The sequence below is a fragment of the Cibotium barometz genome, chromosome 5 (genome assembly GCF_041138505.1).
Source record: "Cibotium barometz isolate CiBa-2024 chromosome 5, ASM4113850v1, whole genome shotgun sequence".
Taxonomy (NCBI): Eukaryota; Viridiplantae; Streptophyta; class Polypodiopsida; order Cyatheales; family Cibotiaceae; genus Cibotium; species Cibotium barometz.
The window spans coordinates 33,560,172-33,632,260 of NC_141050.1; the positions used below are offsets into that span (position 1 = coordinate 33,560,172).

General features: G+C 42.6%; 1 protein-coding gene and 1 pseudogene across 6 annotated transcripts; one reads left to right on the top strand and one right to left on the bottom strand.

Annotated features, from left to right (window-relative positions):
- Positions 1-4,526: 4,526 nt before the first annotated feature.
- Positions 4,527-46,747, bottom strand: LOC147638383 (zinc finger protein BRUTUS-like). 6 transcript variants are annotated; one of them, XR_015265865.1, is made up of 15 exons: positions 45,607-46,747; positions 35,349-35,570; positions 34,816-35,010; positions 34,277-34,710; positions 33,570-33,807; positions 33,304-33,472; positions 28,208-29,867; positions 27,886-28,110; positions 27,666-27,803; positions 27,312-27,546; positions 27,154-27,213; positions 26,997-27,068; positions 26,810-26,912; positions 6,788-6,910; positions 4,527-5,187 (listed from the first exon to the last, which is right to left on the bottom strand). XR_015265865.1 is itself a non-coding variant. In XM_086798313.1 (14 exons), the coding sequence occupies exons 1-13, from the start codon at positions 45,871-45,873 to the stop codon at positions 26,811-26,813; spliced, it is 4,017 nt and encodes a 1,338-aa protein (XP_086654439.1). In that variant the 5' UTR covers positions 45,874-46,747; the 3' UTR covers positions 4,527-5,187; position 26,810. The 6 variants fall into 6 exon arrangements, 2 of the variants coding, with proteins under 2 accessions (XP_086654439.1, XP_086654438.1); XR_015265864.1 differs by having other exon boundaries at positions 4,527-5,197; XR_015265863.1 differs by lacking the exon at positions 6,788-6,910 and adding an exon at positions 25,678-26,472.
- Positions 15,162-16,012, top strand: LOC147638384 (uncharacterized; annotated as a pseudogene).
- Positions 46,748-72,089: the final 25,342 nt, after the last annotated feature.

The following is a 72,089-nucleotide window of genomic DNA, read 5'->3' on the forward strand; positions in this document are numbered from 1 at the left end:
ATTCTTGAAATCCAACCTCTTCCAGATAAGCTAATGCCTTTCAGAAAGCCAACAGGTCTCGTACGAACTGAGATAATCAAAGAGAATCTTCTCGCCCCTCTACCTCCCGGCCTAATCCCCAATGGAATAATTCTCAACAACCTCGCTGACCAGAAAGATTGTCCTCTTTTCAATCAAGACGTCCTCGGTCCTTCCAACCACGCAATTCGGATCGTGGACGGGACCAAGGACGTGACCAATCTCGCAATCCTCGTCCTTCCCCTATCCCTTCCATTCGAAATCAACAAAAGACAGGATTGTGCACAATTTGCAATGGACCTCATCGTTGGTTTGAGTGCCCCAAAAGACCAACCCATCGACAGAATTCTAATACTGAACCCTCCACTTCCGAGGAGAAACCCCCAGTTGTTGACAAAGGAAATCGTGCGGTTAATCACCATGCTATTGCACATACTTTGGTGATCACTTCTACTGCCACAGCTCAATCTGCCTCTTCACCGTCACCCCAGCGGTCTACTCAGGTTTTGGTTTTTCAAGGTTCTATTTCCAATCACCCCATTCATGTGCTCATAGACAGTGGGTGTTCTCATAACTTTGTGGGAACCACCTTAACCCACAGATTAAAGATTCGGACTTCTCAAAGTGATGTTACCTATGAAGTGGAGCTTGCCGATGGTTCCACATCCTTGTGTAACACCGTTGCCAAACACCTCTTCTTTCGAATTCAGCACTAGCATGACAAATTGGATTTCCAAGTCATGTCTTTGACACATTATGATATGATTCTTGGTCAAGAATGGTTGTATCAATATGATCGCCTCATCATTTTCCAGAACCATTCCATACAATTTGCTCAAAATGATAAGCTTGTGGCACTCGAAAAGGCATCAGAGACCAACCCTCTACACCGACCCTTTCAGCCCTTCAAGCAAAACGGTGGGTCTGCAAGAGTGGTTGTTCCTCAACACTTTTAAAGGTTTATTCAGCCAAAGATCCTCCCGATACGAAGATGATGTACCTCAAGCAACCTTTCTTTGCTCCATACTTGGATCTTTTTCCTCAAGAGCTTCCGGCAGTTCTCCCACCTCGGTGACCAGTTGACCATGCTATTGATCTCCTTCCTGGAAGTACTCCCCCTACTCGTGCTCCATATCGAGTTTTTTTTACGAAATCTCAGGAGATATAACGACAACTCACTGAACTTTTGGAGAAAGGACATATTCGACCAAGCAAAAGCGCTTTTGGAGCTCCAGTACTTTTGGTGAAAAAGAAGGATAAGTTTATGCGCCTTTGCATCGACTATTGCCCTTAATAAGTTGACTATCAAGAATAAGTATCCTCTTTTGCGCATTGCAGAATTGTTTGATCAATTACTCCATGCAAAGGTCTTCTCCAAAATTGATCTTAAGTCTGGATATCATCAGATTCACATTCGCAAAGGTGATGAATATAAAACAAATTTTCGCACAAAATATGGTCATTATGAGTACCTAGTCATGCCATTCGGATTAACCAATGCCCCTGCAACATTTAAGAGTCTGATAAATGATCTTTTTCGTCCTTTTCTGGACAAGTTCATTATTATCTATCTTGACGACAGCCTGGTGTTTAGTCATAATATGGAAGAACACAAGGCACATCTTAAGATCATTTTCCAGGTGCTTCGTGACAATGCTCTTTACATTAATCTAGGCAAAAGTGAATTCTTCAAGACATCCTTGGAGTACCTCATATATATTGTTTCAGCCGATAGTATTTCTGTGGATCTAAATAAAATATAGGTTATTGTTTGTCAGTTGGCCAATTCCCACAAATATCCATGATGTTCGTTCTTTCTTGGAAACTTCTATCACACAAAAGTTCGTCGATTTTCAGAAATAGCTGCTCCTCTCACATAACATTTAAAGTCCACTCATGCATTCAAGTAGACTAAAGCCACAACTCAAGCTTTTAAAAGTTTAAAGAAAGCTTGGCCTGTCATGGCTATTCCTGACCCTACTCTCTCCTTTGATGTTTATACGGATGGTTCCGATATTGCCACTGGTGCCGTCTTGATGCAACAAAGACGTGCTATTGCATTTGATAGTCATAAGCACTCTGCAATTCAAGTAAGATACCTAGTATATGACAATGAATTTTTGGCTATTATTCATGCCTATCGTGCATGGAAACATTATCTCCTTGGTGCAGATTCAATGGTGAAAACAAATCATCATTCTTTGAAATACATCTTCACGCAACCAGTTATGAATGCTAGGCAAGCGAGTTGGGTTGAATTCTTAGCCAATTTTCATATGACAATTGAGTATGTTCCTGGTCTTACCAATGTGGTTGCGGATACTCTCAATCGTACGTAGCCAACTTCAGTCTTGGCTATTTCTACCGTTGAAATGGATATACCTCAAAGTTTCAAGGATCGTTATCCAAAGGATCGTGATTTTGGAAATGCATTTCGATTTCTCAATTCTTAGAATGCAACTCCTTCATAATTGAAGATTTATGTAGCATATACATTGGTGGATGGTTTATTATATCATCAGGATCGTATTTGCTTACCTCATGATACTCATGTTCGAAGAGTCTTGGTGAAAGAACATCACGGGGCCACTTATGTTACATACCCAGGCATCAACAAGGCATATCGTCTTTTGACGGCTACGTATTATTGGCCTCAAATGAAGCAAGATGTTATTAAGTTTGTCACAGTATGTCTTTCATGCCAACATGTGAAAGCTAGCAAACATGTTCCAATTGGTCTTCTTCAACCACTTCCAGTTTCCCAATGAACGCTGAGAAAGTATTAGTCTAGATTTTATTACTTCATTGCCACGTTCTTCTAAAGGCAATACACAGATTCTTGTGGTGATTGACAGATTTTTCAAGATGGCACATTTCATTCCATGCAAAAAAGCAGCCCAGGCTTCGGATATTGCAATACTATTCATACAGCATATCTTCAAACTTCATGGGTTGCCAAAATCTATAGTTTCTGATCGAGATCCAAAGTTTACAAGACATTTTTGGACTTCGATATTCAAGTCTCTTGGTACGAATTTGCTCTTTAGCTCTACTTATCATCCATAGACAAATGAACAAACAGAACGAGTTAATCAGATTCTAGAAGAAATGCTGCGTCATTATGTTCAGTATCGATTAGCTTCATGGAAAGAATATTTACCTTTAGTGAAATTTGCTTATAATAATTCTTATCATTCAACTATTGGAATGGCACCTTGTCAAGCATCTTATGATCATACTCCCCTTGTTCCTACCAACTTTGTTTTTCAACATAAAGTGGCTTTAGCAAACCAACTCATTCAAGAGATACAAGATATATTATGTTACAAATTAAGGATAAGATGGTCAGCGTACAAGAGCAATATCAACACACATCTAATAAGCATCGTCGTCATATTAAATTTCAAGAAGGAGACTTGGCATTATTATATATTGCCCCTCATCGATACCAAATAGTGAAATCAGTCTATTAAGAAGAACTCATCTCTCAGTTATAAGTTGGAATTGCCGCCTTCTTGGGATAGAATTCATCCGACTTTCCATATTTCTTGGCTCAAGAAGTTTGTGGACGATGACTTTCTAGTTTTAGATGTTTTGAATTATGTTCCAAAAATCAAGAATGAACACATACTCTTATTCCAGAGACAATTCTTGATGTCAAACAAAAAGAAACACGACACAAGCTCACTGCATAATTTTTGGTTAAATGGAGAGATCTTGATGATACTGACTCTACTTGGCAAAGTGATGAAGACTTAAAAGAATATCCATCATAACTTCTCCGGGAATTCTTTCAAAGACAACTCTCTTCTTTAGTCGGAGTCTTATTTTAAGTGGGAGGGAATGTCACGAACTCTCTTACTCTCTCTAATTACTCTTTAATCTCATTAACTGTAAAAATACCTATGAAAGATCACACCCTTGCACATGGGTCACTATCAAAGAACATGCCTATTCATTAAAGACACACCCCTAAGTCCTAAGGACATAACTATTGATTCAAGAGCCACACCCCTTCACAAGGATGTGCCTCTTCATTTGTACCATGTCTCAATGCAATCATTCAATCTTTTCCTGCAATGTTTGTCTTAAGTTCATTAATTAAGTCTTTAATCATGTTAATAAAGCTATAAAAGCTTTATAATCATACAAAGCGAGAAATACACCCTTTGTCATCACATACATCCTTCATCCTTTGATTGTAAGGGTTTGCATTCAACCCTTACAATAATCATTCACAGCATGGTTGTAAAGCATATAAACACCAATTGCACTCCCATTCTGGTGTGACTCATGTCCCTCAAAGGACGGTTGGTTTAAAGCCTCCGTCAAACCATGCACATGCATTCTTACATTTGTGGACATGGCTAGGACCTAGGGCACCAATCAAAACACGGGCCACATGAAACCCAAGTGCATTATATACCAATATCCATACACATAATTAATGGAAGCTCTTAGACATGTGCCGAAATCTCAATAATTAATGATAGCTCTTAGATCTTAAATACCACCAACATCCTTCCCAATTAAATTAATGAATAGCTCTTAGACATCAAATACACAAATATCCTTACAAATCATTGATGGCATCTCTCTGAAATGTCCCAAAATCCTCTTGCCTGTGGGAGGGATCATATCAAGGGAAAAATAAAAAATGAGCATTTGCAAAAGATACCCAAATGCTTTACAACCTTTGGACAAAATCACGACATTTTATGAGAAGTAAAAATCTAATTCTGTGTGCGCCTTGGCCCTTGCCTGAGTGGTTATCGTACCATGTTGCCTAGAAGGGGGTGAGATTAAAATGCCAACCTATAATATAGTATGTAACCCACCCCCAACAAAGTGCCTTCTACCATTCAAAAGCAGCATTATATTCATAAAAATGCCTTTGATTTATGAGAAGGTACGTCCTCCAAAACTGGCTACATGTCAGCTTTTGGTTGGTGTCTCCTTCCAGACATGCTTGGACGTTACTCAATTCTCTTAGAGAATTGAGACACTGTATAAAAATGTCAAGAATTGAGCTGTAAACTCCACTATTTGCACGTCAGAGTGGACCTCTGTCATCAATACACCTCTGCTATTAGCATGAGTGTGGCATGACTAGGTTATCTGAATGAAACAGGCAATAACTGCCTTAGTCCTCCCCATAGAAAAGCACTCCTGAAAGACCCTGCCATCAAATATTAGAAAAGAAACTCAGAAGATTGGATACTAGAACAGCAATGATGAACTCACAGACAAATGTGCCTTAGAAAAAGAATGCAGTGCACAATTAAATCAGTAATTTTTTTCGGTTAAAAATTATCCTAAGAGGAGACGTTGCTCTTTGAGAAGATTTAGATACAAATAAGCCCTTGACCCACAAATAGCGAACAACATGTGTACAAGAAAAAGTTATCCATGGTAACAAGGCATACATATGGTAGTACTACATGCAAGTTCCATTGCAAGGTCTAGATCTCAGAAACAGACAAGGGGTAACTTTTGTAGAAGGTAGACATGGGAGGAAAGTGTGGTGAAATTGGAAACCACGTCCAACATAGAGTACTAAGATATGGTGCTGTAAGACCTATCTGTCCAAGTGCAATGACGTGATTACAACACAAATCTAGAAGCTAGGAAGGATAAATGTCACATGCACCCTGCACTTGAGTGCTATGTGACACAATGACTCTACATCAGTGCAACATTTCTACAGTAGGATAACCTTTTTAGGAACATTTTGTCGTATGCCGTGACCCCATTGTGAGCCCCAGTCCGGGACATGTCAAGCACGAGCTATGTAGGTCAGTCTCCAAAGCCACAGAGCGTCTGCATCTGTCAGTCCTCTTACCCACTTGAAGAATTCATCAGATAGGTACATGTAGAGGTCAATCCTAGCATTAGGCATTGCCTTAGCAAGCATTATAGGGGCATATGCACATGGGCCAGCCCATAGGGCACCCCATCATTGGGGCTGCCTTGCATATGGGTCTGCCACCTCTCCTAGGCATGTCAGCCAGCATAGCTAGCCTATTCAGCAATGTAGGCCACCTTCTAGGCATCATGGAGAGCAAGAACACCAAGTCAGCAGCCACATAAGCCTCCAGCATCCAGTCGGCAGCCACATGGGACATGCAAGCTTGCAGTCGGCCAGCACTATAGTTGACCAGCATTAAGGGACAGCATTGACAATATGCAAAGCATTTAATGCTATAAATAGCATATTATTTGTCCAATAAACAGGCCGACAGCAGCAGTAGCAAACCGACCAGCAGCAAAAGTGAAGCATGCGCCTAGTTCCCACCATAAATCATTCAACCCAAGATCGGTTCCCAAACATTCCAAGAGAAGATGTGTGCTGGCCCTTGCGCATACATAAGGCCTCTGCAAAGAACCTCTTCAACATTCAGCCAGCATATGTGCATCCCTCAATTCTGGGTTTGCATAGTGGTCATTGAAGAGTCACTCAAGGGAGCTTAGAGAGCATATGGTTCAGCCTGCGTTCGGTCTACTTTGTCCTTGCGTTGGGCAGTCCTCAATCATCTTTCATACTCACAGCCTGCGTTCGGTCTACTTAGTCCTTGCATTGGGCAGTCCTCAATCATCTTTCATACTCATTGTAAAAGTTTTCCAAAGAAATACAAGCAAATACTCCTCCTTGCAAGGGGGAGGGGGGGGGCGCGGCCTTTCAGTGGGTAATTGGGACCCAATCTAGTGTCGACTCTCTATCTTCTCTCTCTTTTCTCTTCTCTCTCAAAGTTGAATTGCATAAACTCACAGGTTTAAAGAAGGCTTTGTTGCGCGTTACGACGATCAACCTATTGCATGCTACATTGGTATCAGAGCTCCAAGTTGTGACCCAACTTAGATACCAAAAGTGAGAATTCTGTGGATGGTAAAACTGCAATCAGGAACACAATGTCAGGTGAGACTTTGTCAGAAAGCTACAAAGAAGATATGGAAGGAGAGATCTACAAAGAAGACACCACCATTACAGAAACGCTTCCACAATACAATAAAGACTTCATCAAAGCAATCTTGGAACAAAATAGATCAATCAAGCAACAGATAGAGGCTAAAGAAGAAGACGTAGCCAAAGAAAAAAAAGCTAAAAGAGGAGGCTGAAAAAGGCAAGGAAGCAACTGAAAAGCCAAAAGAGCTCTCAGAATTGGAAAGATTGTTTCAGCAAAAAGAAGATGCCAAAAAGGTGGAAGAACAAAGGGCCAAAGAAGCCCGACGTGAGGATGAACAAAGAACTCAGGACGCCAAACGCAAGTCTGAAGAAGACCAAAGACGTGCAGACCAAGCAGCCCGAGAAAGGCTTGCTCGTGATGCTATGCAACTCCAGAACCAACAACTGATAGATGCTATGCAAGCAACCATGATGTCACTTCTCCCGACCCTAGCACTCCAAGCACCAAGTTTCTCCACCACCCAAACCACCACCGTCATACGAGCTCAACCAAATTTTAGCAAGTATAATGGTAAGTGTGATCATGCTGAAGTTATGCAATTCATTCATCAATTTGTAGCATATTTTCCTTTGGCTAAGCTTTCAGACCCTCAAGACTGAGTCCACCTGGTAGCACCTCACCTCTCGAGCAAAGCGGTTACCTGGTGGTTGGTCGAGTCTCCAAGGCTTCTCAGTATGTATGGGACACCTTCATGTCTAACCTCAAAAAACGATTTCTACCTCCCAATACATGACCAACCTTGAGGATGAGTTCTACATACTCTCCCAAAATGGGTCCCCAATACAAGTTATCAAGTCAGCACAACAGTTAGGTATATCCAAGGAGGATAAATTGAAACACTTCATTAGAGGGTTGGACACTAACATTAGGTTTACCGTGCATAATTTTGAGCCACAATCATATGACAAGGCTCTCACTCTCGATCAGAATCAGGAAATGATGTTGAATGGAGGTAAGCCCAAGCAGATCCAAACTAGCTCCAAACCCCAACAGCAGTCCACCACCCAATAGTCATCATCCCAATTGAGGAAGGGAGCTCAGAATAGCAAAGATAACAAGAAAGATTCCCAGAGCACCTCAGGAGGCAAGAAGGATAAGAAAACACCTGAGGAAAAGGCCAAGGAGGGCATTACTGGTCGATGTCTCCAACTAGAAGAGCAAACGTGATACAAGGGAGAGAAAAAATGTTTCTTTTGCCACATCGTGGGGCATGGTAAGAAAGATTATACCAAGTGGCAAGCTACACAAGCCTCCAAGACTTCTATCTCCATAGTAGCCACTGCTAGAGCTGCATCAATATCTCCAACATTCACCACTAATTCATTGTCCTCTTCGATATGGGCAGCTCTGAGGATGCTATTTCTCCTTAGTTGGCTAAAAAGATTGAGTTGTACACTTGTGCCCCATCTCGATGTAGACGGGTTCACACTTGGTCTTCGCACTCACATTTCCTATAAGACTCAACAATTTGAATTCAAGGTTCAAAAGGCCACATTCCAGCGAGACTTCATTGTCTCATCTCTTTTCAAGTGTGATATGATTCTCGGCATTCAATGGTTTAGGGATTATACACCCGTTCCTAATTGGAGGCAAGACATTTTCACTATTGTTGATGGTGTTCCTGGCTCGTCTTGATTCGCGGGGATATGAGCATTCCTGGTATTCTAGAAATTCATCTCACATATCTAGGCCCAAAGAGCTATAAGAAAAGGAGCCAAGTGCACTTTGATAACCAGCAATCTGTTGTTCAACCAACAACCAAACTGAAGTAGAAGCAACCCACAAAAAGAGGCCGCACAAAGGCGTATGAACCAAGGCTAGTCCACGTGGCAGTACAGCAATCAACACTGACAACAATAGTATGGCATAGTAGTCAGTCGGCGTAGCATAGTCAGCACCAGTTTTGTACAGCAGTACGGCAACGAATCGACGTAGGACAACAGGGCCAAATCAGGCGCAAGTATACAACGCTGAACAACAGGCGTACAGCAGCCAGGCACACAATCCAGTCAACACACAATTCAAGCAGCAACAGATCAACATACGGCACAGATTGTACGGATCCGTACACGGTACAATGTATGGACTGATGAAGTGGTGCAGAAAATCGACGACAGTGTCTTGAGCAACAAGGTGATGATGACGAATACCACGCTTGGTTGATGATAATCAAGAGAGATTCATGCTTGTTTTATACTTGAGGGAGGGGTCTTGCTTTTTGCCCAAAAAGCTAGCCATGCTTTTAATTTTTCTTTTTACTTTGCTTTTTGTCTTTTTCACTTTATACAATAAAATATTATTCAAATATAGCCAGCTTTTCCAAAGTTCTTTGTGCTTTGCTTTTCCTGCTTTAGGACCTTATTTTTTAGCCCTAGAGTTGCTTTTTCAAAAAGCAGCTCTAGGTTTTTGGTCCTGCTCAATCCCCTTTTGCTAGTGATGCTCCTTGCTAGTGGTCAACTCAGTTTGACTTTTTGCTTTTCTCTACTTTTTGACCAAAACTGGCGCTTTTCCATGTGTAGGCATTATGGTCCCTGATCCCATAACTTCTTCCACCAATCCAGTGTCCTGGCAAAGGTTCCATCGGGTGAATAGTGCTAGGAAGGCCAAATAGTTATAGGTGCTACCTTAGCACGTCCTACCGGGTCCTATTCAGCATTGGCTGGCGATGGCGAATAGCTGCGTAGATAGGACGTGACTGAACACCGATGAGATGAGGACGGAGCTCTGATACCACTGTTGGTCTAGAGCTACACACAAAAGCAAGCACGTAGAGCTACACACAAAAGCAAGCATGTACACAAAGATCACAGAGATGGTGATGGATAGAGATGCAAAACTGTAGATTGCATTGAAATGTGTGGAGCTGAGAAGTCAACCCACATATAATATCAAAGTACAACAATAATGAAAAGGGCGGTGCAAACGGGACCAATGTTGCCACCAAATGACGGCTCGCTACTGTGACTCCGCCCATCCTCGCGCCCACCATCGCCCTCTCCCTGTGCGCTCGCCCTCTCCCACTGCTGCCCACGTGCTACCCCCTCCTCTCCTCGCCCGTGCTGAGCACCTCCCCTTTCGCGCCCCCACTTTTCTTCCTCGCGGATGCAGCCCACAGATGCTCCCACCCTTGCCTTCCTCGCCTCCGCCAGCCCACCCTCTCCCCCCTTCCTTCTCTTCTTGCATTATGTATGTGTATGTGTGATTCGCGTTCTCAGTCCCTCCTTCCCTCTCCTCTCCACCTCACCTCACCCACAGCAGACACAGATGGCATCATCGAACAATCCACAGATGGACTCATCTGCCCCCTCTAATGACTCCATCCGACTTTCTCTTACGGCCGAAGAGAAAGCGAGCCTAGCCGCAGAGATCGACCGGCTGCAGGCCACTTCGGTGGTCTGCAAAGTTGTAGGCAGTCGGCCCAGCAGGGGTGAGATGCGAGATCTTCTTCAGGCCCACTTGCTCGCTGAGGTGGGCAAGATCACCGACGTCTTCTATCAGATTGAGTTCAAGGCCCCAGAGATGGTTTCCAGAGTTTTGCAACAGAGCCCCTTGACCTTCCGCGCTGCCCGGGCGTACTTCAGGCCCTCGCGTCACGGATTCAACCCTGCGACGGAGGTGATGGAGGAGACCGGCTTTCTAGTGTCGGTCTGCCTTCCTGGACTGAGGAGGGAGTATCTCCATCTCTTACCTCAGATTGGTGGGGCATTCGGGACTATTCTTGAATCCCTGCGCACAACAGCTTCAGTAGCTGCCAAGACAGCTAGCCTCCCTTCGGTACGCGTTCTAGTGCCAGACCCCTCAACATTACCGAAGGAGATTCTCCTCCCCATGATCATGGGGGGGGGGATTCACCAGCACGTTGAGTACTCGGGGCTCCCAAATCAGTGCTTTATCTGCTGCAAGATTGGACATCTTGCAAGAGCTTGCCCCCGACGTCAGACGTGCGCTTCTACTCGGACAGGACAGAGAGGGATTGACCAACGTCGCAGGCTAACCCTCAACAGCGGCCCACTCAGCAGCAGCCGCCGGGGGCAGCCCCGCAAGCACAGACAGGACAGGGCTCTCCCAGCGAGGCCGCTGCCCCCGACTCGGAGGCACACTGACAGGATGCTAGGTGGCAGCATGTTACAGGCAGGTGCCGAGCAGAGGTGGGGGGACAGCCTGGGGGACCAGGAGGTCACCCCCCAGCTCCGGCTCAGTAGTGGGTTCCTACAGGGAACCGATTCAGTGTGCTCCAGGAGGAGCCCCAGGCCAGCCCCTCGCGGGCCCTGGGGGCCGATCCTAGGGTCTCGGCACCCTCGACTTCTTCAACCCCGGGCCAGGCTTCTACTTCTTCCTCGGCTCCCCCGCCACCCGCCTCCTCCGACCGCCTTGCCGATGCCGACTGTTTCCCCCTCCCCCCCCTGGCCCTCCCTCTCCTCGCTCGCCCCCCCCCCTCGCCCTTATCCTCACCCCGCCGCCCCCCGCACCTCTCTTCCTCCCCACCCCCTGCAGCGCCTGCAGGACCTCCCTCGGGCCACGGGTGGAGCACGCCAGTCGTTAGAGTGATTTTACTTTGAGTCGCTCCCTGCATAGTTGCCACACGTTTTTTGAAACGCGTTTTTGAAACGTGTTTGAAACGTTTCAAAAACGTTTCAAACAAATTTCCAAAAGTTTTTTAAAAGTTTTTTTCAAATTTTTTTTCAGGTGTTTTTTCCAGGTTTTTTTTAGGGGGGTGTCCATAAATTTATGTTTGGTACAGTTTAATGCTAAAATCTACATTCAACTTTCATATACATGAATCATGATACATCATGAATGATGAATCCATGATTCAAATTTCATACTGAATCCTGATTCTTAATACATCATACATGATTACAATTTACATCATACAATGATGATATGATCATACATGTAACATGAATGATGGTGCGTAGGGGCCGGGGGAAAGGACTGGTGCGTAGGTAGGGGTGCAAGCAAACCTGGAAGACTTCAAAGGCTGGAAACGTCTCTTTCAAGCGTCACTTTCAAAACTGAAATGCCAGGAGATACTGCATCGTACGTTTTCTATCATAAAAAAAAACTGGCCCAGCAAAAAAACGCGTTTCAAACGTTTGAAACGTTTGCACGTTTCAAACGAGTAGCCTAAAGTTTGAAACGCGTTTTTTTGCAACTATGGCTCCCTGCAAGGCACCAGAGAGAGGCGTCGACCTCCTCTTGAGATCTGCACCTTCCCCCTCTCAGCCATTCCACCTAGCCTTGTGAACTTCGACTATCATCAGAGGGGAGAGCATTTTGGGTATGAGTTTACTCGCCACTTTGGAGACCAGGACTCTGATGCTGCAGCCGCTCGACTAGTGACATGAGGATCGTCTCATGGAACGTGCAGGGGCTGGGAGGCCCTCAGTTTATGCGTTGCAGAGGCAAATTGAGACAGGAGTTGCAGCGATGCTTGGTTGGTGGCTCCATCGATATCCTTATGCTACAGGAGCACCGCCTGTGCAAGAACCGTACTCGGCGTTGTGGACAGCTGATGCATAGACAGAGTGAGACTTTCTGGTCAGCAGCGTTCGGCACGGCTGGTGCCCAGGGGGGAGTATGTATGTCTATTGCGGATTCATGGCGGGCTGCCATTGTGGGCAGGGGTGTTGTGGTCCCAGGGCGTGCACAGTGGATTGTATTGCGATGGGGAGAGGTCAGACTTGGAGTCCTGAACCTCTATGCCCCCAATCAGGCTAGTGCAAGAGCCGCTTTTTGGGATCAGATTGTGGATGTGCTGCCAGAGGTTGAGCACTGGTGTGTAGGGGGTGACTTCAACATGATTGAAGCACCCTTCCAATCGTGTCGGAGGCAGCCATGTCACGGTTCAGGGGGCTGAGCTGGCAGCATGGGAGAGGTTATGCATGACCTTGTGGATTGATGATGTATGGCACCATGAGGGCTTTGGCAGGGAACGAGGCAGTCTCTTGTTCTCTCGCTCTGATCGACGCATTGGCGGCACTAACCTTTCCCGGAGCGACCGGCTTTATGTCAGTGATTGGCTGGGAGCTCGTGGAGGCTCTGTTGGGATTTTGGCTGGCACCTCGATGTCCAATCATGCGCCTGTTATTCTGGTTGTTTCAGAGGAGGTGCGCCGTGTGGCTCAGGCTGTGCGTATTCCTGAGAGTGTGCTTCTTATGAGGATCTGGCAGAGAGAGTGGAGACTGTTTGGGCCGGCATACAGTGGACCGCAGGGGATATCGCTGGTTCTCTTGCGAGGGGGTTGACAGAGCTGAGTGATGTCTTCAGAGTAGAGTCACGCGAGCGCCTTGCTCAGGTGAGGGAGACTGAGCGTCGACTGCACCAGAGTGTGGCCTCACTTCAGCGGCAGCAGGAGGCCCATCCAGAAAGCTCATGGATTGGGACTCAGCTAGAGCAGGCCGAGCAGGAGCTCCGGCAGGTCGAGGAGAGACTGACACGAGTTTTTGTTCCACAGACAGGCTGCTCATTGGACTCAGGTGGGAGACAGAGTCTCTAGGGACTTCTTTGCAATCACGGGCCCTCGCCACTCCAGGACAGGGGTCAAGCGATTGAGGCACCCTGATGGATCCTGTGGTACTGAACCTGATGAGATCAGAGAGATTGCGACGGATTTTTATAGTCTTGCTCTCAGCAAAGGAGCCCTCTCCCCACCGAGAGGAATGTCATCAGGCAGTTTGGATGCACACGAGGAGGGTAGTGACCGAGGAGATGCATGCCCGACTGATGGGCCCCCTTCTCAGGCACTGAGCTGTATGATGTGCTTCGAGCTTTACCTCGAGGCAGCTGCCCAGGGGAGGATGGCTTGCTTCCCTCCTTTTTTATGCGCTACTGGGAGATCCTAGAGCCGGGTATGCTTCAGGCTTTTCAGGAGGTGATGGATACAGGGCGGATGCCGGGACCTTCTCTGAGGGCTTGATTTTCTTGATCCTCAAAGAGGGGGGGAGACCTCGAGGAGGTGGGACAGTGGGGGCCCATCACGATCTTAAACTCAGCCTACAAAATTCTGGCGAAGGCTCTGAGTTTGAGATTGCAGCCTATGTTAGTGGTGTTGATCCATCCCACACAGACCGGATTTGTCGAGGACCGCAGCATCCTTGACAATATCTTCACTTTCTGGGAGGCAGTCTCCTTGGCCCGTCTGAGGGGAGAGGATATGGCGATTCTTCTGCTTGACTTCGAGAAGGCCTATGACAGAGTTGACTGGGGCTTCTTGGAAGGGACAATGCAGAGGATGGGCTTCCCGGAGACATGGATTCATGGGGTCTCGGCGCTGTACTCTACGGTGCATAGACAGGTTTTGATGGCAGGGGGCAGAGGAGAGAGATTTGCTTTGACCAGATCTGTCCGCCAGGGATGCCCTCTTGCACCTACATTGTTTCTCTTCTTTGCTGAGGCTATGAGCAGCTTCTTGACTTCACAGGAGGTGGGACTCCAGGGCCTTCGCCTCCCCACCAGAGATGACAGAGATGAGGAGCTACTTGATTCAGAGTTTGCTGATGATACAGCGATGTATTTACCGGGCCATAAGGCCAATCTGCACCACTTTGAGAGAGCCATTGAGGTCTTTTGCGATGCACCTGGTGCCCAGATTAATTGGCACAAATCTTGTGGATTCTGGACAGGCAGTGGAGATCCTCCACAGTGGCTTCCGAGCCCTCAGTTTCGTTAGATCCCCCCACGGACACCAGTGCGCTACTTAGGCTGCCAGGTTGGGATAGACCTGATGGCAGAGCAGCAGATTGCCCTCCTTCTTCTATGCATCAGGAAGAAGCCACTGCATTGGAGCTCGGCCCGCCTCTCTCTTGCTGGGCGTGCAGTGGTGGCAAATCAGGTGCTGCTAGCGATGATGTGGTATATCACCTCCTGTTGGATCTTCTCGAGCTCCTGTATCAGTCAGGTACAGCGACTGATCAGGAACTTTCTATGGTCAGGAGGGGATGGGCGGCCTGCCAGGGCCAAGGTCTCTTTGCCAGTCATTACTTGCCTATTTCTCATGGAGGCTTGGGAATAGTGGACCCAGCTTACCAGAGCCGAGCGCTCCTGGGCAAGTTCATTGTGCGGGGGCTCCTTCCAGGCGTGGAGCCATGGAAGGAACTTCTTATTCAGCATATTCAGCAGTGCACCCCGGCTACTGGACGGCCCTGGCAGCCAGAGACTCAATGGATTTTTACAGAAATGCGCAGAGTAGGACTCTCGAGGAGATGCGAGGATCGCTTTGCTTCTTGCAGCCTATTGAGGACTTGGGAGCAGTTATGCCCAGCACTTATTCAGACTCCGCCTGCCTGTACAGAGGAGTGTCTTCGCCAGCCTCTTGTCTGGAATCCTCAGCTTCGGACAGATAGTGGACACATAGTGGGTTCCATGCTGCATGTTTCATGGGGGGCCATGGCGGCAGGACCAGCCCATAGCTTGGGTGAGTGGCTTGATTTCAGGAGGCTTCCTGAGGAGGTGCAGCGAGAGCGCCTGGGCCAGATGCGAGGCAATGCGCTCATGATCAGTGACATTGAGGCCGCGATCCCGCAGGCATGGACTCAGCCTATTGATTCCCCGGCGCAAGCCTGGATGGGGGCCTTTACTCCGTTAGAGGTTCTCATCGCCGTCAGAGGCTGTTAGGAGGATCACCAGCTCTTCTTTGAGATCGGCGATTGCCGCTGGTTACAGAGGGTCCAGAGCGAGACACCTTTGGTAGCACATTGCACATTTCAGCGCATTAGAGTTGTGGGGGTCATAGGCAGAGTATGGTATGTGGATCCAGACCCGGATGAGGTTCAGAGCGACCCCAGCTGGCGCCTGTGGGCATGGGGGCAGAGACCTTTGGCTCGGTTACAGTGGGATCCAGGAGAGTGGCAGTGGCGCGATCCGTTTGCCTCCCCTGGTAGCCCTGAGATCCCCTTCCTCCAGTACACGGCCCGGCTGGGACGACGCATCCTGACAGCACGCCGAGGGGCCACACCAGCAGCTGCAGAGCACTGGCAGCGACAGGGGCTCACTAGAGCCTTCCTGACAGACTTTTGGTAGCGCCTCTGGAGGAGTCAGCAGCCGTGGACAGTGATTTTTCTTTGGCTAGTAGCTCATCGAGGCACTGCAATCGGGGTCTGGTTTGCATATGGAGGCAGATCACCAGCTTGCACAGGATGCGACCATCCTCAGGAGTCACAGAGACATTGCCTATGGGACTGCCCATTGGCTCAGCAGATTTGGAGGAGGATTCTGCGATTGTTTGCTGCTACTGCGAGAGGACAGACTTTCACTTGGGGCGCCGTAGCAAGGAGCACCCTCTCCGGACAAGCGATGGGATATGAGTCAGAGGCGACCAGCCTGATTAGCACTCAGGGAGGCATGACTACTACTGTTCCAGTACCAGACTACTCCACTCACCCGTGGGAGGATGGTGTGCGGGACTTGCGGTGGGAGCTGATTGGCAGCCTGGCTGTGTGGTTTGTCTGGCGGACCTGATGCCGCAGGATCTTTGAGGGCAGGGTGGTACCACCGGCAGAGACTGTCAGAGATTTCTGGCTTGAGCTCATTCACACTCTTCGAGGACAGTACGACCGTCTACAGGGGAGCTCGGACACCATGATTCGGACGCGGCTCGCTTTTCTGTCTCTGGGGAAAGGGCCCCTTCCTCTCACAGGCTCAGGGATCAGTGCGCTGGCACCGGTTCAGGTAATGTTCTGGTAGGCATAACCAGGAAGTCTCCCACCAGGTACTTATTGCCATCATAGTATGCCTCTATTTATAGTAGTCCAAGAACCTTGGTATTCCTACCATGGATACCTTTCACCTTTAAAGAGGTATCTATGAGTTGGGGTTTTCCCAACTGGTTCCATGCATTGAAGGAAATCAGATTGTGAATAGCCCCCGTATCAAGTAATTCATTAAAAAGCACTTTACCATAAGGGCTAGTCAATTGAATGAATGTTTGTAGAGGTGCTATGTGCTCCTCTGTGTCTCCTTCAACCTCTCCCCCCAACAAAGGCTTGTGCAGATCCCAAAATAGCTTCTTGATGTTGTTAAAGTTTGGCACATCTTTCCCTTGCCTCCTCGTGGGCTGGCACTACATCCCCCCCCCCGCCCCCCCCATTGTTTGGCTCTTCCTCCCACCCCCCCCCCCCCCCCCCATTGTATGATCTAGCCCTTTGTATTATGGGTGTGTGGGTTGGGTCTTTTCCCCCTGATGTATGCTACCCCTGTCGTAGGGGTGTTGTAGCCTACGAACGTTTTTTCTTAACTAATGGAGGGATCTGTTTGAGGGAAAAAAATAATAATGGAAAGGGCAGTGTCCTCTCACACCATGTGTGCTAGGGGAAAAAACCCAAAGGGAAAGAGAGCACTAAATTGCAAAAAAAGTGGAGAGTAGAGAACATTACTGCTTGCAAACTTTGGTTACAAACTGAAGGTGGTCCGCCCACCCATGTGCTCCGGGTAAGGAGCTTTGATGGCGATCTAGACAGACTTTGGGTGTAGGATGTCTTGCTTACAAGAACGCTTGAACACAATAAACTCAATGATGAACAAAGGCTACCACCGCCCCCATCCTTTTTGTGAAAAAGAAGGATGGATACCCCCAACTTTACGTAGATTATCGGGCGCTCAATAAGCTGACAATCAAGAGCAAGTTCCCAATTTCTCGGCATGAAACTTGATCTTAAAGACCCCAATGACCTACCTAAGCAAAGGCCGGTCCACAAGCTTCCATGTGCCATTCCTTTCAATGGAATCAATCTCAGTCTCCATGGCTGCCCGCCACTCAAGAAGAGCAAGAGCTAAGAGAATGGTTGAAGGCAGCAAGCGCAACCAGAAGAGAGACTTGGAGCAGACAGCAATGATCCAACACTTGTGCAATATGATGAATGAATTAAATAGCAAAAAGCATGTTCTTATATACAGCACAAATAGCCAAGTTGGCCAGTAGAAGAAACCCATGACTCCTGAAAAATACCTACGCCTAGGAAAAGTTCCCTAAAATGTGGGAAAAAATACCCACAACTGAGTAAAATATATCAGATAAATATGCTACATAAATGGTGCAATAAATGGGATAAATGCTAGAGATGAACATAGTCCAACACCTTCTCTCAGCTCTAGCACGATGTACGGACTCCCATACGGGTCAGGAGCTAATCAATAGAATCTCGAGGAAGAGGCTTAGTGAAGAGGTCAACTAGGTTGTCCTGAGAGGGGACAATACTCCAGAGAAATGATGACATCAGTGACCAACTCACAAACAAAGTGAAAATGGACCTCAATGTGGCACTCTGGCTGTCTGTAAGAATGCAAACAGAGGAGTTCGAAAGAACACCAAGATTACTCACAATCTACATCAACCATAGCAACTCACAGAAGGTATCCAAATAGGCCCAGTACTCAACCTCCGTAGAAGAAATTGAGACTGTATCTTGCTTCTTGGATCACAAGGAAATGAGGCCATGACCTAAAGTGAAGCAATAACCAGAAGTAGACCGCTTGGTATCCTGGTTACCTGCCCAATCAGCATCAGAGTATCCAACAAGCTCAATGCTTCCTCTAAAAGAGAGACCATAGTCCACGGTACAAGATAAGTATCGAAGAACCCTGAGAGCGGCCTACCAATGAGAATGTCGAGGAGTGCAAGAGAACTGACTAAGAACACTGTCGCTCTAAGAAATGTTGGCCTGGTATAAGTCAAGAGAATACGAGAACCCACAAGCCTTCGGTATTGTGTATTGTCCTCAAAGATGGAAGTTGAATCTTCTCGAGAAAGCTTGGAGTTAGGATCCATCGGATAGGAAAAAGGATGGCACTCGCTCATACCAAATGTCTCCAGAAGCTGTTGTAGATATCTATCTTGGCTAAGGAAAACTCCATCACAATTCTGATAGACCTCCATACCAAGAAAGTAGTGGAGAAATCCTAAATCAATCATCTCAAAAGTGAGAGCTAAATTTGACCAGAGCTGTTCAATCTTGGTATGATGAGAGCCACTGATCACACCAAATCATCAACATATAAGACGATCAAACAAATCAAAGCATCCTGAGCAAAGACATAGAGATTGTGCAAAGCATCTCTAGAAACCAAGGAAAGAAAGAATGCATCAATCTTATCATACCATGCCTTGGGTGCCTGTTTCAAACCATAAAGGACTCTGTGCAAAACCCTAAGATGTGAAACTGAAGGTTTCTGTCGTGTAAAAAGCGTCCTCCAGTGTCATATTAACGCCACCTTAGTGGGAGAACGGTTGATGATGTAGATAGCAATGGTCACAGCTTCTCCCTGGAAAGAGAGAGGAAGATCAAAAGAAGAAAGCATGGTACGGGCCATCTCCTGAACAGTTTTTTGCGTTCAACCACACCATTCTGTTGTGGAGTGCTAGGTGTGGAGAACTGATGGCCAATACCTTTCTGGGAACAAAAGTTGTGGAAGGCTTTGGAGATGAATTCTCCTTCATTGCCCGAACACACTTGTCGAACCTTCTGCACGATCGCATTCTCGACCAAAGCCACCCACTCTTGAAAGCAAGAGAAAGCCTAAGATTTTTCTGCCAAGAGATACACCCAAACTTTACATGAGAAATCATCAATATAATAAGCATGAAGTACCTCGCACCACCATGGGTAGTAGTCCACAAGAGACCGCACAAGTCCATATGTATAAGCTCCAGGATGTGAGAAGCTCGATGAGTAGCCTCGTGAGGGAAAGGCTCTTCGTGTTGCTTGCCATGCAAACAAGCCACACAAGTGGAGTGGAAGGGTTTCAGTTGTGGAAGTCCCTCAACCATCTGCTAAAAAGACAGTTCAAGTGCCCGTAGCGAGCATGCCACAACGCTATATCCACCTAAGCTACCAAGGCATATACCTAGATGAATCCAAGAACATGCCCAAATCCACCTTATATGAAAGTGTAATTTATAACCTCATGGTGGTCATCCACAAGAAAATAAACCATCAACTCCATCATGCATAGTATGGACTAGATACTACGACGTCCCCACTAACGTCATCAGTTGTCACATGCATCCCGCACTTGGATGCCACATAGACATATCTGTACAGAAGGTGCAGGACTTGGGATGGTGAATTGGTCCCATGTGAGCCCAATCTGGGAGGACGAGTCAGCCAGGGATCCATCTCAGTTGTCCGAGGTCAGGTGTGCATTGTCCTGCACAGGAGTCTAAGGTCAGGTGTGCATTGTCCTGCACATGAAACAGTGCCAGTCCGCGCTGTGAGTCTCCCTCTGGAATGATGTCAGTGATTCTGTGTATCTAGTATGGTACCGGATGCCAGATCACTGAGTAGTTAGTTAGGGTTTGCGTTTAGAACAAGGGGCCAGCACATAGGGCTACCCCGGGTCTTTGTGTGGGCATGGGGATAGTGTGGAACCACCCCCATGAGGGCCAGGAAGGCCCTGGCTGAACCCACCAGCCATGGAGGGGCTGTAGGACAGCCCTAGGGGCACGCTAAAGGGAGACATTCAGGAGATGCAACCTTTGTATGGCTGTAGGGCAGGTATGGGGCAGCCCATACAGGCTGCCCAGCCCTCAAGATGTTTGCAAAAGCATTGTCCAGCCATCCAGAATCAAGCGCATGATGCCCAGCCAATTACGGAAAAAAACGCAGCATTTTATGTGAATTTTTCAGCATTAAATGCTGAAAAACTCAGTCGTGGGACATTTTATGCTGGCCGCCTGGACTTCAGCTGGCCGACTGCTCTAGATGGAGTAGTATAAATAGGAGAGTCCATAATCCCATTTGTTCATCTCATTTCTCACTAAGAACTCAAGCATAAAGGGGCTAGACAAGCCAAGAAGGTGCTAAGCAAAGGGGTGAAGGACTGGAGGTCAAGGGCAGGGAATTCCCAGCCAAGAAAGGTCAAGGATTTCTGTATTTTCTTTCAGATTTACATCATTCTAATAAAGCAAATACACCATCTGTGGTGGGGGCCCTACAGAGGGTATTTGGGACCCAATACTGTGTCCTCTCTCTCTCTCTCTCTCTCTCTCTCTCTCTCTCTCTCTTTTCTTTCTGCACATCTTCATTCAGTTTGTGCGTTGATTCCGTCGCAAAAAGAGTGCTGATTTCTAAGCATTGAAGTAACCGATTCTTCTCCGAAGCTTCCGCATGTTACAGTGGTATCAGAGTCTACTTCAAGTGCAAAGATTCAGCAAAGAAACCAGAATTTTTTCTCGCTCGTGTGGTTGGTTTTCAGACGCCAGTGGACTACCCTTTTCGGAGTGACTCCTGTCCCTCGAAGGACGGTTGGTTTTCAGCCTCCGGACGTCTCCCACACAGATAGTGGATGGTTAGATTGCGTTCCGGAAAGGAAGTACATTTTTCTGCTATGGCGAGCTTCGACGACGCGAGAGAGACCAAGAACCATGGGACCAGAGTGCACCAGGCAGCCCAGCTAGGGCACCAGGCTTGAGTGTTACAAACATGTTCCAGCAGATGATGCGAGCAATCGCAAAACAGACAACCAAGTTGAATGAGCAAAAGGCGCAAATCTTGGCTCTGGAAGAGCGTACCCGTTCTCCAGCGCCGCGTTTTCCATCAGTGCCCAATACTTGTATTAATGTATACTCTCACACACACTCTAGGCACGCACACACACATACACATATAAGAGCATACATTTATACAAAGGTCTGTGTAGTACTAAGTTTCTGTCAGAGCTCCGGAGATACAAGGCAGACTCAGCCAAGCACTAAGAATCATAACAAATAGGAAGACATGATAGCTTTCAAGAAGTTGTAGCGAATGAGACTTTGACTCATTCAAAGAGCCACAAAAGTCCTTCAACCTGTAAAGACCGCCTTCCTGTACACCTATGCCAATAATCTGCAAGGTGCTGGTATCAATGACCTCAAGAACTGAACTGAACTGTCGAAGTACATGCCGTAGCCTTTCTCTGCATTCTGAAACACTGAGAGCAGATTACTAGAGAGCTTGGAAACATAATTTATAAAGCACATCTAGGATGATAGAAGGCTGGCTAGGAGAAGAGTGAAGCCACACGTTACCTACACAAGAGGCCTCAAGGTTGATAGCATCGCCAATGGACACCTTCTAAGAGCTGGGCCGAATATCATGCAAAATGGACTTGTCATGAGTCATGTGAGTAGTGCACAATAGTGCACCCACTGTCAACCACCCAATCCATAAGACGTGAGGTGGCAGGAACAGGTGACTCTACAAGAAGCTCCTTAATGCCGATGTAGACAGTCTCCTTGGTGGAAGAGGATCTCTAGGATTGGTTGGTAGATGGAGAGGTTTGATTTGTGGGCTTCTTTGCAGAACCACCTCTTCTTCTTCTTGCGACAGTCAAGCTCAATGTGACCTTTGTGACCACAGTAATGGCAAGTACGATCCTTATGAGTAGGATTGTTAGCAGGTTTAGAGTCTACCTTTGTTGCTAGTGGAATTCTTTGCAGAACCACCTCTTCTTCTTCTTGCGACAGTCAAGCTCAATGTGACCTTTGTGAGCAGGTTTAGAGTCAACTTTGTTGCCCTTTGACCTGAAGAAGGCCCTCGGAAGCACCCTGGCTTGTTTTCTTCTTCGTAGCTCTATCCTGAAGCATGCCAACAACAGTATGCAGATCAGGAATAAAGGGAAGAAGTGAAATAGTATCGGGCAATTTAGCAAGGAGCCAATGACCAAAGTCTTCATCAGTAGCATTACTCCCCAAAGAGACCAACTGCTTCTCGATGGTAACAAACGCCGTGATGGAATCCATGATGTTGGCAGTATCGGAGATCTTCAGGTTGGCAAGCTGATTCTCCAAGGCAATCTTCTGAGTAGAGTTCTCTCTATGATACCTCCTTTGAGTGGCATCCTACAATTCTTCTGTGGTCTCATCGTCATTGTCATCAAATCGACGAGCAACAGATGGTTTAATGTTGAAGATGATGAACGCATGTGCCCGAACATCCTTATCAAGCCAAGCATCAATCTCAACCTAAGGAGTTGTCGCAATTGGCTCAACGTCAGCCCCGGTAACAATACCCCATAGCCGATGATACCGGAGTAAAGTCTTCATCTACAAAGACCAATCAAGGTAGTTGGTCCGATCTAGGATGGATTCCTTGGAAAGTTGAAGAGAAGACAGTAGGTGTAGAAGCCATGGAATCCTCATCTTGAATCTACAGCGGAAAGGTTGCAAGTAGGTACCCGGGGCCTACCCACTCCTCCCTAGATGCTAGGTGAGAGGAAAGAAAGATATAGAACTTACACCTTTCGGTCAATGCACACGGGTGAAGATGGGAGCCGACCCGATGCGCGATGAAGGGAGGGAGAGACTAATGAAGCAAGTGCAAAGGCTACCATTAGTCCGAGGTAGGTACAAAATAGAAAAATTAGGAAAACAAAAAAATTGTGTTAAAAAAATTTACCTCCTTTGCAGGGAGGGAGGGCTGGAAAAAAGAAAACACTGGCTAATAGTCTTCCTGAAGAGTGTAGAAGCAAGGGCCGGAGAACCACAACGCTTTGATACCATGAGAGAATGGTTGAAGGCAGCATGCAGAAGCAGAGAAGAGACTTGGAGCAGCCAACAATGATCCAACACTCGAGCAAAATGATGAATGAATTAAATGGCAAAAAAACATATTCTTACATACAGCACAAATAGCCAAGTCGGCCAGTAGAATAAACCCACCACTCGTGAAAAATACCTACAGCTGGGGAAAAGTGCCTAAAAATGTGGAGAAAAAAACCCACGACTGAGTAAAATACATCACATAAATATGCTGCATAAATGGTGCAATAAATGGGATGGATCAGGCTATTAGCTCTAGCATTTTAGCTTTGTCGTTTTCTTTCATTTCATTTTAGTACCCACGATGATGTATTCCATGGACATGGTGTAATCCTTTTGGTCTCATGGGTCATTTTGGCCTTTTGTAGACGTTAATATAACTTTCTTTCTTTCTATCTATCTCTCTTGCACTCTTATCTCCGCTACATCATGCAATCGTCAAGAACCAAGGTGCTGAATATTCCTTATCAAAGTATAATCATGTCTGTATGCTTCTGCATGTCACAGCTAGGCATCTTGTCCTAGGACACGTTCAGAGAGTCCCTACTCTTAGACCTCATTGGGAAGCTTATGGTATCGCACTTGATATTCAAAGGACTTTTTGGAGGTGGTTGTGGCATTCTTACAAGTTACAAGAGGACAAAGATATCCTCCTTTATTTGGCTTTCTTTACTTGGTGGCCTTTCCAGAGATCGGTCGACAGTGTTAGCCCACCATCCCCAAGATGCGCATGAGCTTCAGAGATGGTTTACCATTGCTTGTGGGAGTGCAGGAAGCACAAGAGTATTTGGACCACGATAGCATATCTCCTTGGTAGAATGAGGAAGGATGCTTTTTTTGGTGCTATCATTTGGCTGACACAGTCAAACCCACAGCTCAGGTATGAGGGGAACATTAAGGATCTAGTCATTCTGATTAGTCAAGCAGTTGCTTGGCATGCCATCTTCAGGACATGCTGGAGTTACGATACGCCCCCCACCACCGAGGTTCGACAGTCCGTGGGAGATTATTGCTTGTACTGCAACCTAGCATATTTGGAAGGCTAGATGCATTGAGGCCATTGAGTGCACTTGGTCTATGAGTCACAGTGCATTTGCAAGATTTGGAGTGATGTCATTCACACCTTTATGGCCACTTGAGCCAGACTCCAAGGATCTTCGAGGGCTACGAGAAAGTGTGGCCAATTTATGAGACTAGGATTATGGCATCTTTTCCACCCCCACTCATATGGGACCTTGTTGGCAGCACCAAGTACTGGATTGGTTGAGATTTCTCCCTTGTTTGGTTTTTTTTTTTTTCAAGAAAAAGTCTTCTATTAAGTATGAAAAAGGCATACAACAACCATAGCTATAAGCTGAAAAAGAATAGAACACCCCAATATGTAAGGTGATTTCAACCATTGAGGAGCATCATGATGCCACGAGAGACCTGTGGAACTAGAGGAAAAGATAATGCCATGGTCCCACTCCCGCATAAATACAACGCGCTTTGCTTACGTAAAATGAGAGGACCCCGGAATACGAGCCCAAGTAGCCATAAGAGTATGGATGATATAATCGCCCCATATAGTACTAATGCACTGAGACCCAAAAATCTAGACACCCTCAATAGCCTCTGTGCATCTAGCTCTCCAAATCTGCCATGCTGTAATACTGGCAATAATCTCCCAACTGGTGTCAATCCTCTGTCTGGGGAGTGTATAATCAGAGAGAGGGACATCTTGCAATAAACCATGCTAGGCAATACCTCTACGAATGAAAATAGCAGAGTCTGTATCATTGCCCTCGTAAAAGAGCTGCCGATCGGACTAGGAGAGCCCCACGTCACATGCATGGCACGGCCACTCAATTTGCCCATAAGTTGGACTACGGAACCCCAAATCTGCTGTGCAGTGCTGCATCCCCATAAACAATGTTGCATACCCTTGTTTGGTTTGAAATCTCCCTCTTGTATATTTTCTCATTCCCCACCCCCCCAACCCAAAAAAAGAAACTTCACCATAGGTTGACGCAAACATTTGCATACCTATCATTCTTTCAAACGTTTGTTGTTTTTGCCAGACACATTATGACTTTTGGGATTGTAACACATGCACATAATAGTTTATCTCCAGGTGCAAAACAAACGAATTTAACACATGCACATAACAGTTATCTAAGAGTGCAAATCAAAAGAGAAAACCTCTCATAAATTCATCCCTGATTTCCGCAAATGGACCTCAAGCTGCTGTACAGGATGTGCAAACTGTTTCACTGTCTTGTTATCTTCTGGTCTATACACTTCCTTTTATTCTCCAGTTTCTACAAGTATACCAGTAAAAACTTATCTACTGCAATCTCCTCACAAAGATGTCCAAGGTATGACACACCTCCTTGTCATCCCTCATGTGCTCCAGCTCAAACTAATGCCACCACCATGACACATGTAGCTGAGGCCTGTGATATTTTTATCTTTTATCCATCCTCCCCACTTTGCAGCAAGTCTCCAATCAGTTTTTACCCATATGATGAGCATGTGGGTTTGTCAATAAGAATTGGACTGCCCTGTTCACGATGGCGTAAATCTCATGTGCCCACATCTGATCTCCTTCACATTCTTGGTGGCATTCTGTTTCGCCTTCTTCTGTTTCGCCTTCCTTTCACTGTAAGCATCAATTTTCTTCAGCTTCTTCTGAAGCCTCTCAAACCTGCAGCACAGGTTTGGCTGCCCTAGCTTACTTCTTAGCTGCCACTTGCTTTGGTCAAAGTCAGTTCTCTTTCCAGACACTTTTCCATCGGCTGTAACATTAGGCCACCTATTGCATCATCATCAGATGGCTAGAGTTGATGAAATATGGGGCTGAGGAGTTCGTGGTGTTGGGGGTGGAACCGCTACTTAAAAAATGTAGCCAATCTCTCCATTGCTTCCAGATTTCTACTCCTCAAGATGAGGATTCAGCTTCGTTGGTTGACACATGTCAAAATTTCCAACTGGCACCTAGCATGATCATGCAACATTTGAGATATGAAAGAAACAGTATTTCTTCTCGTAGAAGATAAATTTAACTCTGAAAATCTGTTGTCCAAATCTGCTATAATTCCAAAGCCAAGTACTCTAGCAGAAGTGATAGGAAGGCTACTGTACTACATTCATTAAGATGTCATGGTAAATGAATTGCAACTTGAGAAAATTCACCCACAAAAGACACATTCACTAGGTCCCAACAATGACAAGTCCCATTCCCCCCACGCCACCCCAACCCCCCAAGTTCCAACTCTTTAGAGTAGCTTTACTAGTATGAGAGTGCAAAAGTTACAAGGCATTGTGTTCTGACCTCAAATTGCTCTGGTATTATACGAACCACATTTGTCACACTTATGGTACAACCAATGAAACGGAGCAGTGCCCTTCTGTCCACAATCATTGCAAAGTATATCCTGCATATACCAATTATAAAAATATATTAAAAATTCAAAATTCAAAAAAATATATATCCCCATGCAAAAATTTTAGGAAAGTACCTGCTCTCGGCTTCTATACTCTTCAGGGAGCTGCTCAGAAGCCAGTAAAGCGTCAAGCATACCAAAATATACCTAGCATACAAGCATATTGGCAGTGAGTATAGAACACATACATGCAGATTGTGCTTAACTGGAAAGCATGCCTGTTGGTACTTACATCCATAACTCCCAGAGACTTACTGCATATGGGACAAGTGTAATGACTGTATGTGTATGCCTGCAGAGAACAAAATTAAGTACAAGGCCGGAATGCGACATAGAAGCTGCTGCATTCAGATGTGGATGCTGTGAACAGATTTGAAGGAGATAACCTACCCGATAGCAGGCAGAGTGCATGAAGTGGCCACAAGACAGTGCCTTCACTGGGGTGTGCGATGTGAAAAGGAAATCGTGACAAATGGGGCAATTTGACTCCAGTCCCTTTTCACGGCATTTATGACTTGTTAGAGAGGTAGACATACATGCATTGCAAGTCATGCAATGGAAAAAATCTATCCCCAGGCCTTTCCCAACCCTGCATAAGTTGCAAGATGGGCAATGATAGATCTCCCTGCAGACATCAAGCCAAACACCACCTTATTTGTTGAGACTCAAAACTATCATGATGTATAGCATAGAAGACCACCTCTAGAAGATTATGGACCAGGTTTCCAATGCATGTCGGTGTACCTTGTATCATCAAAGAGCTTGCAAATACTGCAATAGTACTTGGCCATGCAAAAGCTATTACAAGAAGGAGTGGCACAATATTGTGCCACAGGTTGTATCCCCAGGCATCTCATGCACATCATCTCCTTTGTTGCTTGCCTGTTATAACGGAACCTTATTTTTTTTAAGACTGACAATCTTGGTGGAAAAAGACCATGAAAAGAGATGACACAAAAGTCACCTGTCCATCGTGTGATCGCTAACTTTGTCATGGCAAAACTGACAGGGGAAAAGGATCCCACAACAAGATGCCTGTACTTTGCAGTTACGCTCATAATGCTCACAGCCAAAGACATGTTGATTAGCATCTGTATAAGATGGGCAGCGGCCTGGAATCTCTTCCTGCTCACCACTTAAAGATCCGAGCATGGCTCGAGGCGGGTGCTGTTGAGCCACAATCCAGCGACTGCAACATTGCAGATCTTAGAAAGCAAGATGTGGATATAACATGCTGTCAAGAAAAACTACACGCTTATTGCAAAGAAGAGCAATACTTGTTATACCTTGTCAACAAATTTTGCATGAGATAGGCTTTGCGACGGGGGTCAAGAGACGTGTCACCTGAGACCTTCCTGACTGCAGCTTCCAGCTCCTTCTCATTCATTCTAAAAATGTCCTGCCATCCTGGCTTGAACTTTGCAGAACCTTCTTCAAATTTCCCATTAAAAGCTTGCTCACAAATGTCATCATTTGGCTTTCCATCAGCATCACATGGGGACAAGTCACAAGCAAGGGATTTCAAATCATGGCCCTTCAGCTCCTCTTTTTCGAAACTGGCATACTGGTGTAAGGACTTATCACACAGAGTTGCTTTTGTAACACTACAGGCATCCATTTCCAAGGACTCTGTTGCAGTATCCTTTCTCTCAAGCATGCCTTTTGAGAGGTAATCTGCAACTAGTTGTAAGCTTTCGGGGGTCCCCGATTGAGGTGTCTCATCATCTGATATCGGAGAGTCAGGTGATCCAGTGGGAGATCCTTTCCACCAAGCCCGTAGCCATTTGTCAAACATGGTGTTCCGAGTAGCCTGCCGCCATGTATGCATCATGGTGCTCTGTTCCTCCTGAGAAAGCGCTGTAGTCACCCATGGAAGCATGGCCTGCAACACTTCGGCCCCAGTGGTTCCTATTATCTGGCCAATGATTTTCTCTTGTTCCTCTACAGTAAAATGTAGAGCAAACAGAGGCCATAACTCAAGTTCTTCTCTAGAAACATGCTGATCTAAAGTGACATGCACAGATTTGCACATGCCCTGCAACTTGGCAGCAAGACCTTGCCTTTGCAGAATAATGTTTTGGCATTGGTTAATAATGCTCTCTTCAGACCTGTGAACTCCTCCTGAGCATTTAAAATCTTCTTGCCTATGCACACGTCCATGTAGATAAGAGAGCTCAAAAAGCACATCTGATATTTCTTTGAAAAGTCGTTCTTCATGCTTGTGATCAATAGTATACGAGTGACTCACGTTGTGAAGAGCCTCTCTTGCTTCTAAAGCTGGAAAGACAATGTCATCTTCAGCATTGCTGTGGGCACGATACAAACCCCATAGAAGCCGGAACCTGCCATTGAACTGTCTTAAAAACTCAATATCACAATCAGCCAGTTTTGCAGACTCATCATCAAGGTACTGCAGATCTTTCCGTATTGCTTTATGAAATTGAAATATAGTGTCGATTGGCTTCGGGATTGAGCCAGTACTAGGTGATCCAGGATCACTTCCTAGGCCAAACAGTCCTGATCCCAGATAACCACTTTGTAGGGGGTTGGAAGGTAAAGATTGTACATATCTTCTTCCGTCACAGCTACCTATGCCTACTCCTAAGGCCGGTACACAGCAAGATGTAGTTTGCCCAGATGCTTCTGCATGGGTAGCCTCTACAACCCACATTTTTCCTGGGTGCACTGGATTCGAGCTATCATACCTTGGTTGCTTCGCCGATTCCTCCCTGGCACTTGCACAATCATCCTCTCCTTTCCTCTTGATAAAGCTGAGAGAAGACTGTCCACACTGGCAGCGAGATTCGTTTAGCCCCCCATTTAACCTTCTCACAAAGCAGTCCCCATTCAAGGAAACGCAGCTGAAATCTCTGGGAATGGCAGCATTTCTCCCTTTACAAGCCCATCCCAATAGCAATGTAATCAAAGCTGTATCGCTTGCTGGTGCTGCAACAACAAATACAAAAAGGATTTCATTGCAAAAGCAGTTCAAAGAAACCAATCATGACAAGCATGAGAGAGAGAGAGAGAGAGAGAGAGAGAGAGAGAGAGTTATACTAAACGTCTGCGGAAGACCTACGAGACCAAAACAAATTGCAATGGTTCCATGAGGTAACGAGAGAGAGAGAGAGAGAGAGAGAGAGAGATTCGTATAAAAGTTTGTTGGGGAGGTTGCCACTTCGTTTCAATCAGTCTTTTTTGGGCCATGACTTGTTTGATGAATATATGATGCAATTGATTCAACACTTTACTCACCGAACTCAGTTGCATGGGATACAAGCTTGGGCTGTTTGTGCTGGAAATATACGGTCCTTGGCTCATCAATATGGGAAGAGTTGTGCATCAGCTTGGCGCGAGCATTTGCGGGAAGTGCAGGGGCTGTATGAGCGGGTGCAATCTTGTATAATAGGTGGCATACAAGCTCCTGAAATGGAAGCTCTTTCTATTTGGCTGGCAAAATACTTGAACTCCCTTGAGGACAGAATATGTTTGATACAAGCTTTTGGCTAGACAAGAGGCCTTCCTGGACAATAATTGTCAAGGCCATGACTTTTATACTAAATTGCATCAAAAATATGCAAGGGAGAATGTGGTTAGAGTGCTGGCTAATGATGGGACAATGATCTCTAATCCCCCTTTGATGATTCAGTCTTGTGTTTGCTACTTTGCTGGTTTGTTCTCTGCATGTGAGCACTCTTCCTTGAATAGGGATGAGGCAGGAAGTGTATTGTTTGATTTGGTCAAGGACCAACTCTCGATTGAGTCTGCACAAAATCTAGAGGCAGATATCATCGAAGGGGAAGTGGAAATGGTGCTCCAACATTTGCCTAAAGGCAAGAGTCCTGGATGGGATGGGTTGCCTAATGAGCTTTTTAAGAAGTATGCAAAGGATTTAAAAGGGCCAATCACTCAGATTTGCCAAGCAATTTGGCAGACAGGACAAATGCCTGACGAATGGAAAGTTGGGATTCTACGTTTGTTGCCTAAGGTCCCATGTCCCAACTCTTGGAAGCAGTGGAGACCTATTTCTGTAATGGGATCAATGTATAAAATCTTTCCAAAGGTCTTGGCAAATAGAATACAAAGAGTGCTTCCGAGGTTGATTCATCCGCATCAGTATGGGTTTTTTTCAGGCCGCAACATACTGCATAATATTTTGAATGTGCAAATTGGGATAGACTATGCTAAGGCCTCTGAGCAGGAGGTGGTGATGATACAGTTGGATCTCGAGAAAGCCTATGACCACGTTAGTTGGTCTTTTGTGTTGGAGCTTATGAAAGCTATGGGATTTGGATCTCATATGTCTAACATTGTTCATGCCATCAGTACAGGAGCGAAAACAAGAGTTATGATGAACTCCAGGTATTGCAATGTCTCGAGCATTGGGGCAGGGTTGTCCCCTTAGTCCGTTGCTTTTTGCGATTGTGACGCATCCCATTCTTTCATTACTAGATAGTTTTGCTTCGAAAGGGAAAGTGATGGGACTACGTCTCCCCAATGGTTCTCAGCTCGTTGGCCAGGCATTGGCGGATGATTCTTTCATGTTCCTTAGGCCTGAGAGGGCCAATGTTAAAAGGGCTATGGAAGCGTTGTCTCTGTTTGCACAAACCTTGGGGCTGCATATCAATGTTGGCAAATCAGCCTTGCTGAGTTGCACAGAACAAAGGTTGTAAGATCTTGGGTGGGAAGGGACTGTGCTGCATCGAGGGAATATCACTTGTCACCTTGGATACCCCGTTGGGGTGGATGTTCCTCACACTGAGATGCTAGCATGGATGTCTAGAAAAATCCACGATAAGTTTTTGTACTGGAAATGTCAGGGTTGGCCGCTACAGTTCATCTTAAAGTCGGTCAAGTTATCATGACTGGCATGGTCTCATACTTTCTACCCTTGTTGCCTTGGTCTAAGAAATCATTGGGAGATCTCATACAGCCCGTTGGGTTTATGTTGTGGAAAAGACGGGGGAATCTCCCAAGACAGATATGGATTTCATGGGAGCATATCACCACTCCCAAGCGTATGGGGGGAACAGCTATTCTAGACATCAGGCTGCATATGGTAGCTCGCAGGTGGACTCTGCTTCAAGATCTATGCCTCCAACCGGATCAGCCATGGGTGCTCATGTCTAGGTATACGTTGCAACAGGTGGGCTTACATTATGGCTGTACACATTGACGCATCATGGTGGCATGTGATGAATGCTTCCGATGTATGTAAGGTTCCTTCCTCTTGACTCATTTGGTGGCCTCTTGGCAAGAGGTATTGGCCCATACTAAATGGAGCCCACCGGAAAATAGATTGGGGGCGAATTCTCTGCAAGGAGAATTGTTTGTCTCTTTGAGAGTGGTGCACTAGGAGAATAAAAGCTGCAAGCGCAGACAGTTAAATCGTATGGCTGTTTTGGGCCTTGTGAGAGTTCGAGATGGGCTGGTCCCTTCTGGGGAGAGAGGTGGTTTTCCTTCCACCGGATTCGACAGTACTTTGGGGTGCCAAGGAATTACAAAGGCTTGTGGTCCACCATACAGGATACTTTGGCTCTCATGGGAGATATCCTCTGGATATACATGTCCCTTGGATCGATTGGATGTTCGCGAAGCCTGGTGATCTCATGCTTGTCACAGCGAATGATGTCTATCATAGGATGGTGGAAGGTAAAACATGGGTCACCGATAAAGTTAACAAGGAATGGCATAAGAGGAAATCCAAGATGTGGTGGAGGACAGTCCTAGATAGGGGATGGCACGTTAAGCTGCCATTCCAGGGGAAGGTGTTTCTATGGAGATTGGTAATCGGTGGGCTGCCCATGGAAAGCCAATTCAAAAAAGGAAAATCGCGAGGGGATATTGCTTCTTCTGCACCACCTGTATGGAGACATCACTGCACGGTGGCTAGATATGTCTGGGATTATCTGTCTCCGAATCTAAGATTTTGTTCTGCATGCCGAGGTGATGGCACCTATGTGGGTTTTCGGTCAGGCCCCAAGAGGATTGCTCGAGCCAGAGCATGATGTGATTTTTGACTTCTTCCGATGGATTGGGGCATGGCATGTATGGTTGACCAGGAATGCTTTCTTTTTTGATGCTGCAACGGGCATTCGTGGTCACCTTGGTCGCATTCAGGGTCTTCTGCTCTGGCAGATTTCTTCCATGGTCAAGGGACATGTGATTGATCAGCTTAAAGCTGACCCATGGATTCGAGCATTACAGGCTACACCTTTCTAGGATTCTAGATTCTTGATGGCAGAGGTTGCTTAGCCTCCTTCCTTTCTTGCATGTGACTTTGGACTTTGAGATGGCAGCCATGTGGCTCTTGTAGATAGTTGTACATAATACATACACATTTCCATGAAAAAAAAAAAAGAGAGAGAGAGAAGTGATTGACCTGCCAAGCATATGTTATCAAGCATGATTTTAGCTTCCTCCTCACTAAGTGCGGTTACAAGCCATGGGATAACTTTTTCCAGCAGCTTCAAAGGCATAACTCGGAGACTCTGATACACCAAGCTTCGTTGCTCTTCAACACTAAAATTTTCTCGTGCAAGTGGAAGCACCTGAGACAAAAAGCACACAATTAGTACACTTGTCGCAGTTAGGCTTACCTGGTGAGAAAAAGTGTGGTAGTTAGGAGAGAAAAAGCCTTATGATCACCTCAGTCTCTTCATCCAAAAGATGCTGGTGGATGGTTTCACAAATTAGCTCTGCATGTTCACAGAGCTTGCCACACATCTCAGCTGAAGTCAATAAACCTCTTTTGATTTGAAAGCCTTGAATAGAAAGCCTAATATTGTCAAAATACTGTTGTTCCTCAGCATGCTTTGAGGCAAATGAGATGCACTGTTTCGCTTTTTGTCCAATAGCTGGAAATAAAACCTTGTCTTCAGCAGCACTGTTAAATCATAAACTTTGTGTAAACACTTCGCGTATATATTGCACATTCTGTTAAATCGTAAAGACTTCGTGTATATATTGCACATTCTGATAATTTTCAAAATCAGCCTGGAAACTAAAATTGATTACTGCGGATGTTTAGGGTCAGCCACAACCCTCACTTCACCAACTGTTTTGACAGTGACTCACATCACAGCTCACACCATACAGCCTTGCTAAACAGGCAGAGAATATGACTAAAAGACACCCACCTGTACATTTGGGAGGACCTTACTCACAGCAATGAGAACCTACAGAAGTACATAACAGCTACACCAACCTGCCCACTCCCAGATAGGAAAAGATGCAGCCCAGTTGACAATACACATATAGGATTAAAAAAATGTAATGTGTAGCCTTCCTTTGTAATCACCCAACTTTCACATACTTATACCAAAAAAAGAGTGGTAGTAAATAATGATCCAAACCTGTGGAAAACACAAGCTTCTGCCAAGAACTGCACACGCTCGCTAAAAACCAACAGATTGGCACACACAGATGATTGTAAATTTTTGGCTTCTTGGGCAAAAACTGCCAGTTCTTTCCTGATAGCAGTGTGCCAATACAGCAGCACATCAATAGGAAAGTAGGGCTTCTCCACAACTGCTAGATCATTACTACTGTCATGTCCCATTCTAAGGCATTCAATTTTTCTCTTGCAAGGCAAAACACATCCCCTTTTCATGGCCACTAGTCTCTCTTCCTGAAATGTAGGCGCTTCTCCATGCGAGTCACATTCAGCTGATTTTGCAAGAAATCCAGAGCCAGCGGCAGCCTCACATACATCCAGATGGGTAACAGATTTTTCAACCATCCTACCCTGCATTGTCGTGCTAGCTCCTCTCAACCATGTAAATACAACCTAGACCAGTACATGCAAAAACCATCAGCTCCATCAGAACAGTACATGCTTGTTTTCTTTTAATGATCTTTCTTTAAATAATTCTAAAATTACAAGTGACCCTGCCTGCCGTAGAAGCTCTTCCTTTGGGATGACTTTGTGCATACAAGCAATCATTTCTTGGTGTTCATCCTGTGAAAGACAAGATGCAATCCAAGGAAGAAACACCTCCATAAGATTCACTGGAATGCTGCACATGAATTGCCATACAAGCCCAGCTTGTTCGTCAAAGCTGAAATGCTGAATAAGCAATGGAAGGACCTGTACCAAAAAGCAGACTGTATAAGCTCACATAAGGAAGGGAAGCAATGGCGCGAGCACATTTCTGCGAAGAGTGCTTCTGGAATGCTGCTCTCCCAAAGGCAGAATGCAGGATTGGCCGTAGACCAGGAGCTACATTCAGGAAGCACCCCAGGATGTGGACACAGCCACCCAACTCCCCCACTTCATGGTTGATGGCCTGCTGGGAGATCGGCAGTGGCACTGGAGGCAAAGGTGCTAGGACTGGTAGCAGAAGGGGTATGGGAAGCGATGAACTGACAAGAGTACATGGATGGCATGAGACACAACAGCAAGTACACGGTTTTGACTGACGATACCTGCTCCTCTTCCTTCGACATGTGTTTGCAAATAGTAGTCTGAATAGCCTCTGTACAGCATATTAGCTTGCGACGCAACTTTGTCGACACACTTGATTTCTCTTTCTGTGCTAAGTTGAGCAATTCTAGCATCTGATCAAACAAGTCGCTCTCCTCTTTGTGCTCTAGTGAGTAAGTCTTCGCTATATTTTTCACACGGCTGTCAAGGGCTGGGAAAATAACCTGCCATAATGGAGTCACCAAATCGAAGTGAATTAATAGAAGAACTTAGTGCCTGCCTTGGACAAAAAAAAATAGCAATTATTCACCACACAACACCCCCCCCCCCAAAAAAAAAAAAAAAACAACAACAACAACAACACCCATATTATACATGCATACATACATATGAATAGATAGATAGTTAGATCCACACACAAAAACACACACACACACACACACACACACACACATTTTGTGGGGAAGGAATTTCATGCGCGTGTGTTTCTTTCTATATACATAATCCAAACTAGTCTCCAAGTTCTTGGATTATTCAAACCCTGTACATTATATGACATGCATTTTATTGTGACATTCATTATCCTAATGAAGGGAGCAAATATATGAGCCTGTCAAGTGCAAGCCATATCAATACCATCTTGCAAATCTTGCAATTTCAGCATTCCTCCTTTGACCACTTGAGCCCAAACCCCCCCCCCCCCCCCCCCCCCCGCCCCCAGCATTTGTAGAAGTGGAAGCACTGCCCTGAGGTGTTGTGGATTCTGTCCATGTGCGAGATTGCCATGGTCGTGGTTTAACAGTGACTACTTTACGCACATTTGAAGTTTGCCATCCATCTACATCTGGCACATTTTTATCCTTGTTTAGAGAGGATTTCTGAGTTGACTGAGGTCGAGTGTTCAATTGTTGTACAGCTTTGTCTTGAGTCTGTACACCTGTGACACAAGATTAGACGTCTTATTGGGAGGAGGTTTTGGGTAATTGTATTTGCCAAAACAATTGGAGGCAGAGGGATCGAGTCAACAGGTGGGGTGTCCAAACTTGTGACATGTGAAGCATGTGCTCCTACAAAAGACGCCCCATTTCAACTCGAAACATTTTTCACTCATATGCACATTCTCTATTTCCACACTTATAGAATCTGGGGTGTTTATCAGTGTCCCATAATGTGCAAAATCTATTATGGTTTCCCATTATACATGGGGGGGGCATATCATTGTACCCAATTCTTTGGCTAGAACTGGCAAAGCATGACTAAAAGCTACTGGAAAGTCCACCACTTCTACCCATACAGAGCAATGATGCTTAACCAATGCCTGATAATCCTTGGTGGGAGTCCAAGGAAGCACACGAACCATCTGCTTGCAATAAAATAAAGGAGATTTTTCCAACAACTGCTGTTTATGCATCATGTCACATAACACAACCTCAAAACAACCCCTGATAATACACACCCTCAACAAAGCAACCTCCAATAGAATGCCCTCTGCAAATGATATGGCTCAATGGCCGAAAATTCTGTTGGCTCCCTCTGAAAATTTCTTGACCTTGGGAAAATTCACTTGCAAAGAAATTTTGCATTTTAAAATGGGCTTAGAGTTATCCCACACAGCCTAATTTGCTTGAAAGTCCTTATGCGAACATCATATTAAAATTGAGCATCGAGATCAACATGTTAAGCACCAAATTGTTGTGTCTCTTTCATTCTCTTCAAATCTAAAGCATCAGGAGCTTTTTTTGTTCTTCTTGAATAAACATGATCAGGAGACTCCATGAAAAACACACAGAAGCAAAGACACACAGAGACTTCATTATGAAAAAAACTGGCGAAAGGCCAGCAAAAGCAAGAAAACCTGCAAAAGGAGACAAGAAGCTCCAGAGCTGAGATAAGAGCAAAAGCAGAAGACAAAATCAACAAGGGCTGGCAACAACGAAGGCAGAAATTGAAGATGGAAACGGCAACAACAAAGGTCAAAGGCAGGATCAAAGGACTGCAACGACAACAGCGATAGCAACGCTAGCATCAATAGCAACGCCAATAGCACGCGTGCACACACACATGTATATGTGCGTGTGTGTGTGTGTGTGTGTGTACATATTGTATATGCATATGTGTGTATACATACATACATATATATTGTATGTATATATGTATGTATGTATATAAGTATGTATGTACTATGTACGTATAGCTAGACGGATATAGATAAAGATGAATATATTGTTAGCAGTCATCTCTTGTCTGTACATTACACACTAGGGCCTCTGTTGTGGGTGTGCCCGCCTAATTAGGTGTATCCCCATTTTTCCCTATTTTTCCATAGATTTTTCCCATTTTTTTGGGTTGTGGGGGGCTGTCATGTGATGGCCAACTCTATCTGCTGCTGGCCAACTGGACGTGTTGCTACCCGACTTCATTCAATGCTGGCCAACTATGTTTATCTGGCCGACTGGTGATTTTCTTGGTCGTGAGCAGTTGGGGCTGCTGTCGGCCTGTTTTGGCTGGCCGACCAGCAGCCCAGGGCCATATATATAGAGGGCCTAGCCCCCACACCTCTTGTATTATGTGTATCGGATCTTGTGTATAGAGCAGAGTTTATACAACTTCTCTCTCTCTCTCTCTCTATTCTGCGTTTTGCTCTCTACAGCAGTTGTCTTTCATTTCCACTATGCATTCTGACATGGTATCAGAGCCCCAGGTGGCTTGAAGCTTGGAGACAGTGGGAGCTTGAGGGTTTGCTGATTTGTGGTGCTGATTGGAGATTGTTTGGGACTTGGAGATCTAGTAGAAGGCGGCCATCACCGTTGGACAGCCACCTTGCATATTATTTGCAGCCTCTTCTTCATTTTTTTTCCCCACCCACCTCCCTTCACAAGACCTTGTGAACCCTTGAGATGGCAAACTTGCTTGAGATGGCTGAGAAGCACGTGAAGATCCCTACTCTCCCACATTCCCAGTTGATCGACACTTGGACGGGAACAACTACGGCATATGGAAGGTAATGATGGAGTCTGTCTTGGAGTCCTATGACTTGGCTGATTTCATTGTGGTTGGTGTTCCACGGCCGGAGTTGGAGGACGGGGAGCTTTTACCCTCCACTCAGAAAGAACGAGAGGCACAGTTACAGTTGTGGGATCGTGTCAATGCCCGTGTGCATTCTTTCATCTTCCTTAATTGCACGCCAGAGGTGATTAATCATATAAAACATATGAAGCTGGCCAGAGGGATTGGCTTCTTTGTATAACAAGGTATCACTCATGAAGCGGATCTCCTTGGAAGTGCAGATGCGGGTGCTGAATCTGGCAAAGTCTTTGACGATGCGGGAGCACATCAACAAGTTGCAAGCTCTTTAGTAAGAGGTTCTTCAAGCTGGGAAGGAGATATCTTCAGAAGACATGGCCATCACTTTGTTGTCTCATTTGTCCTCTCAGTACTCAGCATTACTTCTCTTTGATCACCAGTGGCAGGCTCAGCACCATCACATGGGAGGAGCTTGTGCCTATGGTCTTAGACCAGGGAGAGCGTTTTACGAACCCTCCCCGGGGCGGAGGTTCTGAGGCCTTGACTGGCCAGCGGTCGAAAGGCCGTAACAACAACAAAAATAAGAGCAAAGGGAAGTCTTCTGAGAAGAAGCCCAACTCAGACCATAATAAATTGAAGGCCGAGGGGACCTATACCGATTGTGGTGAGAAAGGCCACTATTGGAGAAAATGTCCTAAGCGGAGTACCGCAAAGAGTGCTAATTCTTTAGCTTCAGTTGCAAAGACTCCCGCCTTTGTGCACTTGGAGATTTTGGACACAGATGCTTCATCTTCTTCGAGCGGGGCGGCAGTTGGTTTCACCGCCAGGGATACTCGGGAGTGGATTCTTGATAGTAGTGCTTCCAGGCACATGACTCCTTCCCGAGAGTTTTTTCAAGATCTTAAACGCAGTCAAGTCGCATTTTCATTGGCGACAATTCCACTATACCGATTCATAGTGAGGGCAAGATGGAGATCATTCCCCATGGCAATGGAGGGAAGCATTCCTCTTGTGTTCCTTACGTCCCCGCACTTGGTTTGCATCTATTGTTAGTGCATGAGGTTTGCAAGATTTGGCTTCCGGGTGGAGTTTGAGGAGCATTCTATTGCTCTACAGGACAAAGAAACAGGCCAAGTTGTATGGGAAGGCAGAGTGGAGAAACAGGCCAGGTTGTATGGGAAGGCAGAGTGGAGAACGGTATCTACAAACTCTCAGCCATAGTAGTTAGGGGGTTGTTTGAAACGGGTTTCCTAAAAGTTTCAAACGGGTTTCGTAAAATCAGCCCAAAGTTTCCTACAAGTTTTTGCACGTACAAAATTTCAAATATATACTGTATAAAATATATAAAAATAACACTAAATGCATAGAATACATGGAAACATCAATTTGATGCCTACAAACTTTGAATCACAAATAACAAAAACCATATAATCATCCATCCTCAATGTCAAATGATCATGATTCATAGACCATGGTCCATTGTCCATGATCCATGATCCATGATCCATGATCCATGCTCCAATCATCCATCATTCCATGCCACAAAAAAAACCATACATTGTCTACATAAAAAACTTTCGTTGAAAAAAACGTGTTTCCTACAAGGAGACGTTTCAAAAACCTTTCCAAGTTTCACGAAACGCGTTTCCTAACTACTATGCTCTCAGCACTCTCTTCTCTGATAGGCACTCAGATCGGTGACTTGTGGCACTTCTGTTTTGGCCACTTGAATGTGGATGTGTTGCGGCGGGCTTTCCGGGACCAGTTGGTGGATAGCTTGCCAAATGTTGGCAGCAGGCAGGGACGCTGTGGTTCTTGCATTCGTGATAAGTAGCACGGGGAATCTTTTTCCAAAGCAGGCTTCTAGGCGGGCTTCGAAACCTTTGGAGTTGGTACACACTGACTTGTGTGGACCTATGCAGACCCCATCCTTGGGAGATTCTTTGTACTTTATGCTGCTTGTTGATGATTGTAGCAGATTCACATGGGTTTATTTCCTTTCCCAGAAGGACCAAGCTTTTGCTCGGTTCAAGGAGTGGCATGTTATGGTGGAGGAGTCTGGATTGCAAATAAAAACTCTTCAGGCTGACAAAGGAGGAGAGTTCTCTTCTAATGCATTTGGGTGGTTTTGTGCAGAACATGGCATCAAGCGGGAGCTGGCCAATACAGGGTCGGCTTCAGAGAATGGAGTGGTTGAGAGAAAGAACCGGACTGTGGTGGAGATGGCGAGGACGATGCTGGAGCATCGTGATCTTCCTCGTCCACTTTGGGGAGAGGTTGTGGCTACGGCTGTCCATATCCTCAACCGATCTCCAACGACTTCAAAGATGACTCCATTTGAGGCTTATTTTGGCAGGAAACCAGATGTCTCCCATTTCCGTGTGTTTTGGAGTGATGCCTATGTTCACATTCCAAAGAAGCAGAGGGGGAAGCTTGACTCGATTTGTGGGATATAATTATCTTTCCAAAGGCTACAAGTTGTATGACCCGGAGCGGAACGAGGTTGTTGTCAACAAAGATGTTGTCTTTGATGAGCATGTTCCAGCTTCCACTGTTGATGAGCCGCCACTTCTTGGAGACCCAGATGAGTCTGAAGATGATTCCCAGTCTATTGTTCCACCTAGACAGCCTCAGTCAGTTGTAGAGGTTGAGCCCGAGGCTGGAGATGAGCCCCAACAGAGCAGCAGGAGACTCCGCGTTATGTTGGAGTACCAAGGTGGTTGTTAGACACCCTTCGGGAGTCGGGTGTTATGGAGCTTCCCTCCGAGTGGACCACAAAGAACGGACCTCAAAGATCGCACAGAGTTCGTGACAAAAGCCATTCAGCAGAGCTCTTACAGGTAAACTATGCTTTGATGTCTCGTATCATGTAGGACAAAGAGCCCACGTCCATGAAGGAAGCTCTTTCTTGGGATACTGGGAGGAAAGCCATGCAAGTGGAACTGGATGCCATAGAGAATAATAAAACTTGGGAGTTGGTTCCGAGGCCGTTCGACGAAGGACAATGCGACGGACCTCTTCACGAAGCCTCTACCTCAAGCAATGCTCCGACAGCACTCCAACTCACTGGGGTTGGTTCCACATCCAGGAGTTGAGAGGGGGTGTTAGCAGTCATCTCTTGTCTGTACATTACACACTAGGGCCTCTGTTGTGGGTGTGCCCGCCCAATTAGGTGTATCTCCATTTTTCCCTATTTTTCCATGTATTTTTCCCATTTTTCTAGCTCGTGAGAGGCTGTCATGTGCTAGCGACTCTATTTGCTGCTGGCCGACTAGACCTGTTGCTACCCGACTTCACTCAGTGCTGGCCGACTCGTGATTTTCTTGGTCGTGAACAATTGGGGCTGCTGTTGGCCTATTTTAGGCTAGCCGACCAGCAGCCCAAGGCCATATATATAGAGGGCCTAGCCCCTACACCTCTTATATTATGTGTATCGGATCTTGTGTATAGAGCAAAGTTTATTCACCTTCTCTCTCTCTCTCTATTCTGCGTTTTGCTCTCTCCAACAGTTGTCTTTCGATTTCCACTGTGCATTCTGACATATATATGTGTGTAGTATATATGTATACACATTTATATATGTATATACATACATATATATATCTCTTGTATATCTATGTATATGTATGTGTGTGTGTGTGTGTGTGTGTGTGTGTGTATCTATATATTTATGTAATATGTAAATATATAAATATACATATACATACATACATACATACATACATACATACATACATACATACATATATATATATATATATATATATATATATATATATATATATATATATAGTCACGTGCATCCCACACTTGGATGCCACATGGGTAACTGGCCCTTTGTGAGCCCTTGTTAGGACAAGTCAGCCAGGGATCCATTGTAGAAGGTCATGGTGATCAAAAGTGCATGTCTCGCACATGAGGTCAATGCATGTCCCACATGTCTATCACCCTCTGGAATGATGTAGAGGTGTACCGGACATGTATTAGGCTTCTTACCGGATGCGCGGGCACCAGGTTAGGTCGGGAGATGGACTCTATAGGAGTCTCTCTTAGGGACAGCCATGGGAGGGCTGTCCAAGAGCCACCTAGGCCTTATACCAGCCCTTACACACTTGGGACAGCTTTGTGTCAAGCCTAGAAGCCTTGTCAGTCAGCCAGCCAAAGACCTATCGTGGCCAGCAACAGAAGCTCACACCTGTGAAAGGTGCCTCTTTAAATGCAGATGTCATCAGTCATGAGCAGGCCGACAGCTGTAAGAGCAGACCAACTAGCATATGGGGATACTAAATAAGCGATGGCTTGCCTAGAGCATAAATTAACTCATAATTCTGCGAGTGCTGAAGTCCAAGGGATAAAGACAAGCCAAGAAGGGACCAAGAGGGGTGGAAAGTGTAGGTCAAGGAACAAACTCCAGGCTGAAGGTTATCTTAGCAAAGGGAAGCTGTCTAAGTCAATTCAGTCCTGGCTATTTGCAGCCAACAATCTATCATTTTACTCATTCAATAAAGCAAATACACCATAAGTGGTGGGGGGCCTTGAGAGGGTATTTGGGACCCAATGCTGCACATTTGTCTCTCCTTTCTCTCTCTGCACTCTTATCTTCTCTACATTGTGCTATTCATCATCAAGAACCAAGCGTTGGAAGTATATACCTCATTTGTAAGCTTCTACATGTTACATATATATCGATAAACACACACACGTGTATATATATAATACAGATATCTTTCATTTAAAACATGACAAACATGATACATCATGAGATTTGATGATTAAACGAGAAGAAGATGAAAGTGATGAGGAGGAGGAGGAGGAACACATTGCTCAATGCTGTGTACGGCCTGTGAGAAGGAATCAGGGATGGTTTATGAACTTTGAAGGAGCTGGAGTTTATGAACTTTGAAGGAGCTGGAGTTTATGTTCAATCCCAGGGAGGGGCAGCCAGCACACATAAAGTAGCAGCCTGTTTTTTCCATTCAGCCCTTATCAACGGGGCAAGTACCCATTTGAAGGTACTTTAGTACCTTAGGTACCATATTAGGTACTTTTGGTACCTTAAATCGCAACATGACGGCCGTTGCATGCCAAGCCGTCACATGGAACGGCCTTTCCAGAAATGAGAACGCCCTTCCCAAAACAGCACAAACGTTCCCAAATGCATGCCAGGTCACCAGCTGTTTCAATGTTCCACATGAAAGGGAAACGGCTTTCCGCCGTTCCAGACCACAGGGAACAGCGTTTCCTGTGACTATGGTTGGTCCGGCTCTCTTGCCCTTGGTCTTGGCTTTGCAATGTTTGTCTTTGAATACTACATTGATGAATAATGATCAACCAAACCCTTCCTTTTATATGGACGGCTTCAAGTTGGTAGGTTCAGGTTGGTTTTCAGTTTTCAAACCTCAAAACATCGTCAAAAAGGTCATATAACATGTTCATATTGTGCACAACTTGTGTCCCAACCGTTGGTGCATGTCCTCGGCACCTGTGGGCAACTATGAGGCGGCCAAAACAGCTCGAATTGGACCATATTCTGCCCCTAATCTTGCCCAATAGTTGGCTGCAACAAATCATTATGTCTATGCGGGACCGGATTAAGGTGTGTACACAACATCTCCTCCTGCTAAACTTGGAGCACTAGGGCAAACCATGCACCTTTCCTCCATTCTTGACTTGGTCCATCCATGGGCTCATCCCCCTTTTCTTTGACTCTTCTTCCATTGCTACCACCACCACCAATAGAATTGACATCACTTCTTTAGGCTCTTTTGTTAGTGGTTGCTCCTTTGGAAATGGTGACCTAGGAAACCTCTTGATTGACCTTGATATGTGAAACCCATACTGTAGCTTGTGTGTCATTGATGTAACATGCTAACTATGTGGAAGTGTGCTTAATTGATGATTACAAAGATTGACACTCATCACATGCACAAAACTGACAAAGAGAAGTACAAAGAAGGAGAAGCAAGAGACTCTTTACCTAACCTACTCCTAATGATACTACTAAATGAATGAATGAATAAAAACAATGAGTTCTCACATCTAAGTGTCTTTAGATCTGAGTGATCCATAAACTTGTTGCTTGCTTGTTGACTTGCTTCTGCTTCTTCAGATGTTGTGGATGCTACCCTTAATCTTGGCTCTCTTGCCCTTGGTCTTGGCTCTACAACCTCTATCTCTAAATGCTAAATAGATAAATAATGATCAACCAAACCCTTCCTTTTACATGGACATCTTCAAGTCAGCAGGTTCAGGTCAGTTTTCAGTTTTCAGACCCCAAAGCATCATCAAAAATGTCATATAACATATAACATTTTCATATTGTTTCACAACTTGTGTCTCAAACATTACTGCATATCGTGGACACCTCTGGGCACCTATGGGACTGCAAAACAACTCAAATTGGACCAATAGTTAGCTACAAGGAATAATTATGCCTATGTGGCACCGAAGTAAGGTGTGCACATGACATGTGCACCTGGACCCATTCCCAATGTTTGGAAGTGGGCGTTGACGGAGACCACATGCTCCAAGAAGGCAGCCTGAATGCATATCCCTGCAGGCCTCCAAGCAAGGTGAGGACCTGAGAGGTGGAACAACTCGACCGCATGCTTTGATGTTTGCATCCATTATAAGTACACCTGCATCCTACGATATTCATGTACAAAAAGGTTTCAACTGAATTGGTCAACTGAATTGGTCAAGTACAAAATGAAATTCAAAAGTAGATCTCCTGATCTGCAGCCTGCCCAGGCCCCTCTGTCCTGAGCCCTGACGACATGGAAGTGTGTCAAAAGGTGGAAGAGCAAGAAGAGGTTTTGCAACCCTACAGGTTGCAAGACTGCTCCCAACTTCCTCATGAAAATTAAGATTTCCCAATTATTGATGCCAAGTGAATAACTCTGATTGTTCACTAATTAATCTCCTGAAAGTCTATGAGGCGGCTCTGCAGCAGAGAAGTGGAGGAAAGCAGATATCAGAAGGCAGGTGACATGCATCCGCAAATTTATTTGGTTCAGAATCCATGCATCTTATGTCACTAGTTGAGACAGGAGTTTTTAGCAAACGTGCACGTTTGATGGTCTTTTGATGCTGGCAAGGCTCCATCAAGAGCAGTAGTCCTTACACATAACGGGGAGCCCTCTGTGATCTTGAAGGCCACATTGCCCTTGAACAATCATAACAAGCACCAAAAAGAACTCCACATACAGTGAAAATAAGAGACTCTTTGTGACTCACCTCATCCTCTACATTACTGTGCTGCATGTAGACGACCCGTAAGAACTCAAAGCGATCACGAAGCGTTTGAAACTCCTTGTCCCCCCCTTTCTCAATAGCCAACGCATCCTTGTAGAGGTGTCCCAATTCTGCTCTGATAGCCTTCTGGAAAAAAAGGAACTCTAGTATGGGGGAGGTGGTTGCAGCTGTTGGAGAAGTGCTAGGTGATGTTTCTTGGTTGAAGAATGTTCCTAGGTGAGGGTAACCAACATCCACGGAACCTTCCATGGTAAGGCTCACAATCAAAGCTTCTCTGCAGAGCTTAACGCCCAAAAAGATAAGGGATGTGGCTTCTTCTCAAAGCTACAAAGCAACGACGTGAGCAACGTGTGTTCTTTTTTCCTCAAGGGTTCATATGAGAGCTCATGTATGCTATTGAGGTTGTACGAAGCTGGACAAGCTGCTGGGGTTGATACATTAGTGGCGATTTTTTCCGGAAGCCCACTCTAAGAGGCGATGGCTTAGCCTCCAAAGACCCACAAATCTAAACCAAAGAAAGTTCTTGCAAAGATCCTGTTCTGAATAGTCTTCAAGCACGAGTGACCCTCTCTCTCTCTCTCTCTCTCTCTCTCTCAGCACAAACGACCCACTTGAAGCACAGAAGGCCTCAATTTCGTCACTTCTAGCTCTGTGCTTTGCCTCCAAGCTGCAACACTTCTTCACAATAGGCTCCAGCAAAGACAACAATGGACAAAATGCATCAATTACACCATCTTGGCATGATGTTGGGGCCAATGAAGACTCTCTCTCTCTCTCTCTCTCTCTCTCTCTCTCTCTCTCTCCTATTAAATGCTTCCCTGACTGTTCTTGTGCCCACCTAGTACCTACCTGCCCCTCTCTCTCTCTCTGGGTGAGGTAGTACTTGGTACCCTTTCGTTTACCCGTGTGCCACACAAGCGCCCGCAGCAGCCCACTTCTACCCTTTGGCTTCTATAACAGCATCCCGGATTCTGCGTGCCCGTCGCCCAGCACTGCCTGCCTTTTGCCACACACGAGCCCACCCCACTCTGTCGCATGGCCAAACGCTTTATCCACACAGTGTTCACATCGGCCACACAAAGATTATTCCAAATTCGTATACTCTTCCTTTCATGCGACTGCCTCACCATATGGATACCTACCTATTACTAAGCTCACACGTCACCTCCCCAAATAAATTAATAGGCCACCGAAATGTGTTTCATTAGTTAATTAATCCCAAATAGTGAAAGATTTTAAAGGTTAAACTTCAATATTTTTATTTTTGGTAATAAATCTTAATGAATCTTCTTTTTAGGAATGTGTGACTTTACAACCTTCGAGGGGGCTCCATCCACTGCTTTTTACCTCTCTCATACACTGGCGCAGCAGAAAGCAAGGGGAGAAGGCTTCTCTTCAGAGGATTGGGGGCAATGGTGAGGGTTGTGGCGAGGGAGAGTGAGGCATACCTCTCTCTCTCTCTCTCTCTCTCTCTCTCTCTCTCGCATACAGTCATAGTTAGGGATGTTTCTCTTTGTCTATTCACAAGGGAGTGGAGCCTAAGCGCACAAAGCGCAAGAGTCCAAGGGAAGGGCCGTCAACGACCTTGCTGTCATCTAACTATGGTGCCTTTGGGTTCACTTGCTCCATCACATGCTTGCTTCCACCATGACTACCTTGGTCCTGGTACTGCTATTGGAGCACCCTTCAAAGTGCTATTAAAGCTCCCTTGATATTTCTACAACACAACTTTAGTGAATACATCAACACCACTTTTAGTGGATAAGTATACCAACATCGTGTTCCAGATGAATTCCAAGATGAATAATAGGCCTAGACCTTTTAGGAACGATCTTCAGGCTCAGTTAGTGATGACTAAAACACCCCAACCCAAGAGTCTCACTTACTTGGATGTTTGCATAAGATCCACACACACATAAGCATATCCATGAAGTTATGCAAGTAAATCCAAGGTCACTAACGCATTAACATAACCAAGAGGAGAAGAGGTGGGTTTAGTTAACACCCTTGAGTCAGAGACCACACAACCCTAGCCTACTCTCCACCCTCGGCAAGCCCCATACCCTCGGCAAGCCCCATACCATGCATTCCCAATCCTCACAACTAGCAACAATGATGCAATTAACCAATACATTAACCAGTAGATGGCCTCTCCTAAGGTTTGAGTCCCACATAAGAATATTTGAATTGCCATCATGGCATAACTTGAGCATACCAGCACATGAAAACCATCTATTCTCTTCTTTCTATAAAGTTTTTATGCAAAAAAAAAAAATGCACAACCTATGACATGTGACATATATGAGTTTGACTCTTTCTTTTTTGGCATTCAATTGTCACTCTCAACTCCCTCCTCCCCCTCCTCCTCCTCCTCCTCCTCTTCTTCCTTCTTCTTCTTCTTCCTCTGCCTTGAGAACTTCATTTGCACAAATACAAAGTACTACAAAATCAACATTATATTGAAGCCAATATGCATCTCAACAATACTCCAATTTTAGATGCATGAGTGACTAAAAGTCCATGTGTTGAAGTTAGCAAATGTGTTGCATGTTGATTAAGCACACTAATTCTTAACAAAGTTTTATAGCATTACACAATAATCCACAACTTACAAAGGAAGCTTGTGACCTATAAATGCTACTTCAATAAGCTCAATGTCTTTAAGCTAAAACCAAGTTTATGATATAAAACTCAAGCACTGTGGGAATCTTCAGCAAGTAGTCCATTGCCAGAATATAGTATCCTTCGCTTGCATCAAATGTTGAGTTATTTTTGGGTCTTGCTACTATATGTTCAAAGAGGCTAGGTCTTTGACTCTTTGGTGTTTGGTCAAATTTAGAAGCCTTTTTTAAAATCCGGTTTAGTTTAATTCCTTATAATAGTAAAGCACTCCATGTTTTTTTTGTGTATATTCTTTCTTTGTTATTACAAGACTTATTCATGATACATACGTTTGTGCCCATGGAATGTTGGCAATACATTTGTATTCATGATATATATGTTTATGTCTAGGGAATGTTGGCAAATGCCTAGTATGACCTTCTATAGTTTGACATTAACATGAACTATAATTTATTAACCTACGATTGCAAAATGTTTTGAGACAAGATGCTTTGAGCTTTGAACATGGCATTGCTTAAATAAAAAAGAATAAGTAAGTCTTGATGTGTGTATTTGTTTCTCCCTAGCATGAGGGGCAGTGAATACACCTTATTGAATTATGTCCCATCTTGCTTTAGAACTTCCATCATGTAGCACTAGTATAAGCTCTTTAAAGATGATATTACATTCCAAAAAATATAAAGTTATAATGTTTTAAATAATCATAATATGTAAGCACATCATAAACATATTGATCTTTTCTACTCATACACAAACACAATCTTGGCTAATCTAGCCAAAAAGGTACTTTAGACATGAACATTCATCACCCCTCTAATAGGTCCCTACTTTTTAAATGAATCAATGAAGGTTTACATCTCTAATAGGTCCTTACTTTTAAAATGGATCGGCGAGGTTTACCTGTGTAACTTTCAAAACAAGTCGACAATCTACAACTAACTACATATGGACTAAGACTTTGGCATACCAACAATCAAATACTATTGGATAGGCAAAAATGTCACATACCTCAGGTAAACCCACTACTGAATTTTACTCTCTCATTTGCTTTATGCAAAGGCTACAAAAATAGGTAGAGCTATAAAAGGATATCATGCCTTTCTTACAAAAACAATTTCAACCAAGGGTATCATTTGGAAGGACAATCATACTATTCCAAAGCTAACCATGCGTACTTTCATGTACATCCCTAAAAAGCTTGAGAACCTTTCCATAAAAAGGGAAATTGTAAAAGCTAAATGTGCCTTATATAGCCTCAAAAGGCCAAATTCGATCCAAAGTATTGAATCATTACACACATATAAACATGTTACATATAAGATGGTATGCAATCATCAACTTATAAAACTCACCCCCGGCCCCCATACACTCGACACCTTCAAAGCACCCTTGGGCATACATATTAAATTGGATGTAACACCCAAGGAAGGGTCCTTTAGATGCCAAACCTCCTTGGTTGAAGAAATCATAGGTCATGTCTCTTATACCATGTGTGGTATATACATTGGTTGAACTAATCATAGTTCATGTCTCTTATACCATGTGTGGTATATACCTTGGTTGAACTAATCATAGTTCATGTCTCTTATACCATGTGTGGTAGCAATCCTTGGCTTTGACAATCCATGGATAGTCCAAAAATTTTATTGAAGGAGGGCAATCCATGGATAGTGCAAAATCTTTCTTGAAGGGCTAGATTAGATCCACCACCATACACTCATGGCTCATCATTGTGCTATATGCATGTTACACTCACTTATATAGGCCCACTAGCCTATCAATAACCGCAATCCAATAGCCAATTGTTGACCCACATTACTCCTATAATAAATTAAGTATATACACCACCCTTCCCCATTTAGAACACATCTCAATAGTGATGAATACATGGGATCCACCCCTTTGGGTTATGTAGACCTTTAATATGAGTGAAGCATGATTGAGGGGACTTAGATCCTTTTAGCTAGCTTGAATATCAAATCTATGCTAACTTTTACAAGTCCTTCCCAATATCAAAACATATAGGCCTCTTCTAACTTTTTAAAGCATTCGTGTCACATCACACAATGCAAAAAATGGATGTTTTTTAAAACCACATATCAAAAGTTGCCCTCATTTCAATGTTGATTTAGATGATTTTAACTATTTTCATGAATAGCCTTTGTTATTAGACAAGGTCACATAGAAAGTAGTATCTTCCTTTGTTGGGGTTGTTCCTTAAGTAGGAGGACCATCACTATGGCTCCTATCTAGGAAATTTTATAGCATTGATAAACAACACTCCTAAAGTGTTATCTTCCTTTGTTGGGGTTGTTCCTTAAGTAGGAGGACCATCATTATGGCTCCTATCTAGGAAAATTTATAGCATTGATAAACAACACTCCTAAAGATGTTACTAAAGTTTATTTACTCATGCTTTCACCTAAAAAGTGTGCTTTGGTGTGAAAATCATCGCTTGCGCTAGGCTTCATGAATAACTAGGACAAATTCACTAAAATTTAACAAGATATTTTCTTCTATCAGGCTATCAAGTCATTTATGAACTTTTCTATAAACCTTTTTTTAGAGAGATATACTTCTCTTCTAGAAACCTCTAAAACCAAGGTAGTTTCTCTAAATGGAGATCGTAATATTTTTGATGGGATGTGAAACACATGATCCCACCAAAATGTATGAGATTCTATATCGATCTTGCATGTATTTTGTGGCTTGATTTCAAATTCCTATTACAACACTCCCTATTATAAACACAAGTATTCTCCACAAAAGCTTGCCTTTTGTCTTTATTAATATGGGATTAAAATATTCCTTTAGGGTCTAGGGCATTTAAATCTAGACTATCACAAAATTTCATAAAATATTAGCCAATATATGAATCTATATGAACAAACATTATGTGACACACAATTCACACTCACACATATAAAGATCAAAGATTGATGCATAATTTACACAAGAGATAAGAACACAACACTTCCTTTTCTCTTGGATTGTTTACAAAAGATGGTATTTGTGACATGCTAAATAAAATTTGAATGGCATACATAAGAATATGATGGAGGCACCTTTCTCAAGGGATGTGCATGGCCACCTTTTTGGCCAAGTATACTCATGGAGGGAACACCCCTCTCCATTTCCCAAGGTAGGGCGAGATCCTCTTTGAGCACCATCTACCTTTTCCCAATGAGTGTGACATCTAAAGCGAAAGATCTTCCCTCTACTACACAACATGATGAATGGTTGGAACTTCGAGGAGGAGGACACCCAAGAAGGAGTCGGGGTTGTAAGAAGAGGGGGGAGGAGAAAAGGGAGGACTCTCTCCTCAAGTGTATTCTTCTCTCTGCATTTTTGGTATACAGTTTTGTGGCATTTTCTATCTCTATGTGTAGTGTGAGTGAGTGGTCTGTGGGTGTGGTGTGAGTGAGTGGTCTGGGGGGATATTGTGGTGCTAGGAGGTGGTCGAAGAGCATGATAAATGGTGTGAAGCATAGGTCTTACATGTCTAGCCAATGAGATCGACCAACCCTTGGCGAGTATACTTCCCTGAGAAGATCCACGCTCCCTTTCCCTAAACCATAGTGATTGTGTAGGTAGTCCGCAAGTTCCTTAGTGAGGACCAACAGAGTCATCCACAATTGGTTTAAATTTTTCTTTTGCTAAAACTTCTTACCTTTTTCCTTGGTGATAAGAGCCTAATCATTATTAGAACTAATAGAAACTCTAGAGGGGATTTGCACCATCTAATTTTTATTTTTAAAGAATACCAAATAAATCATTGGATGAGTTACTGGCCATACCTAACTGTTGTTAAATATGAGAACAAGGGATGCTAAAAATATCTTGAAATGAATTACCAAATGCTAATGACCAATCTATCAATCTGCTAAAAATATGCAATTGAATTGGACGATTGAAAATCCTCGATCAGATGATTTTTTACATAACATTGGGTGTCCTAGATTAGATGATTGTTGAAGTAGAATGAACTGTAGAGTAGAATCAGACAATTGAAGAAGTCAAATTGCTCGATTGAAGAAGTTAAATCGCCTATTAAAAGATTGAATCAAAGAATCAAAGAAAGATAAATCAATTGATTGATGAAGATAAATCGAGCAATTAAAAAAGTTGGATTGCTAATTGAATTGGTCCATAGTCACATAATTGAATTGGTCCATAGTCACATAATTGAATCGTGAGGAGAAATCCCATGATTTATACAAAAATGGGGCAATTGTAAAAGTTGGATCACCCCATTGAACTAGTCCCAAATCGCGCGATTGAATCATGCTGAATCCCATAATTTATGCAAGAATCGGGCAATTGTAAAGTTGGATCGCTGATCAAACCGGACCTGGTCAAAAACAATTGCAGACTTATCTACCATGTGGTAGGTTATCTGCCACATGTCAACTTGTGGTAAAGTGATGAGTTAATGAAAACAATGAATATGTCAAGTTTTGATGTTGGCAGTGTCGATAGGACGACATTGCACCATGAAGACTGCCATGAGTGTGGGGAAGAAAGATATATTTTACTAAGCTGCTAAAGCTACCAAAGACTTGATAATTGCAACAGGTAGAAAACTCCACATCCAAAATCAAAGCTCTCAATGGTGAAGAAGAGAAACCTGCTCTGATAGTGCTATTAGCTCATAATGGTGCTAAACTCATGCACACACAATGTTCAATGAGAAGAACATTAAGCTGTAGAGTGTGAGAGAGAATGGCTAGTTCAATATCAAGGGAGCAAGATCTCTAAGCTAGTATAAGGTAAAAGTATAAAATACCATAGTAGGAAGGTGTGAGTATCCTTCATGAAAGATAAAAGTGAATTGGTCATGCACTTTCAAAGCTTCAAGGCTATGGTTAAGAAAGACAAAGGCATGCACATAAAATTCTTAAGCTCAAATGGTGGGAGAGAATATCTTTTCGATGAGACAAATGTATGCACATGAAATGCCTAAGATCAAATGGTGGCAGATAATTTCTTTCCAATGAATTTAGTAATTATCTAAGAGAGCATGGGCTAAAGAGGCATTTTACATGCACCCCAAAGCAACATGGGGTTGTTGAAAGGAAGAACATGCAATTACAAAAGTTGCACAAACATTGATGAATGAGAAAGGGTTTGGCATTAGCAATTGCAGTTTATATTATAAATATAACCCCCACTGGAGTAGTTCATGGTATGACACTTGAATAGAAATTTATTGGAAGAAAACTAGATTTGGCACACTTGTTTTTGTAGATGAGCTGAGAAGGAAAAATTGGATCCCAAGGTAGAAAAGTATCTTTATTGGATATTCCCTTGAGTGGAAAGGTTATAAATGTTATAATCCCACTACATATGAGATGCAAGTGAGGAGGGATGTTGTGTATGATGAGATGAGTAGCTGGTACACACCAATGATGAAGGATTCCATAGAGGCTGATGTAGGCAACAATGTGGCTACAAAGTAGTAATCACATGTACTTAATGGACCAGGGAATTCCTTTATAGTGTATTATGAAAGCTTGGTTTTAGGAGGTTGAAGCAATATGCCATCAATCTGGTGGTATTATAGGTGTTAAAAATTCAACAAATTCACATGTATCACAAAATGGAAAAGAGAAGGTGGATCAACCTTTCATAATGCTGATATTTCAAAAGGTCGTTCCTTTGTTGATGGGGATAATGGCTTAAAACATAGCCTTGAGGAGTAGTTTGGGATCCCAGTTATGGTTACGCCTGCTGTATGAAGAACCAAAGTAGTGTTGAGAACACCTGGTATTGATCCAAGTGTATTTAGGTCTACGAGAGTCAAATACCCATAGTCGACAAGTTGAGATATGATGGGTATATAACCCATCATTATGCTTATATGGTTAAAGCAATACAAGCAATAGAGCCTACATATTTTGAGGACACTTGGACATAAGCATTGGGAAGATGCCATGCCAAATAAACAAATGCTTGCATTAGATGAAAATGAGACATGGGATTTAGTGCCTTGGCCTAAGGAGAAGAAGGCAACTGGATGCAAGTGGGTCTACAAAGTAAAGCAAAATTTAGATGGGTCTATGAAGGCAAGATTGATAGCCAAAGCTTATGAACAGACCTATGGCATTGGCTATGAGGAAACTTTCAGTCTGGTTGCTAGGATAACAACCATGAGAGCAGTCATTGCTATGGTTACAACTAAGAGATAGCCTTTACATCAAATGGATATAAAGAAAAAAAAATTATATGGTGTGGTGTAGCCACCATGATATGAGGACCATGCACACCAAGATATGAGGACCATGCACATCAAGATTTTCTTTGTAGGTTGTGTAAATCCTTTTATGGCTTGAAGAAGGCACCTAGAGCATGGTCAAACAAGATAGGAGATTATCTTGTCACTATTAAATTTCATATATCTAAAGTATATTTTTCACTTTATGTAAAAAATGGGCATTGTTCTAGTAGCCATCTATGTTTAGGGGACAGTGGCATTGACATTCATGAGGTGAAGATGCTCCTTAAGAGGAAGTATGAAATGAAAGATTTGGGAGAGCTGCGATACTTTCTAGGTATAGAGGTGATTAGATCACATGATGAGATTTGGCCAAGGCAGTATGCTTTAGATATGTATTAACAAGTTATAAGCCAATCTCAATGCCATTGGAAAGTAGAAGAAAAAAATAGCTACGGATACAAGTGATCTTTTGGAGGACCGTAATATGTATAGATGCACTGTAGGGAGTTTGATTTACATGACTATAACTAGACCAAATTTAAGCTATAGTGTTGGATCAGTGAGTTAACATATGCAGGCCTCAAGGAAGCCACACTTAGATGTTGCTAGGAGGATACTCAGGTATGTAAAATCCATGATACACTATGGACTTTTTCTATGAGGCTAAAATAGAGTTACAAGTACATGTACATGGGTATACAGATGTAAATTGGGCTGGTAGTGTCTCAGAGAGGAGATCTACTAGCTGTTTCTTTTGGGAGTGTTATTGTTATTTAGAGTAGTAAGAAGCAACCACAGTTGCTTTGTCAAGTATAGAGGCTGAGAGTATAGGGGCACTATTATGGCAGCATGTGAGGTACATATGCAAATTGGGCTAGTAGTGTCTAAGATAAGAGATCTACTAGTGTTTTTATATTTTCTTTTGGGAGTGTTGATGTTCGCTGGAGCAATAAGAAGCAACATATGGTTGCTTTATCAAGTACAGGGACACTGCTATGGAATCCATGTGAGTTAGCTTAGTTATAAAAGCTACTTTGCAGATATGGGGAGGGTAGATGCCATTTATTGTTGGCAACATGAGCAGTAAGAAGAAACCGATGGTTTCTTTGTCAAGTACAGGGACTCTGATATGGAAGCCATGTGAGATAGCTTAGTTATAAAACTACTTGCACATATGGGGAGCCCATGGATAGGGTAGTTACCATTTATTGTTGGCAACATGAGCATCGTATAGTTGGCTAGTAATCTTTGTAGTATGTACTCTTTTATCTTTATTTCATGGTTATAGAGAAGAGAAGAAATTCAACCATCCATCTCTCTTACCTACTATTGCATGTGTGTGTTTGCTTGCAAGGAGCTTAAGTTAACTCTCTCCCCTGGATTCTTTTCTTACCATCATCCTAAGGTGGAGAATGAGACCTTACCCATGTAACCCATGATCTAGGCATATTTGATGCATATATTTTAATCTCTAGAAGTTAATATGCTTTTTCTCTTATGCTAAATCTCTATGTCTCTAATCTGCCCCTAACCATGGCATAGATGGTTGTGTCTACTTTAGCATGATTGCATTAAGCTTCAACATGTTCCCAAATCTTCTTTCCATAAGGTATTCAATAATGTTGATTTTACCAATAACTGTAATTCCACCTAGAATAATTTTTGATTCATGTGTATATAATAGATCTCCCCCAACATCGTAACATCCTAAGCAGGTAATTAAATTGGCACCTTCTCTTTGGACAGGCTTGAAAAGCTCACCATCACCATGGGCACGTCATTTGAGAAATATTACAAGGTCACTTAGGGCTTGATATAAAGACCTTATATTCTCTCATTCTTCCATGATTTTTTTTAGAATATTCTTTTTCCCAAAGTATTATCTAGCCTCCATCATTTTCTTATGTATGCTGTAGTACTTGATGAAGATCTCTTTGTTGACGGAGGGGTGTACGTGTACCACTCATGATGAGTACCTTCAGAGTTGGCCATGCAGGTCAGAGGACCTGATGGGTAGGAGATGTCGAAGGGCACCGGTGGTGACAGCGGTCGAAGTGTGGTCATGGAGGTCGGAGGTGATATTGGGAGGAGTTTCTCTTGGTAGAGTGTGGAGGACCTGCCTACCTATCCACACCAATCTTCTAAGGCTAAGGATGATTCCAATAAGCCAAAGAAGGTTACCTGATGGTATCGTAAAGAAGCATGGCCATGCACTTGAATAATATAAATTGTAGGCTAAATAAGGTTACTTATTGATATTGCAAGAAGTCTAACCATGCACTTGAATAGTATAAATTGTAGGCTAAAGGAAAAAGAAAAAAGAATCTAACAAAGGTTCTACCAATTGCCCTAGTTCCAACAAGAAAGAGGCCTCTACAAATGTTGTTCTTAAAGACTTCTCACTTATGGCTATTTGCGGGTTTAATCTTGACCATGATTCATATCTGAGTGCAACAACGATGGTTGGTATCTTAATGCTGCTTTAGGTAGTTGGTATCTTAATAGTGGTGTTTCCAAGCACATTATTTCTCAAATTCATTTGGTTAATAATATGTAATATGTGTAGGATGGTCACACTATATGTGTGCCAACAATGTCTCCTATCCAATTAAAGGTATTGGCAAGATTTGCCTTACTATTACTAGTGGCGAGGATCCTTGCTTTAAAATATACTTTTTATTCTAGGTATGAGGAAGAATTAGCTTTTAGTGCCCACTCTTGCAAGGGGGTTCTTAATGTTAAATTTGCAAATGAGAAATGCATTATTTGATAGAGAACATGACAGCAGGAAAATTGTGCTAACTGGAACTCTCAACTATGGTTTGTACAAATTGGAAACATATGATAAGTGTGATGATGCTTGTCTGACAGATACTTCAAATGTAATGAAAGATGGCATGCTATGTTTGGCCATACATTGATTGCTGGATTAATGCTTTTATAAAAACATGGGATGTTAGAGGACTTGCCTCAACTAGATCCCTCACCCAAATATGTTTGTGATGGATGTATCCTTGGTAAGATCTCTTGCCAACCTTTCCCAAAGAATGCAGCAGATAGAGCTGATCTTGTTGCTCATACATAGTGATGTGTATCATCCAATGTAGACTCTGCCTTTGGGAGGAAATCCTTACTTTGTGACCTTTATTGATGATTATAGCAAATTCGACAGGTCTTACCCCATGAAATAAAACTCAGAGGTATTTTCTCATTTCAATACTTTCTTAATTTGGTTGAGAATAAAACTGGTTTAAAAGTCCAAACCCTTTATATAGATAAAGAGGGGGGGGATATTTGTCTAATGCTTTTAAAGTCTTTTTGGCACAAAAAGGCATTAAGCATCAATGCACAACTCCTTATACCCATAGCAAAATCGTGTTGCTGAGAGAACAAATAGGACTCTCATGGAGATGGCCAGATGCATGGTCAAAGGTTAGCAACTTCCACATAAGTTTTGGTTGGAAGCAATTCTTTGTGTTATCTATGCGCTGATGAATAGGTGCCCTATTAAAGCTTTAAAAACCATCACTCCGTATGAAGCTTGGTCTAATAGAAAACCTAAGGTTAAACACATGCATGTTTTTGGTTATTTAGCTTACGCTCATGTTCTAGTACAAAGTAGGACTAAGCTTGTTGATAAGGTAGTGAAATGCATTTTTATTGACTATAATTTAGAAACCAAAGACTATCGTCTCTACAATCCTCTTACCAAGAAAATCATTATGAGTAGGGATTTCTTTTTACTAAGGATTCTGTCTATCCTCTATTGGAATTTAATAAACATATCTATGCCAATTTCTTGGACATGTTTGATGGTTTGTTTCCAGCGCTAGTGTTTATTTATCCTCAGTAGATTTTATCTACTGATCCTTGTTTGCAAGGGGAGAATGTTCAAGTAATTGACACATCAACCTCTAATTAACTAGAAGATACAATAAATTCTAAAATATCTAAGTCTAGGCTTATGCCTAAATGGGTTAGAAGCACCTTATAGAGGATAGCAAATTATTTTCTCCTTTGTAGAGTAGAACCAAATCCAATGCTAAAATCATTGATTCAGCATATATTGCTGAGTATTCATTTCTTAGTTCTCTACATGATGTAGAAGAACTCGAGTTTTTGGAAGAGGCTCAAGAAGATCCAAATTGGGTTAAAGCCATGTAGGATAAAATTCAAGCCATTCAAAAAAATGGTACTTGGGATTTAGTAGATCTACTTCTTGGTAAGAAAGTAATTGGTTCTAAGTGAGTTTACAAAGTCAAAAGAAAGCAATTGGTTCTAAGTGAGTTTACAAAGTCAAAAGAAAGGCTGATGGAGCTTTGGTTAGGTTTAAGGCCATATTTGTTACAAAAGGTTATGCCTAGTAGAAAGGGATTAATTATGATGAAACTTTTGCCTCCACTTCTTGTATGGCCACTATCTGATTTGTTACTACTTTAATAGCCTACCATGGATGGAAAGTGTACCAATTGGACTTCAAAATAACATTTTTGAATGGTGAATTGTAAGAATAAGTTTATGTGAGCCAACTAGTTGGATTTGCTCAATCCAATCAAGAATTGAAGGTATGCACGCTTTAGAAAGCTTTATATGGTTTGAAACAAGCCCCTAGGGGCTTGGTACTAAATATCCATACCTGTTTGACTAGACAAGGATTTCAAAATAGTCCTATAGAAAGCACTTTATATGTCAAAAAGGGTGAGCAAGATTTGCTTGTTGACATTCTCTATGTTGATAGCATGCTATTGATAGGAACCAATGAGGATTTGATTACAACTTTCAATGATGACCTTGCCTCAAATTTTGAGATATCAGATCTTGGTCTTTTGCACTACTACTTGGGTATGCAGTTTATACAACAAGATGATGATATATTCATTAAGTAGTCCAAGTACATCAAGGCACAACTCAAAAGGTTTAATATTAAAAGCTACGAATCAATTTCTACACCAATCCATATATTTGTGCAACTCATGGCCAAACATTCAATTTGGGGTGTCACAACTTTCAAAGTTTATGCATTGCCCAAGTACTAAGCATGCATTGGCAGCCAGGTAGTTAAACACATCTTTACATACAAGGTACTCAAGATATTGGATTATTCTATCCAAGGGAGGTAATTTAGATTATGGTCTCTAAGGATCTTATGGTCATAAATTTAGAAATTTTAGGAATAAAAGGGTCCTTTCTCTATGGTTTTTAGTCTAGACATTCGGTCATATTTAGAGGATCTTCTTCAAAGGTCACCTTAAAGTCATTTTAAGTTCCTTAGCATTTCTTTAACTATCTTTTAGCCATAATTTTTCTCCTAAATTTATCTTAACTTCCTTCTTACATTTTATGGAAAAACTTCACACCTATCTTGGATAACTCTAATTTGGCTGGGTTCCATGTTATTTCCTAGGGTTTGACCATTTTCTTCACTATTTTCTAGAGAGAGAAAATGTGAAGTTGGGTGAGGTTTGCTAGGGATATTCACATGGGTCAATTATTTCTCTTTTCTTCACGAGAAGGAAAAGGGATTACACATCCTTATGAGAAACCCTTTGTGCATTTATGCCCTTAATGAAGAAATTATCTCACTAAAATTTTCATTATTTTTATTCAAGCTTGCTAATTAAAAATCAACTATTCTTAAGCCATTCTAAGCTTGCATACAAAAAAAGACTATTAGGCTTATACATGTGGACTAATGGTTCACTCTGTGTAAAATTATGGATTAATAATTGATCATAAATTAATTTATTAATTAAATTTTCTCAAGGGTTGGGTCAAATCATCCTAGCCTATCTATACCTTGGATTAATCTAGGTGTAGAAGGAAACACATAACTTTATAAAAGATCCCTGTCCCCTCTGCGCAATAGATTCGGGGGTGCTAGCAACAACGGAAGTAGCACTCCTTGCATGGGACAGGATCCCTCACTCGGGGCCTCGCCCACGGATATCCGGACAAGAGACTTATCCCTCGGTTCTTCAAAAACTGAACCCGGAAAAACTTCCCTCGCCCATAAAGCATGGGCAATTCCTCAAGGATATTTTTACTCTAACGTAGTCAGGGTCATTACTGACCAAACTGATCCGACCGAACCTGTGAGTCTCTTGGTAAGATCAAGGAAGAAACTTGCACTTGGATCATAGAAACCAACGCTTTTTCCCCCATCGAGAGGCACAACCATTGATTCTTTTTCCATAGAACAATTACTATCCGGGATTTACTTCATCTATCGTACTATAACAGAATTGAGTCTCATTTTACGGATCCATCAGTCCAGCCTAACCCCATCCAGTCCCATGGGTTAGCCAACCACCTAACCACTATAGTGATGGGATCCAATTAGGAATTTGGTTAGGTTTTGTCCGGGGTACCAGGGAGGAAAAGAGTTCCCAGGCCCCCTAGCCAGATATTTATGCAAATTTAACGCTAGTCACACCACTTACACACCCAATATGAAATTACCTTTTTCACAGATTCAGCTATCTTTAAAACAATCATTTAATGAAACCATAGTGTCACTGATCATAATCCTCCAAAATATCCGGTTGAATCCTAATTTCCAATCATTTCTTCATCGGTGTACCTATGGCATCATTGGTAACCAGAACGCTCACCACCTGTCCCTCAGGGGCCTTTTCGATAGTTCCTAGCTCATAGTACCTGATAATATATTCACTTATGAAAATCAAGATGGAATCTCCATTGAAGATAAGCAAGATCAACCAACAGATCCATATAAAAGAGCCATGGACTCATTCGTTAAGGATCAGCAAGGTCAATCAACCAGATCCATGCCCGATTTCAGAAAACAACTCTTACTCCTTGATCTAATATCTTCCATGATGCATGTGTGGGTATCTTTGGCGACCCAGAGCCCGAGCACCTTATGGTCAGCACTCTCTAGGATCCTTCGCAGGTGACCTAGCGCTTCACTCATAGGCCACTTCCTTGGTCCTTCATCCACCGTACCAGAAGCTCACCATTTAAATCGAACCGAGGATACTGGTCAAACGACCTTGCTACGCGAGACATCCTCCATTGACTCTCCGTCAACTGTTGCAAATTTATCAGCTCAGTTAGGTCACCATGACCTCATTCACAAGACGATAAAAAATGCTTCCCCGGCATTTTTGACATGAAACAGTCATTTAAAAACAGGTCATAAGTATAGTTCCTATAATGAACTCTCATCTTTCACATTGTTCCACATCCGTCCACATTACTTAATCCATATCCAATTCATATGTATACCCATTCTCATCCAATTACATCATTTTTCATCTCATCACATCTTTTCCCCATTTATTCTCATCACATCTCATCCACTCGCACCATATTCACATCCCATCACACCTCATTCACTTCACATCTATCTCAATTTACATCACATCTCATCTCACATCTCATATCATTCATTCACATCCTGATTCACATGACATCACATCTCATCCATTCACATCACCTATCATTCATTCATACTTGTCCAACTCACATCACATCACATCCACCCATTCACATGCATCACATCACATTCATCTATTCACATCCATCATATCACATCCATTCACATCCCATAGCATACATTTACATCCATCACATCACATCACATCCATTCACATCTCATAACATACATTTACATCCAATTCGCATGATATCACATCTCATTCATTCACATCCCGATTCACATCACATCACATCTCATTCATTCACTCACATCGACATCACATCCTTTCACATACATATTCACATCCATTCTTCCACATACACATACACATCCATTATTCCACATACACATCCACATCCATTCTTCCACATACACATCCACATTCATTCTCATTACATCACATCTTATCACATCCTATTTTCATCTTATCACATCCATTCACACTCTATCACATCCCATACACATCTTATCACATCCATTTACACTCTATCACATCCCATACACATCTTATCACATCCATTCTCGTCCTTCTGTTTACATCTTATCACATCCTATCACATCCCATACACACCTTATCGCATCCTATTTTCACCTTATCTCATCCATTCACATGCCATTCCCATGCCATTCCCATTTAATAGCTTTTTCTAGGTTGATACCGATAATGGACTTTTTCTAAATTTTTGCCAATTCCTTGGCCTAATTAAAGGTTCTTTTTCTCGACGACTATTTCCATATTCATTCTCAATTTCTCAATTGAATTATATTCAATATTCCTCTTTTGAATAAAAGGATTCATGGGATTTACAGAAATCAATTCTACCCATATTTTCACTTTTGATAAATAATCATACATTGAATTATACTAAAATTTCCTCTTCTCCCCATTTAATTTCTTGGATCTCAATTACTATGAAAATTCCTCTTTTTGCATTTAATTAATTGCATTCCAATGTCATGGGTATTCCTCTTTTGTCATCAAATATTTCTCATAAAGTAATTTCATCTAAAATAAAATACCCATTAATTCAATATGCTAGGAATTTCTCTTTTTCCATCTAAATGGCCGAATTCCAAATGTCATAGGAATTCCTCTTTTAAAATTTAAATATTTCTCATAGATAAAATAAATTTATCTAAAATTCATCTTTGAATTCAAATACAATACTCATTAATTCCAATATACTAGGAATTTCTCTTTTCCCATCTCAATGATGGAATTCCAAATGTCATAGGAATTCCTCTTTTAACATAAAAATATTTCTCATAGATAAAATAAGTTAATCTAAATTTCATCTTTGAATTTAATTAAAATACTCATTAATTCCAATATACTAGAAATTTCTCTTTTCCCATCTCAATGACGGAATTCCAAATGTCATAGGAATTCCTCTTTTATCATAAAAATATTTCTCATAGATAAAATAAATTTATCTAAATTTCATCTTTGAATTTAATTAAAATACTCATTAATTCCAATATACTAGGAATTTCTCTTTTCCCATCTCAATGATGGAATTCCAAATGTCATAGGAATTCCTCTTTTATCATAGAAATATTTCTCATAGATAAAATAAATTTATCTAAATTTTATCTTTGAATTTAATTAAAATACTCATTAATTCCAATATACTAGAAATTTCTCTTTTCCCATCTCAATGATGGAATTCCAAATGTCATAGGGATTCCTCTTTTAACATAAAAATATTTCTCATAGATAAAATAAATTATCTAAATTTTATCTTTAAATTTAATTAAAATACTCATTAATTCCAATATACTAGGAATTTCTCTTTTCCCATATCAATGATGGAATTCCAAATGTCATAGGAATTTCTCTTTTAACATAAAAATATTTCTCATAGATAAAATAAATTTATCTAAATTTTATCTTTAAATTTAATTAAAATACTCATTAATTCCAATATACTAGGAATTTCTCTTTTCCCATCTCAATGATGGAATTCCAAATGTCATAGGAATTCCTCTTTAATAAAAAAATAAATTACCAGAAATTTCTCTTTTGCTAATTACTATTTATGCATAAACATAAAAAATCAAAATTTCCATGATTATAATGAGAATCATTCAATTAATCTAGGATGATTAATCCTAGAATATGGTAGGAAGTCCTCTTTTCATATTATGAATGAAAATGATTTATGTGTTATTTTTTTAAAGAAATTTTACCATAGCACCGCTACTATTATTGATAATTCTCAAAAATTTAAAAGCATAAAGTTTAGTAATATCCCTATGATTAGAATAACCATTAATTGGATCAATATCCAATTATGGACTTGATTCTTAATTTTTTCATAAATTAAATAGCATAAAAGCATTAAAAAGCCACTTATTTGGCCTCTAATTTGACAAGCATAGAAATTACTTTTAGATTAGAGAATTACTTCATGAGAAGCTTCTTTTGAATATAGAATAGGTCATAGGAATGACCATTCTTTGGGGAGGAGAGAGACATGCTTTAAAAAAAATATTTAATTTAAGCATAAATGAAAATTCATGTGTTTTATAACCACAATTCATTAAAAAACTTCAATTGTATTAAAAAGCCATTTAATTGAATGCTTCTCAAGCTTGAGAGGGGTTGAGAAGAGAGAAACATTTGGAGATTAAAGAAAAAAGACCATAAACCACATTTTACGTCCCAGATTTCTTGATTCTTTGATCAAAGTAGAGGCCCCCAACCAATCAATTGGTTTGGTATGTTGATGAAGTCTTCAAGGAAGATTGAAGAGAGAGAGAAGCTCCAATCTCTTTAATTTGTAGAGGATTTTTAGAGGATAATAGAAAATATCATTATTTCAGTATATAATACTGGCATGGTATAGTTCTCATATTTTTTTACAAAGGGCTAAGGTTCTATTTATAGGTGAGGGAGGCCTCTAATCAAGTCCAACTAGTTTTTAGAATTTTCTAGGTTCAATTTGGCTGAATTTGGACAAGATTTGGACCTAGTTTAGCTCCCTTTTGATTTGGTTTGATCTAGGAGAGATAAAAATATCACAATATTTTTGAGTTTAAAACTCCACCACACATGTGAAATAGGCGCCTCCTTGAAGAGCCCCCTTCTCCTTACCAAGGTGTCAAAATTGAATCATTATACCCAAAATATCTCATTTTTTTAGTAATACTCATTTTTTTTAAACTAATAAACCTTGTCCTTAGTTAACTCTTCATCTTATGTGAGCATTTACTCATTTTTGGGGGTGTTTCTTTTATAAATTGGATTTATCTCCTCCCCACACTTGGATTGATTCTATTGGCCCATAGGAACCTTAATAATTGGACCATAATCCAACAATTTCTGAAAATCTAGACCCTTAGGATAAGGTCCTTTTTACCTATTTTCAATTAATTCCAATTGCACATTGGAAAGTTCTTTTTGAATTTCTGTTTTAGGAGAAACAATTTTAGACACTAGGAAGATTTTTATATCTAAAAATATCTCAATTTTGGATTATCTCTCTCTAGACATTTTCTCTCTCTAGATCAAAACAGGGTAAAACAAAATCTTTTTTTATTTCAAAGAGGGAAATAATTACAAGTTCAGAAGGGGAGGTTCTTACACCTGTACACCTCAAAAGCTGGAGGGAGGAATCTTATATCCTACCCCACTTAAAAAACACGAGATGTCCTCATCTCGTAGGTGGAGTATGATTAAAAAAGAAAATTCAAGAAATCTATCGAGATCGAAATATTCAGATAAATGATTAATTTATTCCTCATTGGAATTCGTAACTAATTTAGAAATCAATTAAGTGAATATTCAAAGAAAGAAATTCAGTAAAATAGTAACTAAATTATCAAACCCCTTTTGAGAAAGATAGTTTAGGAAAAATCTTATCTAACTCGAATCTTGAATTAGAATATGACCAAGACCAAACTCTTTCGTCAGTTTCGAGGAAAGAAAGTGTGACCAGTTTAGAAAAATACACTCAAAACTCCTGCCAAATCTGAAACTAAGTTTGAGGCCCTTCGAATTGATATGTGGATCAAGGTTATAGAATTCGAGGAATTCTGGTATGAAATTCTGAATTCCGATCAAGAAGTTTTGGGGATACTGATTCAAGAAATACTCCTTGTATTCAAAAGAAAATCAAAGTGAAAACTTGCTTAGAAACCCTGTTTTCTTAAAGGAATGTCATGCCAGAATGTTGGGAGGGAGCATTTGGTATATATTTTTCTAAGGGAAGTTTGGTTGCAACAGTTGGCGGGGAGTGTTCAAAGGACGGCTCATGCGGCAAAGCCTGCCCAGGTCTTGACCAGTTTCGGTATGGTTGAAAAATGGTGTGCTTCTGGTATGATGGACGAGGGCAGACGAAGCGGTCCCTGAGTGAAGTGCCAGGACACTTAAGGAGGATCCTGGAGGGTTCTGACCAGGAGATGCTCGGGCTCGCGGTGCCTATGACACCCATGCGTATGTCGTGGAAGATATGTATGATGGACGAAATGATTATTGTAATCTGTTACTAGATCTCGTTGTTGCTGAGTTGGTCTCAATGGAGAGTCTAGAGTGATACTGTTTTTTGAGAAACAACAAGGGACTGATGGAATTTTTGAGTTATGACATCTGTAACCAATAACTGTTTGCCAATGGATTATTTTACATATTAAAGTTTTAAAGAGGAGTGTGTGCGTATCTGTATTCGAAAGCAAAAGTTAAGAAAGGCATTCATGGGTTGGTGAGTTATTGTTTGGTTCTACGGATTCGAGTGGTTGGGTGGTGGCTAACCCATGGGTCGGATAGGCTGGAATCAGTGGAGTTTTAATAATTAAATTGAAATAATAGGAATACGCTTAGAATTTGAGTAGTTAAAAACCTGAACAATTTCTCAAATGAGTAGATCAATGGCTGTGCCTAACTTCGGTTAGGAAAAAAGCGTTGATTTTCTCAAATGATTAGATCAACGGCTGTGCCTGATTTCGGTTAGAAAAAAAGCGTTGATTTCTTCAAACTAAGTCAGTGATAGTTTTCCTTCTATCTCATTTAATTAGGTGAAGGATAGTTTAGTCTCTTGACCCCATTAGAAAATTCATTAAGAAAATAAAAAAGGTGGAATCGTCCCCGTTTTCCGGGCAAGGGAAATTTTCCTAGTTTCGGGTTCGAAATGACCACCAGATTAGTCTCGTGTTCGGACATTTGAGGGCGAGGCCCCGAGTGGGAAACCCTGCCCCGTGCAAGAGGAAGCTACTTCCACTGCTAGCAACTGGGAATCTGGTGCGTGGAGGGGGCAAAGGGGTCTCACACCGAGTGTGATTTGCAGAACCCGGTGTTGACCACGTCTTTGAGAATGTGACATGCATATAGGTTGGTAGACACCTTAGGTGATGATAATACAACATCATGCCTCTATCACAGGGTCCTTTATTCATGTCGAACTGTAGCTGCTCTCAGCATCATATCCATCATACCTTTTATTGGGTTGATCTATCAAGACCACGAGCAATTTCAGGAATCAAACGCTGGTCACTATTGCCGGGTTTGGGATATGGCACCATGCCTGTATCCAATTTAGCATCTACTTCCTTTGCTCTCGTATATTTGTAAATGTGGCTGGCATGAAGATGGGCAAGTTATAACATACATGTGAATCCCGTTGCTTGGTCTCTTGAAACTCCAAAGGTGTCCATCTTCTCTTTATTAGTGGCATGTACAAGGGATCCACTCTTTGAATTGGTGGCGCACACATATATTTGTTGAAATATACAAGTGAATAGGGTGTGTGCGGGAACAAGCCCTTGGCAGTTTCCAAGTTGACCCTTAGGCACCCACTGTTGCGTACCTATCACTTGGGCTGCTTTTTGTGTAGGGATTGTGGAATTGATGCCTTTTTTGCTTCAGGAGCTGACGTCACCGTGCTTGGTGTTTCTATATCCTCAATCATGGTTTGCTTCCCTGTGTTTATCGGGCTCCATAAGGGTACATAAATGACATTGTTGCCCTTGTTCAGCAGTGTTGTCCTCTTCTCCCATTGGATATTACAGTTGTTGGCACAAATGCAAGATTGTCCTAGGATCATTTCCTCCTCCATCAAACATGCAGGCATGACAAACACCTTTCCAACCAAGGAATTATTTCTGATGAAAACATTAACTCTTAAAAATCCCTCAGCTTTCGTAGTTGTCAAGTGCACATTGCGTACTTGTGCATTGGTGGTTTCAAATTGCGGTTTATCTAAGGCTACCCATGTCTCATATGAGATCAGGTTATGACTTGATCATCTCGTATCTATCAATGCAATGCTTGTTGCATGACATTTAGCCATAGAGAGTCTCACCCTGAGTTCCGCTGGCTCAATGTTTAGTTCATCTTCATCTAGGAGAGTTAGAGAAGCCATGTTCACATACAATAGACTCTTCTAGAGTATTTGTTTATCTTTGGTCCCCCTTGCCTTAGCCTCTTCTTGAGCTTGCTGGTTTTTTTCTTTTGCGAGTTCCTTCTATTGTTTTAAAAGATGTTCTTGCAAGAGCATCTCTTAGGTTAGTGGTCCAAAATATTGTTTAAGTTTTCTCCTATTGACGTAACCCTCCATTTGTACACCCTCAATTTTCTCAATTCTAACCGACCCTTGATGTGTGATCTTGGATACTCGGAAGGGTCCTAGACCTCTGTACTTGAGTTTCTTTGTTCTGGTGCTTCCTACACAATACATGGGGACAAGGTTCCCCGTTTCCAGTTCTGTTTATTTTAAGTTATTGTCAAACCAATGTTTTCTTCGTAGTTTTTTGACGACGATAAGTCCATGGCGATGCAATTAGTATGGTCCCATCAAGCTTCTCTAAATCTATTAGCCTTTCAACTAATGCATTTTCCGTCAAACGTTCTTGCACTACAATTCTCAAGCTTGGAACTAAGTATTCCATTAGCATTACTGCCTCAACACCGTAAGCTAGATGGAAGGGCGCTACCTTATATGATGTTTGGTATGCCCATAAGGCTGTTGTTAGCTTATGCTCCCAATCTGTTCGCCAATGTTTTTGTCAAGATATTAGCCTCTGTGGATAATAAGGAGATGACTTCCGGTGGACTACTAGGAATCCAACCTCATTAATGAAATGTGAACTGTAACTAACTCTAATGGGTAGCCAAATCTCGAGATAATTTGCTCATATAAGAACTTTTCTATTAGTTGTGCATCAGCTCGCTTAGAGGCTCTGACTTCAGCTCATTTTGTGAAATAGTATGTGGCCCGGGCTTGTGATGATGGATGCACCACCGGACTAATAGGTCCAACAAAATCAATCCCCCATTTCTCAAAAGGTTGTCTTACAATAACAAGGGTGAGTGACATCCTGTCCCTTTGTTGAGGGAGAGCAAATCGTTGACATTCTTCGCATCTTTTGACAAACTCTATGGCATCCCCGAACAATGTAGACCACCATAATTCTGCTTGACGCACCTTGCAAGCCGTAATCTCTCTATCAAAATGTCCTCTGCTGAATGTGCTTCATCAAATATGATGATGAACTCATCTTCTCTCACACATCTTCTTAGGACATTGTCCTTACCTAGCTTATATAGTTCTCTCACACATCTTCTTAGGACATTGTCCTTACCTAGCTTATATAGTTCTCTCACACATCTTCTTAGGACATTGTCCTTACCTAGATTATATAGTTCTCTTGAAATTAATTGATAAGGTGCATCAAGCTTAATAAGCTGCCGTATTTTATCTTTGTTCAAGGGTCATTCTTGTGGAAAACTATAAGCTAGATAATCGGATATTTCCTCGCTCCATTCGGGCACCATGTCTAGTTTGAACAAACAAGCATCAGGAGGTCATCATCAACACCAGTTGCCGCGGTTCCCCATTTGGAATTCCCAACATATGATCGGCTAACACATGCTGTGTCCCCTTTCTCACCAACTATGAAGTCAAATTTTAATAGTAATAGCAACAGCGTGTGATTCTTCCCGTGGTGCAAGGCTTGTTCACCAAATATAATAAGGCCTGATGGTCCATGAAGAACACTAATTTGTTGGCCAATAGGTAATGTCGATACTTCTTGATTGCATAAACCATGGCCAACCCTTCTTGCTCTATGGTAGTGCGATTCACCTCTGCCTCATTCAATTGGTGACTAACAAAAGCAGAATAGGTAGTCCAATTTGAACTCACTAGGTTGTACCAATATGCATCCAATAGCAAAGTTTGATGCATCGATATGCACATGAAATATAAGGTCCCAATTAGGTGGTCTTAGAATTGGTGCGCTAGCCAATGCCTGCTTCAATCGACTTCCTGGCATTCCTCAGTCCATTGAAAGATAATGAGTAGCTTGTATAATGGCCTGGCGATTTTAGCATAGAAGATTATGAAGTGGCAGTAATACCCAACATGGCCCATAAATCTTTGCACACCTTTGTAATTAGTGGGTGGTGGTAGTTCCAAGATCAACTTGACCTTGCTATCATCTATGGATATACCATTCTTAGAAACAATGTGTCCCAATATCACACCGTGTTTGACCCAAAATTGGCACTTTAAAGGGCTTAGGGATATACGATATAATCAAAATCGCTCAAACACCTTTCTTAAGCAAGCCAGATGGTTTGTCCATTGAGAGTGTGCATAGAGATCATCAATGAATACCTCCAATCACTTCTACAAGTAGTCTTTGAAGGCTGTACACATTAATTGTTGGAATGTTGCTAGGGCATTGGTGAGACCGAAAGGTATGACTTTGTAAGCAAATGTTCCCCACATTGTATTGAAGGTTGTCTTATGCTGGTCTTCTGAGCTTTAGACACCTGATTGTAGCCTGAAAATCCATCCAAGATGCTAAGCTTCTTCTAGCTACTCTTTCCGAAACATGTTCCATATAGGGCAATGGATAATGGTCTTTCCTAGTAGCTGTGTTGACCTTTTTAAGATTGACACATACCCTAAGTTTCCCATTCTTCTTTGGCACTATTATGATTGGTGTGACAACCAATCCATATGTTCTATCTCATAGATGAAATCCACAGCAATGAGTTTATCGATTTCCTCCTTTACAATTGCCGCATATTCAAGATTCATCTGGTATTGTTTTTGCATAGTTGGTCTTGATCCTTCCATGATTGGGATCATAGTTGCACCACCTCAGGTGGTGGTACACCCTTCATCTCTTTGTAGTTCCAGGTGAAGCAATCCTTAAACTCTTTAAGGAGAGCAACCAACTCATTTTCTTTAACCAAAGTCAAGTCCTTAGCAATATAAGCAGGTTTGGATTCCTCCCTTGGTCTTGTAATATCAACTTCCTTAACTTTAGCTGGGCCATCGTATGATGTGGACAACCCATCTTTCTTAACTCTTTTTGCCATCAGTCAAACCACCTTTCGTTCGTCAACTGTGTAGGTTTTGAAATGGTTTGATACTAAAAGCAAGTTTGGTTTATCCTCATTCTCATTTTTTATTTTAGCCATAACTTTCCTAGCCTCTCGCTTAGCTTTTGCCAAAGCTTTATTTCATTTTTGGTGCCCAGCTTTCGTAAGCTTAGGCATTTCTGGTTCTTGAAGGATGACTTCCTCCCTCTGTTTTCCTTTAAGTGATATCTTACTCAATTCCTCATCCCAATCCTTAGAAAACTCGTTTGTGTACCTTAGGCTTCAAGTTATCTCAGCCAGTGGGCATCCATGGGTTTTCTTTATAGTAGGACATTTTGTTGAGCAATATATCGTTTCTGCTTTCGCTATTTTTTAAGGCATTTGGCGCTGGTACGGTCTTGTGATCCAATCCCTTCTGTGCTAGAGACCTCCTCTTCTGATTCCTCATTAATGGTTTGCCAATCGACCATACAGACAGAGCTAGTGGGAACAGTTCTAGATTTCATATATTGGGTTCCTCAGGGTTGCATCACATCTATGGTAGCTAGCATATGCATCCAATTTTCATTGAAACTCAAAGGAGGAAGTGATGCATATATTTCCGTTTTCTCTTCCTCTTTGGAGTTTTCCATAGTGGGTTGGCATATTTGTAGTACAGATGTGGTCCACTCAGTTTGTGACCGAATTATTACCAAATAGTTGCCCTTCCATGGGGTGTGCTCTTCACGTTCTCAGATCTATCTTTTAGAATTTGTGAATCCCTATGCACATACACATGGTCTAATGCCCAACCGTGCACCAATTTGGATTCCCTCATGAAGGGTCTCCCAAATATATTGTCATATGAGTCTGGT

Coding starts and splice junctions, on each gene's coding strand:
- LOC147638383 (XM_086798313.1), bottom strand. CDS start 45,873: ATGGAAGGTTCCGTGGATGTTGGTTACCCTCACCTAGGAACATTCTTC. Junction 34,711..34,815: donor AGGAAGAGCTTCTACGGCAG/GCAGGGTCACTT, acceptor GTACTGGTCTAG/GTTGTATTTACATGGTTGAG. Junction 26,913..26,996: donor AGTATAGAAGCCGAGAGCAG/GTACTTTCCTAA, acceptor TGGTATATGCAG/GATATACTTTGCAATGATTG.